Source organism: Phytophthora infestans, genomic scaffold, assembly GCF_000142945.1.
Source record: "Phytophthora infestans T30-4 supercont1.49 genomic scaffold, whole genome shotgun sequence".
Lineage (NCBI taxonomy): Eukaryota > Oomycota > Peronosporomycetes > Peronosporales > Peronosporaceae > Phytophthora > Phytophthora infestans.
In genome coordinates this window covers 670,281-724,168 of record NW_003303710.1, presented here as the reverse complement: position 1 = coordinate 724,168, position 53,888 = coordinate 670,281, and the positions used below count along the sequence as shown (strand labels likewise).

Genomic DNA, 53,888 nt, shown 5'->3' with positions numbered 1-53,888 from the left:
AAATTCGGGGAGATGGCGGTCTCAACTTCACAATTGGCCCCCAGACACCGATTAACAGAGGGGCTCCCCCGAGGAATTCTGTTTTTCGTCCAACCTTCTCTCCCCTTGGGGACCGCGTGGAGGGCGCGAATCTTTGCCTCTCGAGTACTCCAGACGATTATACGTGACAACCTCAATTTCTCGCGCGACGGGGGCAAGGGGGGGAACACACATAGTAAAAATCCTCCCTCTGCGTCCGTGGATGGTTCCAATTCTTAGGCGAATATTCGAGCTTAGGGATCCGGGGCCTAGATCGTGGATCTGGCCGTAGGGTTGCCTTACGGGTGTGTTCCCTTGCCTTTTCGTTTCCTTTGCGTCGTACTTGCCGCCTCCTGTGACGGGATCTTGAGAGTTGAGAACACATAGGGTGTTGCCAGTGTGGTGTAGCGGGATCAGCAAAATCTGCGAGATTGCTGGATCCAACTTACCAATTGCGCCCAGACACCGATTAACGGAGGGGGTCCCCCGAGGATCCGTGTTCTGCTGAACTTTCCTCACCTTGTGTACCCGTCGGTAGGGCCGGATCTTGCTCTCTCGATAACTTCCGAAGAGTTTAAGTGGTGAAGCTTGAGTGTCTTGGCGGGACGTGGGGATGGGGTGGAGCAGCAGTGGTAAAATCTTCACTCTGCGTCCGTGGTTGGTTCTGGATCTTAAGCGAATATTCGAGTTTAAGGGGTCCAGGGCCTAGATCGTGGATCTGGCCGTAGGGTTGCCTTACGGGTGTGTTCCCTTGCCTTTGCGTTTCCTTGCGTCGTACTTGCCGCCTCCTGTGACGAGATCTTGAGAGTTGAGAACACATAGAGTGTTGCCAGTGTGGTGTAGCGAGATCAGCAAAATCTGCGAGATTGCTGGATCCAACTTACCAATTGCGCCCAGACACCGATTAACGAGAGGGGGTCCCCCGAGGATCCGTGTTCTGCTGAACTTTCCTCACCTTGTGTACCCCATCGGTAGGGCCGAGATCTTGCTCTCTCGATAACTTCGGAAGAGTTTAAGCGGTGAAGCTTGAGTGTCTTGGCGGGACGTGGGGATGGGGTGTGAGCAGCAGTGGAAAATCTTCACTCTGCGTCCGTGGATGGTTCCGAATCCTAAGCGAATATTCGAGCTTATGGATCCGGGGCCTAGATCGTGGATCTGGCCGTAGGGTTGCCTTACGGGTGTGTTCCCTTGCCTTTTCGTTTCCTTTGCGTCGTACTTGCCGCCTCCTGTGACGGGATCTTGAGAGTTGAGAACACATAGGGTGTTGCCAGTGTGGTGTAGCGGGATCAGCAAAATCTGCGAGATTGCTGGATCCAACTTACCAATTGCGCCCAGACACCGATTAACGGAGGGGGTCCCCCGATGATCCGTGTTCTGCTGAACTTTCCTCACCTTGTGTACCCGTCGGTAGGGCGGGATCTTGCTCTCTCGGTAACTTCCGTAGAGTTCAAGTGGCGAAGCTTGAGTGTCTTGGCGAAACGTGGGGATGGGGTGGAGCAGCAGGGGTAAAATCTTCACTCTGCGTCCGTGGTTGGCTCTGGACCTTAAGCGAATATTCGAGTTTAAGGGGTCCAGGGCCTAGATCGTGGATCTGGCCGTAGGGTTGCCTTACGGGTGTGTTCCCTTGCCTTTGCGTTTCCTTTGCGTCGTACTTGCCGCCTCCTGTGACGGGATCTTGAGAGTTGAGATCTTCTTGAGTATACCCGGCCAAGTAGTAAATCCGGTTAACCTGTCGGATCTGCCCGTGTAAAGGAAAAGCTCACTAGGTTGTAGGATCTGGCCAATGTATTATCCAGTTATCACTACCAACACTAGATTTGCAATTTCTAACCTTCTCCGAGCTCGTACGGTCAATGTAATTCCGATTCTTGAGGGCAGGAAGGCACTTGCGTGTTACTGTGCAAATAGAAGTCTGTATTGATACTTAAGCCTATACCTGCCTGGATTTCTACCTTCTATGTCTTTTACCTGCTAGACCCCCTACCAGGTTCGGCTGCATGCCCTTTTTCTGCTGGACCCATCATCCCAGCTGTATTATCATCAGATCCACCGGGATCCATGGCGTAATCATTATGGTCGCCATATTATGGGTACACTCATCCGGATCCAGGTCGCCTTGATCCACCTCACTGCAAGTGTACACTCGTCACGGATCTGAATTCTCCAATCCTCCAACATCGTCTTGCGACCGTCTGTGAACTCCATCGTCCCACGAAAGTTTGCGATCCACTGCATCCATCATCCCTGCATCCTGGACCCAGGCCACTCTGTGCGGGATCCTCACCTCCTTGGATCCGAACTCGGAAGTATGGGATCTGGGGCATATCGCGGTGGATCTTGCCTTCTCGTTAGTCGTTAATACTAGATCCACCTTCAGATGACACCTACCATCATTCCTTCATAGGATCCACACTCGATCCACACGTACAAAGTATATCCCATATCCCCCCAAGTGAACTCCGGTGAGGGTGGATCCGAGTCTTTCCTTGGTGGATCCTGCCTTCCCATACGTCACCCATACCAGATCCATCGTCGGCTCATACGGGATGCCGCTCATCATGGCCAATCCACCTCAGGCAACGTGAATCCCTGCCTGGCGATCCAAGTCCTCTCATCACTTGAAACTGTCACTGATTCGGGATAGTGACCCCTTGCTAGGTCCAATCTGTTATTTTTGAGAAAGCACTTCACCACAATTTTATGCGAATTAGTTCTTTGTAGATTTCGAAAGATACGCTTCCCTGCAGCCCAGTGCTTGACTTGAGGGTTCTCCATGAAACGAGAAACGTATCCTACGGCAAAGGCAATGTCCGGTCGGGTCGCTGTCATCAAGTGCATGAGTGCACCTACTTCCTCGCGGAACGGAGCGTTCACCTTGGTCGATGCGCGGCTTGGGACTACTCGAGAGCTCAAATCAGCTGGACTCACCAGCGCCTTGCACTCATCCATACCAACACGCTGAAGGATGTCGTCGACATATCGCCGCTGGCACATCGACACACTGCCGTCAGCGTTGTAAACCAATTCGATTCCCAATACGAACGCACACTTGTCACTGTCGGTCATCTCGAAGCGCTTTTTGAGATCGCTCTTGGTGGTTGCAATTAGCTCGGCCGAGCTATGCTTGCTTGAGACCGTAGATCGCCTTCACCAGCTTCAGACAGACGAAGTCACCATCAAGCTCGACACCTTCTGGCACCATGCAAAACACCACATCCTTCTTTATGCCATACAGGAATACTGTCACCACATCCAATTGGCCCAGATGCCAAAGGCCAGCCGAGGTAATCGACCAAAGCAATGAACATGCGCAGCGTCACATACTTCACCACGGGCGAGAGTGTTTCCGTGTAGTCAATGTCGTATTTCTGCTTGAAGCCTTTCGCCACATGGCACGCCTTGTACTTCTCGATCGAACCATCAGCTTCGCGGCTGATCTTGAACACTCACTTCGTCCTGATGGTCCGATGACCGTTCAGTAACTTGGCAGCTCGAAACACATCGCGAAGTCGCATCGACTTAAGTTCGGCACGGATGGCCTTGCGCCAATGCACTTGATCAGGCCCGTTCACCGCTTCTTGGAACGTTGCCGCCTCAGCCAAATCACCAGCTTCCACCGCGTTAGCACTTGCTTACCAAAATACAGGCGGAGTTGCGCCGTCGTCGTCTTAATCCTCGACATCTTTTTCTTCTTCATTAGCCACATCACGGCCATTTCGCACACCTGATCAGCGCTTCGCTTGACACTCAAACGAGGTTTCCGAAGTCTTCCAAACCGACAGCCTTTTGTGCAGCGCGTGATCTCGTAATCATGCGTGAATGTTACTTGTGCGGGACTTGCGTTTCTTCGCCTGCTCGGAATTCCGTTGGGCCCGCAGTTTCAGTATCGTTGATGCTGAGAGAGTCGAGGTCGAGATCGGAATCTGCGTCGTCATCGCTTGGACTAGCCGTCGAAAACTCCAAACCTTGATTCGTCGAAATTGACATTGCGACTGATCACCACCTGCCCCGCCTCGATGTCATATACTCTATACGCCTTCGACACTTCTTCATAACCCATGAACAGCCCAGAGTGATCGTTGGGATCCCACTTGACTATCTTCTCCCTCGGGGTTAGAACGTACGTCCGACACCCGAACACACGATGGGCTTTACACTTGGCTTGTACTTGTACACGATCTCATTTGAATTCTTGTTTTCGATCTTTAGTGATGGCAGGCGGTGCTTAGCGTAGATAACAGCCATCGCCGCTTTGCCCCAGAAACACTTCTCCAACTTGGGATGGTGCTACATGCTGCAGCCAATCGTGGGGATAGTCCTGTTAGCTCGTTCTGCAGTGCCGTTTGTCTAGTGCGCGCTCGGAACCGTGGTCTGCTGTTTGATGCCTTGATCTCCATAAAACACCTTGAGTGAGTTTGTTGCAAACTGACGAGATGACCCGCTTGCCGAATTGCACCTTCGTGATGTGGCTCTTGAGGCATTCTTCAGCGTCCGACTTGGCTCGTAGACAAAAACCCTTCATGCATCCGCTGGCTTCGTCAGCGATGAGCAGCAGGTACTTGCACCCACCCAGCGATTCTTCTTCCATGGGCCCGCAGATGTCGAAATGAAGCAACTCGAAAGTGTCGTAGCTGCGCTTGTCGCGGCTACTGGGGAACGGTTTCTGGACCATTTTCCCTTGCTGACACCCCCGACAGACACTTTCCCCACTTGACTTCAAAGGTGCCTTGGCGTCCTTGATCATGCTGTTGTTGACCATCTTGCGTAGCACGTCGATAGGAGCATGGCCCATGCGCGCGTGCAAATCAACGTTCGACTTCGAAGTCACTGCGTTTACCGATCATAGTGGTGTGCGCAGCCAGTAGAGGCCGTCCACGAGGTCTGATGTAGTCACCACTTCCTTCGAAGCCTTGCGCGCAACGTGCATGGTTTCACCATCAAACACGACTTGAAATTTGCCGCTCTTGTTGATCTGCGGCTCCGATAGCAAGTTCTTCATCATCTTCGGCACGTAGAGCGCGTTGTTGATCTCGATTTCGCGCTCATCGCCGTTGGGCAGAGCCACGCGCTCGATGATGGTTCCGACACCCTTGATAACAATATTAGTTCCATCAGCAACCTTCAGCTCGCCTTCATCTCGTTCGTTCAGCATGACGAGCTTAATCTTGTCGCTGCAGATATGATGCGTCGCACCGCTGTCGACTGCCCACGGCCCGGAAATACTCTTGCCCGTCAAAACTCCCCATTCCAACAAAACCGCAAACGACACGGGATCATAACCGTAGTCGTAGTCGTCGATTAGCCACTAGACATGGTTGGCTCCGCGTCCACGACTGTTGCCGCCGCGTCGGCCTCCTCGATTCTCATCCTTCTGCGTGGTCCAGCTCTTCTCAATCACGTGTCCCAATTTCCCGCAGTAGGTACATTGGCGAGACTCTCTCGGTACTGAACGCCTTCGCCGCGTCTTCAGTCTTCACCCCATAGGTCTTCTCGCCTTGTCGCTTGATATGCTCGTTTGTGAGCACCTACACAACGTCTTGCATCTTCAGCTCAGCAGTACTCATCTCCAGGTGTAGCACAACGTTCTTGTAACTCTTGGAAAGACTGCGCAACAAGCCGATCACCACGTCCTCGTCCTCCATCTTGGCGCCTATGCTACTAAGCGTGGCGCTGATGTTGAGAGCTTCATTGCAGTGATACAACACATTCGCGCCTTCAGACATCTCCATACTGAAGAGCTGTCGCTTCAGGGAAATACGACCAGCCTTCTGCGATCCACCGTACAACGTCTCCAAGCGCGCCCACGCGACCCACGCTTCCTCGCAGCTGTCGACCACGTGATGGTAGTCCGCGTCCATATGATCCGAGCGCAATGTTGCTTGACTTGACATACTCGTCCTTCGCACGAGGGTCTGTGAAGCTTGGTGTCGTCTCTCGGTTCACGACATGCCATACCGACTTGGTCAGGAGCACACCACGCATGTAGCGACTCCACGTCGCGTAGTTGTCCCCGTTAAACTTGTCGATGGAGCCCTTAGTTGACACGTCTTGCGCAAAGGACATGGTACTTGGGCTTACAACCTGATAGAGGTCGCGGGTTTTGGACAACGTTAAGCTTGTACGGAGCGAGGGGAAGGGTCACCACTCTGGGAGAAGCCCGGTGCGAAGACACTTGAGGGGAAGAAGGAAGATTCCGAAGTGGTTGGTTTATCGGAGCTTACATTGTCCTCACTACCTAGGTCATCCAATCATTTGGTGCATCCAATCACCAACACTCTCCACCCGTCTAATCATCCTACTCGTCTAATCATCGGTAGCGTAATTAACGTATTATAAGCATCGCGGGGATCGTGTTGGAGGGTTCGGGCTACCGGTTTATGGGTACTTACCGTCTGAAACTGGTACACTCAATATAAAAGCCCCAACCTCCTTCCCAGGTCCCTTCGGGCCCCCTGCGGATTATGTGTCGCATCAGAACCCACCGGACGAAAGCCAGGAACCCCTCGTCCGAAAAGCCACCGAGTTCAAGATCGACGGCCAAGAGTAAGTCCGCGAGATCGAAGTCCTCTCGAAAGAAGATGAAGGCGCCGGGACTCGGACATCAAAGATCGCGCCGATTTCGCACCGGCTTGGACGGAAGCGAAGCGTGAGAGCGCGTATCACAGAAACAGCTCCATGGCTTTCTCGCCCAGGACGCTACGATGCTCGTCCTCCGCCCGAAATGGCTTGGTGACCTAAAGGTCCCTGTATCTGAGCCGACACTCGGATCGAATAAGCTGGCGCGGTAAAGTCACTTCTCCATCTGTTCGAAGAGTCCTGAACTGTGGCAGGAGCATTCGAAGCTGACGATGTGTTCGCTCTCAACCTCAGCACGATCAAGGCTGTGTGGTGTTGGAAATCCCACGTGAACTCTAGCTGCAAATATAGTTAGGAAGCTCCCACAACAATATTTCTTCGAGGATAGCAAACGATCGTTCGGGCCGACCTGTACCCCAGTTCTTCCGTTGCACCGGGACAGAGTGGACCTTGCAAACTACTAATATAGGCCAACCAGTAAAATTAAGAACGCGCTACTAGCACGAGCAAAGCTAAAAGGTGTTATGAATCCTCGTGGTTCCAGCAGCGGAAGGGTACCAGGCACGGTAAGCCTTTTACGAGGGCACCGAGTGTTCAACACTCGATTGGGAGAATAAAAGGGGTGCAATACAAGCACCCCCCAGTCGTGCAAATAGGCAACAATAAGCCGTCACGTAAGACCTCCCGATAGTAACCGGCCAATACACACAGTCTCTTGGCTTTGCCGGATGAACCCTTGCTACAGAGCTTCGAGTTCACCAACAGGCATAACACACTCAAACATGCTTGACCAGACACTTACCTTGAAGCCGGACGTCGCTCTGTGTGCTTGAGTGGAAATTCTGTTCTGTATTTATGCTTACCCTTTCGGGTCTATTCCTTATAAGAAGTCCTAATCAAGTATACAAATATCAAGTGAACAATGATCCGTTATGGATCTTCTTGCACGCCAGGTGTCGTCTGCAACGTCGCATGCGCATCTTTAACAGCTCGCGCCCTTTCCCAGACGGCGACTGCGCCTTCAAAGGGTCACCAAGTCTTCCTCGAGCTCATCCCAACCACCACCGAGGGTTCGTACCGTAGATGGTCAGCTCTTGGTCGCTGAATGCGAATCAGGCCAGTCCATTATAAATAATAAGGACAGCCTGGATTGAGTGAAATCTGGACTGTATCCAATTCCGCTGAGTGTTCGGTACTGACACCATCCAGTCTCTTGCACCTTCGAGTCACCGTACATCATGTGACCGAGTGTTCGTCACTTGAGCATCTTGACGGCGCCACATCTTTGTCGACGGACGATTATCCGCAACTCTGGAGAAATGACTATACCACAACTGTTCATGTCGCAATGGAAGCCGCGGTACTCGTGCCCGTTGTGACATCTCTTCATTATTCAAATCACCGCCAATCGTCAAGATGTTGAAGCATCTTACTCGTGCCGTAACTTAAGTATTTCAGTGCCTTCAACCTCGCAGACGACGGAAACGTGAGCGGCTGGAGGTAAGTCAGCACATCTTCCTCTCGATTCATCGGCACCTTGCGCATCACCACATATCCCCTGTCTTGTTTCGCAGGAGGGCGGCACCGAGGTTTCGAACGAGGCAAGCTGAGTCGTCCTCAGCTTGCCCCACCTGCTTCGACCGCAACTTCATCAGCTGGAACTCCGGTACTTCCTGTTCCGGATTATTCACCTCCTGCTGCAGCTCCCGCAGCACTTCCTGTCCCCTCTGAATCCACGGAGATGGCTCCTATGGCTCCGCCTGCGCCTGATTAGTAGCTCTCCATCACTCTCGTTGCGCACCATGCTGGCAGAGAGTACGGAAGCGTCCGTCGATCACACAATGACGTCAATTATTCCCTACTTGACCGCGATGGCTCGTCATCAAGTGCAGCTTAACGTTGCGCCTCCTCTTCATGACGATGCGCGTCGCGTTGGGGATTCGTCGATGCTCTCGCGGCTGTCCAGCCTCTTTCGGACGCGCTAACGGACCTTCCTGACCGAGTCGTCAGCCTGGAGCGTCAGCTGTGGGCTGTTTAAACTGAGGTCGCTGCCGCCGTGCGTTCAGTGGCTCCGTGAAAACGCGGAGGCATTCTTGAAGATTGCCAACGCCGAACTTGAAGCCCTCCGTACGGACATCAAGATTCTCCACGAATCCAACGCCAAAACCGACGCTATGCTCTTAGCTGTGAAGTCTTCTATGGAACAGCATTCGGAGGAGCTGAGGCGTCTGCACCTCGACGTTCAAGGGCATGACGTGTTCATCTCCACCTTGAACAAGAAGATTATCAGGGAGCGCGAATTGTACAAGTCTGCAACTGGTGCAAACACCGAACAGACTCACCAGCTCAATCTTCTCTTAGTCAAGCTCACCAAGAGCAAGTACATTGACAATGGCACGCTCAAGGCTCTCGAGAATCAGCAAACCCGCAACACGCACCTCCCTTCACGTCAATCGTACTCTCCGTGCACTCGTGAGTGTGGCTGGGATGGACCCAGAAGTCCTGCGACTGGCTGCTGATGGTACGTTCCAGATGTTGTTACTTCCATCCGTCTCTTCAGCTTCAGCTACTAAAGCTCGTTCGCACTTTCTTGTGACAGGTCTCACCGCGGGTGAGCTGGATTTAGATGCTCTGGACCTGGATCAGGAGACGTTGGCTGATCTGCAACGCATACAGTCTACTGCCGCGTCTTTGCCTGACCAGCAGGCTCTTCCTGCAGCATTTTCACAAGCTGCACACCAGGTGGCGCACGGCATTCTTCTAAAGCGACTTCGACCAGGTGGTTAAGAGTCGGACCACGAGTCCGACGACGACCCTGATTAAGACAAAGCCCCCATACCGACCGACAACGCCAGTACTTCCATGACAGCTGCTGGTCTTGGCGATGCGACTCCTGCTGCGTTTCAGACCCCAAGACCTTGCGCCGGTCACTCTTCAGTCCGAAGGCGTGGAAGCAGGCTGCTCAGAAATAACGCCAGAAGACTCGCTCCCGCTTTCCTGGAAAGTCGCCTCGACGTCGCTCAAAGGCTTGTTCGCAGTTAGTGCCCTCCTCTCCTCTTTCATGGTCACCGCCTCGCAAGCCGCCCCCGCATCCACTGTACCGCGTCCTACATCTTCGCCTCCACATATCCCGCTTGTTGCCAACCTCAGTGGTGACCAGAGCGACGTGGAAATGACTGACGTCAGCTCAAGTGGCCCCATGACAGCTTAAGGTACCCGAACCGTATTTTGCGGTTGACGCTGTTGGTTCTGGGGCTCACAGGGAGAATGCCGGGCTCTCTGACGCGCCTTCGCCCCCACCGCCGAATGTTCATACTGCGGTTCGGGCTTCTGCGTCGATTGTTCCGCCGTCTCCAGCCGATATACGCGCTACTGAAAAGGCTTTACTCGAAGCAGAGGCTTCCCGCCTCATGTTCGGCTCGGATAATAAAGATGAACAGTCGGGCAGCACAGTTCCTTCAGGCAAGCCTGTTACAACGTCTGCCGCTACTCCCAAAACCACTTAAGTCTCGGGAGTGGTCTCTACAGCAGTGACTGGTCCTGTTGAAGCTGTATCACTGGCCTCCGAGAGCTCAAAGTTGGCTCCGATTGTTCCGGTCGCTCCTGTACCATTGCTTCTTCAGCTGATTACTCCATGGAGATTGATGACAATGATTATAATGATGGCGATCGTGGAGATCACTATGATGATGACGAACCCGGGCATTCCAGCTGGTGATACCGGTGGTGGCGGTGGCGTTCCACCACCCACCGAGCATTTAAGTCTGGACGGTGACGATGGTTAAAAAAATCTCGATGGTAACTGGAGAGGTCTTGGTTCAGCTCCGCCTCCAATGCCTCCTCGGCCGAATCCTTCACCCATGTCGACTTCGCTGATCTTACTGCGTGGTCTATCTCCAATTCATTCGCCAGTTCCACAAGCGCTTGATGCTGGACCCGGCCGTCAGATTGCGGCTACTTACACCTCGGTGTCACGTCGTGGCGGTACGTTTACGGTTGGGCCATTGCCTCACCGTGTGTTGCCTGGTGCTCGTCCGACCGTGCCGGCTTCGTCGACCCTGCCACCGTGGGTTATTCTGTATCTCGATTTGGAGCTTTCCGATCCCGGTGCGAAGAAGTGTTTCGAGCGTATTTTGAGCATGACGCTACCGAACCATTACCATTCAGGTGAAGTTATCATTCGTACCATGTTGGAAGGTCTCCAGGCTTTCTTTAACTACATGGATCCGGCTAGCCCGTATCCGCAGCGTCGGCGGCTCTACCCACTCCAGCCATGTCTCCTCGACGCCATCGGTTTTGACCCAAGCGTCCCCATCTCCAAGCGTGCCCCAGTCTAATCCGTCAAAAGATGATCTAAGCGAATCTTCGGGGTGATGGCGGCAAGCAAGGCGACCTCGGGTCGCGTTATGGGAGCGTCTCCACTGGCTTAGTATGGCGGGTATCGAGCGTGGTCTCCTCGAGAAATAGAAGAAAGTCAATCACGACAAGGAGATGTTATAGCTACCGAGGGCGCTCTTGAAGAAGCTCTTCGGTGAGCGCGACCGACGCGCCGACCGTCTACGTAACAAGTACCGCGAACAGTACATGGCGTGGAGTCGCGGCTCTGCTTCTTCTAACCCTTTTCATCAGTCATTTATCCACCCCGGGCTGATTTTGGAGCCATCGAGGCCGTGGTACCCGATCAAGAACTTGTCGTTCGCTCCTCGAACGACCGACAAGTTGTCCGAAGCTCCGGCTCTGAATGCTCGTCAGCCTTGGCGTACTGAATGGATGAGCGCGCTGCACCAACACCCATACAACCCCACGTACTATCCGTGCCAGCGCAGTCCTGAGTTTTTCAATTCTCGTGGCACACGCTTCATGGATGTGTACCGCAGCTTGGTGGTCGATCCGGCTCTGTCTCCACCCGAGCTTAATCCGACTTGGCGCGACATCTTTGGCACACTACCGGGTATTCTTTATCCCGTTCTGACCGCTGCGCCTGCTGCGACTAATACCGCGGGTCCACAGGCTCCAGACGTGGCTCCAAGAGCCGAGGCTTAACTTTCCGATGAAGAGGAGAAGGAGGGTGATGACTCGACTTCATTGACGCTCTTGGTAGCCGCAGCCAGGTAGCTGGAGTCAATTTGAATCCTCGCTGCAGGTCCCACCACTTTCTCCGGTGTTCTAGAACACTGTTGAATGATCCAGCGAGTGTTCGTTTTCAGTGACCGCAGTTTTGTTGGCATTCATGTCTTCGTATTCTTAACCCTCGTCCACAGCGTAATCATGTTCACGATGTTCATCAAATGCATATACAATTTGTTGGTGCAGTAGGTTGCTTCCCCTATTACCACAGGCTGTATCGTCCTGTGGACAGTTCACACGTGATACGGCCACGCTAGACTTCGTCCGCAACTTGAACCATCTGCAGCCGGCTCTCGCTTTCTTGGCTAGCAGCTTGTCGTACAGCAGACCTCTACACGACGAGTTGGACGCTGTTTCCCAAGTTGGATCTTCGTGGCCGACCCACTTGACTTTCAACTCGCGTACAACACGCTCCGTGCTCGTTGACAGCGGTGTTCGATCGTCAAGAATGACCTCAACTTCATATTCGCCAGCAAGTTGATATGGTTCCCAGCTGGCTTCAGGTAACAGTCCTTCGTCAAAATCGAATGTTGACTCATTAGTCTGGTACTAAACGAATCTTCGGTCAGCTACTGAATTCATTTACAGCCTTGAGCCCCGACACATGCACCACTGGGTAGAAGCGATACCCACTCAGGCCGGACAGTTCCAGCTCATACGCGAATTCTTCCACCTTGCGCTTGATCCAAAAAAGTTTATGCCATCGATGAGCTAATTTCTTTGTAAGGCCTGGCTTGACGCATTCCATGCGCAGCCATACCCTGCTTCCAAACTGAAAAAGAGATCTTGGTGGGGCTCCTACAGGTAATTTGCCCTCTCTGAAGCTTCTAGCTCACCCACCGAGTGTTCGTCTCCACTTGGTTGATGTACAGCAGCTTTTTCTAGTCGACTCGAGGCATCATTATGCTTCTTAGCCCATCGCTCCTTCTCAATGGCTTGATTATCCTTGACCAAAGTAAGTGTGTTGTCGATTGACTTCACGTCGCCACGCCAGTGCGTCTGACTGCCTGACGAGTCCTCGTTTGAGCGATGACAACATCACCCGCAACGTCGACTGCGCATCCCAACCGTGAACTAGGTAGAACGATGTTTCTTTCCTTGTAGTATCGTGGGAGGTATTAATAGCAAATTCCAACTTCTCAGCAATGTCATCCCAATCCTGCTGCAGAAGATCTTCCACGTACACTCGTACGGAAGCCATCACCGACTTCACCGAGCGTTTCTGCTGTCCATTAGCCTGCGGATGATAGATCAAAGTTGCTCGTGACCTTGACTGCATCATCTCAGCGAATGCTTGGAACACCTTGCTCATAAAACGTGGGCCGCGGTCATGCCTGATCAATGATGGGGCTCTGAACCGTTAGTACATACCTTCTTCGAGCATTTAACCCACACTCAGCGCTGTCGTACCTGACATAGCCTTGACCATGACGAATCCCGTGAATAAGTACTGAAATAGAAGTAACACAGTGTTGCCCCTGCGGGACTCTGGTAGCGGGATGCCAAAGTCCATAGAGACGAATTAAACGCTCGGGCAGCACGTTGGCCACGTGAGAAGGCCACAGCACTGTAATCGGCTACGCGAGCTACAATATGAGCTTCACGTACTTTTCCACGTCAGCGTACAGGCCAATCCAATAATAATCGGACTTAACACGATGAAATGTTCTAGCCACACCTTGATGTCCACCTTTTAGCGAGTCGTAACAGCTCTACAAGACCTCCTGAATCGTCGTTGTCGGTACGCAGCTTGGTCTCTCTTTGCCAACCGTGGTCTTACCGACGATTCAATCTCAGATAATGAAGCACGCCGTCTACAGATAACACGAATCGGTCAGCATATTTCTAGGCATCTCGAGCTCTTTATAATTCAGCTCTCCCGTTTTGCCTAGAAACACCTTATTGATGCTCGACCACCTCTGCTCCTCATCCTGTGCCACAATTTTCCGTATGCGTCGCTCGCGCTGTATGACTACAGGGTTAACATCTTCTACATCGATAAATACCGCTAGCACAGTCTTGGGAGGATGTTGTATCAAATCCTCATCGATTGAATCTTCGAAGGCCGCCTCTCTTCGTTCTTCATTCTGTTCTTAAAGCTTTTGTGACCCCCTCTGAGTGTTCATCTGCAAACATGACGCGTTTCTTGGCTTTCATCTGTCGCCTGGTCATTACTGCCATATTACCATAATCGTACTCTGGTGAAATGTAATCAACCACGAAAGTTTCGAAAGTTTTCCACTATGGAGACTCGCTACCTGCAGTACATGTACTTGACGTTCTGCTTCACGTGATGGAACATCCACCGAGTCTTCGTCCGGCTCGTAGATCATTTCTTTGATACGGTTCAGCGACGGCAATTCCGACTTGCGAGTTTCGCCAAGACCACACGACTGACCTTCGTTTCCAGCGCTTCCGTGATTAATGAATCCGCGGCAGCGTTGTATTCTCGCAGAAACATGCAGGTATCTCACTGATTGAAGCTTGGCTGGGAGTTCCTCGTGGATATTCAGCAGCACGAGCAGTGTCTTCTTCCTGCATGCTATCACCCTGGTGATTGTTAAATTGCGAGCCTTGAGTCACCAACGATGACTAAATCCTCGGCGCCGCACGCGATGGCTGCTTTGACATCGTTAATCATCCCTGCGTACTCAGCTTCGTTCACGGTGGTGGTCGAGAAGTTAGCGTTTGCAGCGATCACTATCTTCCAGTCGAGTAGGCTCCACAACATCCAGGAGCAGCTATCGTAGCCGCCGTACTTCTCTGTCTTCGCCAACCATCGAGCGACATTACGAGTCCGCAGTAATCATGGGGCAGCTTCGCGTACAGCAACGACGGGTCCATCCGTATAGTCGGAGCGCCCTTACTCGGAGACGCCACCGGCGCGAGCGAATCTTCTAGGTCGACGAAATTCGCGATGCAGGACTGACTGCAGTAGCTGCGCGAAGACGACATGTTTTTCCTTCACGCGCTGTACCTTCAAGTGTCACTGCGAAAGCAGTACTACGAACTGGACCGCACGTCCAAAGAGAGACTACGATTTATGTACCCACTCTAGCGCTGAGAATCGTGTATAGACATGAAGCGTCTTTCCTGCCAGCTGCACATAGCAAATCTTCAACAGCAAGAATAACACTAAAACTTTCTTATCTGCTGGATAGTAGTTCAGCTCGGACTCCTTGAGCACTCGACCGACGAATCGCACGGGGTGTAACTTGCCTTCGTGCTCTTGCATAAGCATTGCGCTCAATGCCCATTCATTTGCAAACATCATGACATGAATCGCCTTCGCCCGATCAAAGTGCCTAATGATGGGCGCCTGCGCACCTCTTGCTTTCCATTTCTCGATGGAACGACATGCCCCAGAAAGGTCACCACCAGTATCGAAGTCTTTATCCTTCAGCTGGTACAGCGCTGCGCCGTAGATGGCAAAGGTTAAGATAAAGCGGCTATAATAGCTGAGCGCTCCAAGGAACGATTGCATCCGCCGCTTGCTCGTTGGAAACGAAAGCTCGGTGATGGCTGCTAGCTTCTTCGGATCAGTCCTGATACCTTCTGGCGAAATTTGATGCGACAGAAAGTCCACCTTGGGCTGGCAGAAGATGCTTTTGGTGAAACTAATAATGATCCGACACTGTGCAAATCTCTCCAGCAATCGGTCCAGTGTCGCCAGACAGCTGTCGAAATCCTCACTGCCAAAGCAAATATCATCCAAAAACGACCGTCGACCAAATACTGGTATCAGCGATGATTCGTCTGGTTCCCCGTTTGTAAACATGTCAGCGACGGGACTGTTGACGAGTTGTAATACAGGGTCGGCCTCCACCGGTGCTTCGCGGTCCGCCGCGAACTTCGTTTATAACGAACCCTCGGTGCTTGCTTCACGATGTTCCTTGGCCTGTTCGTCAGCTAAACGCATCGTCTCCGAGTATTTAAACCAACCTCCTTTTGGTTGAGCGAACCTCCAGAGTGCATTGTCAATCATACGCTGGTGAATCATCGGCGTATTGCTTAGTTCAAAGGGTATGCGCAACCACTCGAAGTGTCCGAGTGGACAGACAAACGCTGACACTTTACGCGCTCGCAAGGCCATCATAGCGACCCATAAGCCACTTGCAGCATCCAGCGAGCAGAACCATAGGTAACACTCGAGATCGGTCAACAGATCGTCGACTAGCGGCATTGCATACTCCATGACTGCGGTGATAGCATTCCCTATCTTGTAATCAATGCAGAGCCGGATATCCAGCCCGTTTTTTTCCATCACAATCACGATTGGCGATGGTCATGGGCTGTCAGAAAAGATAATCAATCCTTCTCTCAACAAAGCCCTTACCAGCTCGTGTCGTATACCTCCTCCTTCAAGGGTCGGGTAGTCCGCGGCTGTTCAGGGAGTACGGTCTCGTTCAGTGGCCAGAACGGTAGACAAGTACACTTAAAATAAATATAAGTTTCTTTATTGATTTGACTCCACTTGAGTAGAAGGTGGAAAATATAAGACTGAGAGCTAACTGGAAGAGAGGTCTAACACCTTCCCTTCCTCACATACACTACACCACTTCTCTTACACTTGAACGAAGAGCTCACTATACCTGCCATCCGCCCTCGTGGGACAACAGGGAGCTCTGGGAAGGGACCCAATTGCGCTAGGCGCCTTAGTCCCACGTTGGACGAGTATCAGCGTTCCCGGACCACTCTATAGGGTCACTGTAACGGGCTCAGCCTGGGGCACGCGAGCCGTCGAGCTCAACGGGTACCATCCCGACGGAACGGCAGGGCGAGGAGTAGCCACAGGACCTCGGGTCATCCCTTCCGGACGCACAGCCCCGGGAATGCCCCCTTCGTTCCTGGGTACGGGACATCCTTCCCGACTTGTCGTTTGCCGTCCTCGGCGAACGGAGTCTCCACGCACTCTCATTAAGTTCTCCATAGTAACTCCGGCGTAAGTCACTTCAACAGGGATGTAGGACTGGAACACCTCAGGGTAGTCCTCGGTACAGTCATCTATGAAGTCAGGGTCGGCGGCTTGAAAGTCATATAACACCTCGACTTCGTCGTCGACTCGGAGATGTTCGATGTTCAGAGCTTCGGCACGGTTGCGCTCAGAAGCGTTCCGGCGGGTACTAGCCAGAGCTAGTTCAACCAACGCTTTAGGGGAGACGGTCCGTAGAGGGCTTCCTTCGTCATACTGGCGGCAGGCGTGTGATGTCAATCCAGCGATCACCACAATGAGTGTGTCGGCGAAACTTCAGCCGGTCCACTTAAGGCAGTAGTTAGAGGCCAGCAGGAATAATAGTACGGCCCCAAATCTTACAGGTCCCAAGAGCACGAACTCCACCGGATCAAATACGTTGACCGGTACGTACAGTAGTAGGGAACGACATCGTAATACCAACCTGCAGACGGCCTCTCCCACAGCGTAAAGATGCATCCTGGTAGTCTTAGAAGCGTCCTAGAAAGCGTACCAGTAGCATACGCTCGAGCCTCTAGTACGGAGGAGGACTTCAGGGATGTAGTCGGAGAAAGTCACCTTGCCAGCGATCCACAAACCTTGCAGCATCCGTCTCCATAGCGACCATACTTCTCTTCTCCTTGAAGCAGAACGATGCGAGGCACAGCGAAAAGCGCACACCACACTCCATATGTGTAAGTAGCACCTCCTCGGAGTTGTCGAAGCTCGCCCACTTGAAGCACGTCTCGGTACAACGAAACACAGTCCCCACAAATATCGCAGTTCATCTTGACAACACGCCACACTTGGACTAGGAACTCCCAGGTAACGTTTCGTAGAGGAGTCGTTAAGACCCAGCCCGGCCCCTACGTACACGGTCCACAGCTCCCAGCGGGCGTTTTCGTAGAAGACACTCGCTTGGGGTTCCATTGTAGGAGAGTTAGCAAATAAGAAATTGAGTGCCTATGAGATGGCTCTTCTCGAAGGGGGTCGATCCCCATCCGTCTTAGTCGTTAACCATCAATCAAGTCTTGTTGTTAAGAAAGGAGGACACCGGCTCTTCGTCTCTTGCGAGAGTCCATCTTGCACCCAAAAAGTAGTTTTCACAGGAATTTCCAGAGAGACGGAACGGAAGGTCCAGGTACCGATGGCCAGTCTTTCGGCTCATTCGGCAATTTTGCCTCGACCCCAGACGCTTCCCCCAGCATCCTCCTCCTCTTCACCACACCGTCATAGGCACTTCGCGCGGCAAGGCGCCCCACAAACCCAAGGCCGTCAGGAACGTCATGTCGTCCGACTCAGACAGTTGCTCTCACGATGATACTCCGACCGACGAGCGCTTCTGGGTCGTCATGCGTGACATCCTCGCCGCGAACACAAGCTCCATCGACCTCGATTTGTTGGACGATATTGCCGAGGCCATCCTGGACAACACGGGGAAGGCCGCGGACGCCTTGCCGGGGCCGATAGTGATCATGCCCAAACCGTCTCGTCAGCCTACTCGCGGAAATCCACCTCGGCACCCACGCTTCACACAGGACGGACGGCTCCCGCTCAAGAGCGTCAGCTCCGGCTCAGCGAAGAAGAAGGCGATTCAGGAGAGTCCTCGTTCCGGCAAGATGCGTCAGAGTCGTCCCTGATCGTCGTACGCTTTACCGTTCAAGCTGTCGGACACAACTCCGTCCCCGATTGTCGATGATCTGAAGAGGATCTACTACGAAGCGTCCGAGCTGGATCAGGAACCGTACCAGCTTGCCTACCCGTGGCCGGGCTCCCACTTGTGGTACAATTCACAGGCGTTTCCTCACGTGCACGCTCCCCACTGGCGCTTCTGGAACGAGAGCCGTTCCAAGTTCTGGGACTGGCAGACAAATGTCCCGTTGAAGACTTCCAACGCCCAGATTCAGCGTCGCAAAGCCAGGATGGCGGCGGTGGTCGCGCGCGTCTGGTTCCTGAGCATCTGCATCGAGACTTGAGGCTACTTTGGCGTTCTCCGGTTGTTCGAGAGCTGCGCTCACCGACGTCGCCTCATGTGGATGGGGGGACAGCCGGTTCGGAACGCCCCAGACGCCAAATCCTATAACGGTCCGGTTATCGACAACCTGCCCAATCTCTACTCGCGCGACTCGGGAGCGTACTCGCGTAAAGTGAAGAGCGCTCTTAAACCGTTCCGGATCGATGAGGGAGGCTTACGAACGACCATCACAGAGCTGTTGGAGCACACCGGAGCCCTTGACCCGAACCGTTCGAAGCCGGACAGTCAGCTCATGGACCGGGCCCTAGCGCTCGTTCTACTGGATATGAAGTTAAAAGATGACCACGAGCCCCATTGGGTGGGAGTCCGGTCGAAAGGGGCTTGGCATGCGCTAAACCACAGTCCTCGCCTCCAGAAGATGTCGGCTAAGCTCTCACGCGAGCGAGGAGCTCTTCGGACACCCAAGGTAACTCCGCTCGACTCGTCCTAAGCGGACTCCACGGGCTATGCAGCTTACAAACGTACGGACGGTACTTATACTGCGGTCTGGGAGGAGGCGAGTGAGAAAGAGTCAGCCTTCGAAGAAGCCGAAGCTGAGAGTGACTCCGAAGAAATCCGCCCCGTTAAGAAAACGCTGCGCTTGTCTTCTAGCTCGGATGAGAGTCCTGAGGACGACAAGCGACCCAAAGCGTCTGCAAAACAAGGTTACCTATGGAGAACTTAGTTAGGTTTGGAGTAATCGTATGCACGCTTGCATCCATGCCAACAATCTCTTGACGTGTTTCGGCCGGTGGAGTTGGGCGCAGCTTTCTCTCCATGCAAGCTCGTAGTTGTGATGTTAGCTGCTCTGCTACACGGCGTTTGAACTCGCGAAGAGTGACTCGCATACATGCGCTACCAGATACTTTGTTAAACAGGCACAAAAGCATTGATGAGGGCCATGTTCATTGTCCAGGTAAGAATTCCCATCGATAGCCGGCTCTGTTTTCGTCGGACGGGGTTCGTGCAGCGAAGCTGATCGACTCTGTTCACGCCGTTCATGAACATGTTGTAGGCAACGATGAAGGCTGACACTTGAAACGTTGTTCTATGCAGGTTCTGCTCGCTAGTCTACCGCCGAATTGGAGTTAGCCCACGACACAAACGAGCAGCCTCCTCGGAATCTTGGGCAAGCATGCGCAATTTGTTCTTGTAGAACACTATTGTCTTTCTGGCCTTGAAGACATGTATCCTGTATTGGCAGCAAAGCCCATCGGGGAAACGCAGTCGGTTTTTATTGTGGACTGGTAGTCGCTTCTGTTTGTTCTGATGTGCATTTGCTCCTTCTCCGAGTCAGTAGGAACGTCAACAGCGGCGATAAGCTCCCACGTCCGGCACTATTATCCCGTGAGCCGCTTCTTAGCATCTTCTAGAACCGTGGAGTTCCACCTTTTCAGCAATCCAGTCCTCACTGTGCCCAGCATGTACATTTCACCGTCGATAAACGCCAATACCGCCTTCGCCAAAGTATGCCTCGTGTAAAAATTCTCATAAACCAGCAAGCGGCGGCCAGTGGGTATCTTGATGGGACTTCGTGATGTGGCAGCACATAGCTACCCATAGCGCGCCTGCAAAATCTTTCTTCACGTGGATGTCGCTGTCACTAAGAGCTCTAAACAGCGGCGTCCGGAGATCAGGAATACACCAATGTAGCGCTCGACTGGAGGAGCGGTTAGCCTGTTGCCCGAACCAGTGTACCAAATTTAGTAGATGTAGAGACTCTCGCAACCGACTACGCCGTAAAATCGCACGCCGAACTCGTCCGGCTTCGAGGGCAAGTCCGATTTGGCTGCTGTTCTTGCTTTCGTCCTTACAGTGTTTTCATCGAGGCCGATGGCGCCAACAGGTACAGCAGCCGCGGCAAAACTTCTTCTGCATCGCGGCCATGAGCAGCCTGCTGTGCCATAAAGAATCTGCAGCCCTTCTATCAATAGACACACTATCAGGAGAGTGAGTCAGCAGTCTCCCACGGATGCTTTGGTAGCGATTCCTAGACATAGTTGTGTGTTGTTGGAAATCCCACGTGAACTCTAGCTACAAATGTAGATAGGATGCTCCCACAACAATACGTCTACTAGGATAGTAAACGATCGTTCGGGCGGACCTGAAGACCCCAGTTCTGCCCTTGCACCGGGACAAACTGGACCTTGTAAACAACTTATATAGGCCAACCAATAAAAGTAAGAACACGCTACTAGCACGAGCAAAGCTAGCAGGTGTTATGAACCCTCGTGGTCCCAACAGCGGAAGGGTACCAGGCACGGGTAAGCCTTTTACGAGATCACCGAGTGTTCAACACTCGGTTGGAAGGATAAAAAGGGATGCAATACAAGCACTCCCAGTCGTGCAAATAGGCAACAATAAGCCGTCACGTAAAACCTCCCGATAGTAATCGGCTAGTACACAAAGTCTCTTGGCCTTGCCGGATGAACCCTCGCTACAGAGCTTCGAGCCCACCGACAGGCATAACACACTCAAACAAGCTTGACCTGACGCTTACCTTGAAGCCGGACGTCGCTCTGTGTGCTTGAGTGGAAATTCTGTTCTGTATTTAAGCTTACCCTTTCGGGTCTATTCCTAATAAGAAGTCCTAATCAAGTATACAATATCAAGTGAACAATGATCCGTTATGGATCTTCTTGCATGCCAAGCGTCGTCTGCACCGTCGCATGAGCATCTTTAACGGTCCGCGCCCTGTCCCAGACGGTGAAAGTGCCTTCCAAGGGTCGCTGAGTCTTCCGCGAACTCATCCCAACCGCCGCTGAGGGTTCGTACCGTAGATGGTCCGCTTAATGCGAATCCGGCCAGTCCATTATTAATAATAAGGACAGCCTGGATATAGTGACATATAGCCGTATCCGATACTTGTTGAAAGCTCGGGAGTGACGCCGTCGAGTCCCTTGCACCTTGGCGTCTCCGTACATCACATGACCGAGGGTTCGTTGCTTGAAAATCTTGCGCGGTGTCGCGTCTTTGTCGACGGGTGATAATCCGCAACTACGGAGAAATCACTACACCACCACTGCCCCTGTCGCAATGGAAGCTACGGAACTGGTGCCCGTTGTGACATTTCTTCATTCTTCAATTCACCATCCAGTCACCGTATGTCCAAGCGTCTGAATCAAGCCGTGTTCGACGTGTTTCAGCGTCTCCATCCTCGTCGACGCCGCGAACGTGAACAGCTGGAGGTACGTCAGCTCATCCCTCTCTTGAATCATCGGCGCGTTGCTCATCAACATGCATTACTCGACTTGTTTCTCAGGAGAGCAAGACCGAGGGTTCGAACGCCCCTCAGTCTGCTGCACTTCCTCCGACAGCAGCGTTATCAACCGGTCCTCCGGCGCCTCCTGCCCCGGACTCTTCACTCCCTGCGGTAGCTCCTGCAGCACTCCCCGTCGCCGCTGAATCCGCGGAGATGGCTCCTGCTGCTGCTCCTCCTGCGCCTGCTGGTGGTACACCACCACTCACCGAAGATTCGCTGCGCGCCATGCTGGCTAAAAGTACGGAGGCATCGGTCGATCACATGATGACCTCGATAATTCCGTGCTTGACTGCAATGGCTCGTAACCAAGTGCAGCTCAGCGTTGCGCCTCCTCTCCACTGCGATGTACACACTCAACGTCGCCTCGAGGCTGCTGTTGGTTTCGATGATGTCCTCGCTGCGGTACAACCTCTTCCTGACGCGCTGTCGGCATTGCCCGAACGAGTCGCCGACCTGGAGCGTCAGTTGCGGTTTGCTCAGTCCGAGGCTGATGCCGCCGTACGTTCGGTAACACCCGAAATCATGGCTCGTGAGAACGCGGAGGCGTTCCTCAAGGCTGCCAACGCTGCGATTGAAGCCCTTCACCACAATGTCAAGTTCCTCCGCGAGTCGAACGCCAAGAACAACGCCATGCTCGCCACTGTTCAAGCCACTATGGAGCGACACGCAGAAGACTTGAATCGTCTGCACTGCGAGGTCCAAGCTCGATACGTTTTCATCAGCACGTTGCAGAAGAAGCTGGCTCGCGAACGCGAGGTGTACAAGTCTTCTATTGGAGCGAATACCGAGCAGACTCGGAAGCTTCACCTCCTTCTGGTAAAGCTTGCCCAGGGCAAGTACGTTGATAACGACACGCTCAAGGTCCTCGAGAGCCAGCAAGACCGTAACACTAGCCTCCTCCAAGCGAATCGCACCCTCCGTGCACACGTGAGTCTGGCTGGGATGGATCCCGAGGTACTTCGTCTGGCTGTTGATGGTACGTTCCTAATGTCGCCCCTTCCACCGTGTGTTCAGCAACTAACGTTCGTTTACAATCCTTCGTGATAGGTCTGACTGCGGGTGAGCTAGACCTGGACGCGCTGGACTTGGATCAGGAGACGCTAGTCGCTTTGCGGCGCATCCAATCTGCCACCGCGTCTTCGAACGATCCTTAAGCTCTTCCTGCAGCTTTGGCCAAGGCCTCTCACCAAGTGGCCCATGGGAAGTCCCATAAGCGTCTTAGACCAGGTGGCGAGGATTCAGACGATGAGCCGGACGACTCTGACGAAGACAAGGCTCCAATCCCAACGGACAAGGCCAGTACTTCGATGGCAGCTGCTGGTCTCGGTGATGCGCCACCTGCCGATACTTCAACTCCCCAGTCGGCTCGTAGATCGCTGTTCGGCCCGAAGGCGTGGAAGAAGGCGGCCCAGAAGAAGCACAAGAAACCTCGTCCTCATTCTCCTGCCAAGTCGCCTCGACGTCATATGAAGACTCGGTCCAAGTCTGTACCATCTTCTCCAAGTTCATGGTCGCCACCTCCTACACCAGCGTCTTCCTCGACTCCCGCAGTGGTCGACCTCAGCGGCGACCAGAGTGACGTGGACATGGTGGATGCTGGTCCAAGAAGTGTCCCTTCGGTTCAGGAAACTGTCACAGAGCCTTCGGGTAAAGACGTGGGCCCTGGGGATCACGACGATGTTCCTGTCTCTCCTGACGCGCCTTCGCCCCCGCCTCAGGGTCCACCTGATGCGGCCAAGCCTCCAGCTTCAACGATTTCTCCTTCTCCAGCCGACATACGTGCTGCTGAAGAAGCTCTGCGCGAGGCCGAGCAAATGCGACTCATGTTCGGCTCAAGTGATGAAGGTGAAGAGTCGGACCATACTGTCCCACAAGGCAAGTCTGCTTCGGTGTCTGTTCCGACGTCCAAGACAATTGAAGTCTCGGGAGTGGTTTCTACAGCAGGGTCTGCCCCTGTTGAAGCTGCTCCACTAGCCTCCGTGTCTTCAAAGCCGGCTCCGACTGTTCCGACGGTTGTCGTACCAAGCGTGTCTTCGCCCGACTTTTCGATGGAGATTGATGACGATGGACATGCTGATGACGATCGTGGAGATGACGTGGATGATAATAAACCTTCGGTGGATGATTCTCCTGATGCTCCCAGTGGCGGCGGTGATGTTCCGCAACCTACCGATCATTCAAGCACACTCGATGACGAAGATATTGAAGATTCCGAGAGAAATTGGAGCAATCTTGGTCCAGCTCGTCCTCCGACTCCACCTTGGCCAAATCCTTCGCCGATAATGTCTTCTCCAATCATAGTTGCCGGTCCGCCTCCTTCGCCACCAGCAAGTCACCCAGTTCCAGCATCTTCTCCTCTTGTTCCAGTGTCCCCTCGGCCGCCTATTTGGACTCTCGATGCTGGACCAGGGCGCATGATCACGGCCACCTACACTTCGGTGCCGCGTCGTGGTGGTACACCGTCGGTTGAGCCGTTGCCTCACCGAGTGTTGTCTGGCGGTCGCCCTACGGTGCCGGCTTCGTCCACCTTGCCACCGTGGGCTCTTCCGTACGTGGACATGGAGTTTACTGACGCAGGCGCCAAGAAGCGTTTCGAGCGACTCTTGAGCTTAACCCTTCCCGAACCAGCTGGTGAGGTGATCGTGCGTACAACGTTGGAGGGTCTCCAAGCGTACTTTGATTATTCGCATCCTGATCACCCGTACCAGCAACTTCGGCAGCTCTATCCTCTTCAAGCTTGTCTCTTCGACACTGTCGACTTCGATCCACGCGTCCCCATCTCAAAGCGTGCTCCGATTGAGACCCGTCTCAAGATGATCTGGGCGAACCTTCGGGGTGGCGGCGGTAAGCAAGGTGACCTCGGGTTCGCGTTGTGGGAGCGTCTCCACTGGCTTCCGTTGGCTGGTATTGAGCGAGGTCTCGCTGAAGAAGCTAAACAAGTTGGCCACGACAAGGAGCGCTTGAAAAAACTGAGAGCTCCGTTGAAGAAGCTCTTCAGTGAGCACGATCGTCGTGTCGATCGTCTTCGTAACAAGTACCGTGAGCAGTACATGGCGTGGAGTCGTGACTCGGTTTCCTCTAGTGCTTCCGGCGTGCCGTTCATTCGTCCCGAACTGCTTTTGGAGCCGTTGAAGCCGTGGTACCCCATTGAAAACTTGTCGTTCGCACCTCGGACATCTGACTGGCTTTCCGAAGCTCCGGCTCTCGACGCTCGTCAGCCCTGGCGTACTGGATGGATGAATGCACCGCATCAGCACCCGTACAACACCACGTACTTCCCGTGCCAGCGTAATCCGGAGATCTTCAATCCTCGTGGTACGCGTTTCGTGAATGTGTATCGGAGCGTGATCGTAGACCCGTCTCTGGATTCCACTGAAGTTTTTCCGACCTGGCGTTCGTTGTTTGACTCGCCACCGGGTACTCCACGTCCTGCTCTGACTGCTGCTTCTGTTGAAGCTGGTACCGAGGATTCGCAGGGTCCGGCTTCAGCTCCAGCTGCCGAGGCTCAGGTTCTTGATGAAGAGGAGAAGGAGAGTGGTGACTCGGCTTCGTTGACACTCTTGGCCACCGCGGCCAGACACTTGGAATCGATTTGAATCCTCGCTGCACGTTCTACGACGTTCTCCAGCATATCAGCTAACTGTTGAGGTGTCCCGCGTGACTTCGTTTTAAGTGATCGCTCCGCGGTCGGCATTCATGTTTTCTTATTCTTAATACACTTCCACAGCGTAATCATGTTCATGTTGATCTTCAAATGCATATACAATTTGTTGTTGCAGTAACATTTTTCGTCTGTTACCACAGGCTGCATCGCCCTGTGGACAGTTCACACGTGATCCAGTCACGCTAGTCTTCGTCCGCCACTTGCGCCATCTGCAGCCGATTCTCGCTCTTCTTGGCTCGCAAATAGTCGTACAGCAGACCTCCACATGACAAGTTGGATGCTGGTTCCCAAGCTGGATCTTCATAACCCACCCACTTGACTTTGAACTCGCGTACAGCACGCTCCGTGCTCGTCGATAGGGGTGTTCTATCGTCGAGGATGGCCTCGACCACATATTCACCGGCAACTTGATCTGGTTCCCAGCTGTCCTCAGGCAATAGTTCCTTTATCGAAGTCGAGTCTTGCTTCATTAGTCGCGTCTAGTACCAACCGAGTGTTCGGTCGACTGCTGAATTCGTTGACAGCCTTGAGTTTCGACACATGCACTACTGGGTAAATGCGATACCCACTTCGGTCAGGCAGTTCCAGCTCGTACGCAAACTCTTCCACCTTGCGCTTGATCCGAAAAGGTCCATGCCACCGGTGAGCTAATTTCTTCGTCAAGCCCGGTTTGACGCGTTCCATGTACAACCACGCCCGGCTCCCAATATCAAAAAGAGATCTCGGTGGGGCTCTTGCAGGATCTTCCATATCTTCCGAAGCTTCTGGAGGGTCCGCCGAGTGTTCGTTTCCACTTGGTTGAGGTACAGCGGCTTTTTACAGTCGACTCAGGGCATCATTATGCTTTTTAGCTCTTCGCTCCTTTTCTACAGCCGGATAGTCTTTGGCCATAGTGAGGGCGACCTCATGTTGTCGATTGATCTCACGCCGCCACGCTAGTGCGTCAGACTGCTTGCCGAGTCCTCGTTTGAGTGATGATGACATTGCTCGCAACGTCGACTGCGCATCCCAACCATGAACGAGGTAGAACGGCGTTTCCTTCCTTGTAGTGTCTTGAGAAGTAATAATAGCAAATACCAGCTTCTCCGCGATTTCGTCCCAATCTTGCTGTAGAGGGTCTTCCGCGTACACCCGTACGGAACCCATCACCGACTTCACCGAGCGTTCCTGCTGTCCATTAGCCTGTGGACGATAGCTCAACGTCGCCCGTGATCTTGACTGCATCATCTCTGCAAATGCCTGGAACACCTCGCTCATGAAGCGTGGGTCACGGTCGTGCCTTATCAGTGATGGGGCTCCGAACCGTCGGTACACACATTCTTCGAACACTTGGGCAACACTCAGTGCAGTCGTATCCGACATAGCCTTGGCAATAACGAATCCCGTGAACGAGCACTGAAATAGGAGCAACGCCGTGTTGCCCCTGCGAGATTTCGGTAGTGGGATCACAAAATCCATCGAGACGATCTGGACAGGTCGTTCGGCTAGTACGTTGCCAGGCGAGTATCCACGAAGCTGTGGACGGCTTTTACTCGAGCTGCAATCTGGACATGACTTCACATGTTTTTCCATGTCAGCGTACAAGCCGATCCAATAATAATCGGACTTAACGCGATGGAACGTTCTCACCACACCTTGATATCCTCCTTCCAGCGAGTCGTGACAGTTCTGCAAGACCTCTTGAATCATCGTTGTCGGTACCACAAGCCGCAGCTTGGTCTCCTCTAGCCAACCGTGGTCGTACGGACGATTCAATCCAAGATAGTGAAGCACGCCGTCTTCTGATAACACGAACCGGTCAGCGTACTTCCAGGCATCTCGAGCTTCTTTGTAACTCAGCTCTTGTGCTTGGCCCTGAAGCACCTTCTTGATGCTAAACCACTTCTGCTCCTCGTCTTGTGCCACCAGTATCCGTCTGTGGCGTTCCCGCTGTATCGCTACCGGGTCAACATCTTCCGCATCGGGAAATGCCGCTGGTACAGTCTTGTGAGGATGGTCTGGCAAATCTTCGCCGAATGAATCTTCGGTGGACGTCTCTCGTCGTTCTTCATGCTGTTCTTGAGCTTTTGAGACATCCTCCGAGTGTTCATCTGCAAACCTGACGCGTTTCTTGGCTTATGTCTGTCGCCGAGTCATCACTGCCATATTACCATAATCGCACTTTGGTGAGCTGTAATCAACCACGAAATTTTCGAAAGTTTTCCACTTTGAAGACTCGCTGCCTGATAGTACATTTACTTGACGCTCTGCTCTAGGTGACGAAACATCTACCGAGTCTTCATCCGGTTCGTAGATCATTTCCTGGATGCGATTCAGCGATGCCAATTCCGACTTGCGAGTTTCAGCCAAGATGACCCGACTGACCTTCGATTCCAGCGCTTCAGTGGCTAACGAATCCACGGCAGCGTTGTATTCTCGTACAACGTGACGATATTTAACTGATCGAAGTTTGGCCGTGAGCTCCTTGTGAGTATTCAGCAGCGCTAGCAAAGTTTGCTTCCTGTATGTGATCACCCCTAGTGATTGTTGAATCGCGAGCCTCGAGTCACCGACGATGACTAAATCCTCGGCACCGTGTGCAATAGCAGCCTTGACACCGTTTATCATTCCTGTGTACTCTGCCTCATTCACCGTGGTGGCCGAGAGGTAAGCGTTTGCAGCAATCACTACCTTCCACTCAGGAAGGCTCCACAGCACCCATGAACAACTCCCGTAGCCACCGTACTTCTCTGTCTTCGCTGATCCGTCAAAAGACATGACGAATCCGCTGTAATTAGGGAAAGCCTGGCGTACAGCAACACGGGGTCCATTCGAATAGTCGGGGAACCCTTGTTTGGAGGTGCCACCGGCGCGAGCGAGTCTTCCAGGTCGACGAAACTCGTGATGCTTGACTGCAGTAGCTGCGCGAAGGCGACATCCTTCTCCTTCACGCGCTGCACCTTCAGGTGCCACTGCGATAGCAGCACTGCGAACTGGACCGCGCGTCCGAAGAGATACTTCGACTTATGCACCCACTCTAACGTCGAGACTCGTGTATAGACATGTAGCGTCTTTCCTGCCAGCTGGACGTAACAGATCTTCAACAGCAGGATGGTAGTTCATCTCGGCCTCCTTGAGCACCCGACCGAGGAACCGCACGGGGAGTAACTTGCCTTCATGTTCTTGCATTAGCGTAGTGCTCAACGCCCATTCATTCGCAAAGAGCATGACGTGAACTGCTTTCGACCGATCTAAGTGCCTGAGGATGGGTGAATGTGAAACACTCATCTTCAATCTTTCGAAGGAACGACGTGCCACAGAAAGGCCACCTTCAACGGCAAAGTCCTCATCCTTGAGCGGGTACAGCGCCGCACCGTAGACCGCGAAGTCTTGAATGAAGCGGCTGTCGTAATTAACCGCTCCAAGATACGACTGCATGCCCTTCTTACTCGTTGGAAACGAAAGCTCGGTGATGGCCGCAAGCTTCTTGGGGTCAGCCCTGATACCTTCTAGCGAAATTTTATGCGACAGAAAGTCCACCTTGGGTTGGCAGAAGATGCTTTTGGTGAAACTAATAATGATCCGACACTGTGCAAATCTCTCCAGCAATCGGTCCAGTGTCGCCAGACAGCTGTCGAAATCCTCACTGCCAAAGCAAATATCATCCAAAAACGACCGTCGACCAAATACTGGTATCAGCGATAATTCGTCTGGTTCCCCGTTTGTAAACATGTCAGCGACGGGACTGTTGACGAGTTGTAATACAGGGTCGGCCTCCACCGGTGCTTCGCGGTCCGCCGCGAACTTCGTTTGAAACGAACCCTCGGTGCTTGCTTCACGATGTTCCTTGGCCTGTTCGTCAGCTAAACGCATCGTCTCCGAGTATTTAAACCAACCTCCTTTTGGTTGAGCGAACCTCCAGAGTGCATTGTCAATCATACGCTGGTGAATCATCGGCGTATTGCTTAGTTCAAAGGGTATGCGCAACCACTCGAAGTGTCCGAGTGCGCAGACAAACGTCGATACTTTACGTGCTCGCAAGGTCATCATGACTGCCCAGAAGCCGCTTGCAGCATCCAGCGAGCAGATCCATGGGTAGCGCTCGAGATCGGTCAACAGATCGTCGACTAGCGGCATTGCATACTCCATGATCACTGTGATAGCATTCACCATCTTGTAATCAATGCAGAACCGAATGTCCAGCCCGTTCTTTTTCATCACAATCACGATCGTCGATGCCCATGGACTGTCTGAAAAGACGATCAGTCCTGCTCGCAACAGAGCACGCAGCAGCTCGTACAGTTTGCCGTGAAATCGTAGCGGCACGCGCCGGGCACGCTGTTTAATTGGGGCGTGCCCCTGTGTGTCGATATCGCATACCGCGCCGTAGGATGACGGTGGTAGTGTGTTACCACTAGCAATCAGGATGTGATCGTGGTTCTTTAGCATTGCGACCAGACGTTCTCGGCGATCGGTCGACAACTGAGGATCAGCAACATTAGACGAAGTGTAGTCTATTGTCGTGTTAATATCTTCGGTAAGGTCCGGCAGGAATGCCAGCTCCTTCGCGTCGTCTTCCAAGCCAATGTTGTTAACTGGGTGTTCGTAGAAGTCATTTCTCGCATCCTCCGTTGCTTCATTTCCTTCGGTCGTTAACACTCGAGCAACCGAGATGTACGTTCCGTCCAACGTCGCTACGGATTCTTCCCTTGACTCAACATCGGCATCCGCTTTGATTTCAATAGTCGGTGCTGGGTCCATCTCCTTCCCATCCTGGTTTCCCATCTCTGGACCATCGGCCGAGTCGTCGTTCGCAATATTGAATGCGCGGGCCGCCGACATATTGGGTTGTTGACTTTTGTTCAGCTCCTCGTTCTACCGCTGTCTTGACAGTTCGGCATTCGCACCAATCTTGCAATGAATACTTGGTGCCGTACTCAACACCTTCAGCGCGATGCCGGCGTTCTCTGGATCAACCACCGACGTCTCGTTCGCAGATTTGGTTGCACACAAGGCCGGTACAGCTTCGTCAAAACAGGTGACTCCATTTAATCCAGTGCTGTTACTTGTCGCTTCCGTGGTCACCCCTGACTGGACACTAACACTCGTTGGCGTGTGTACCACGTTTACCGGCCTCAGTAGTTCGTGTGTACGCACTACCGAGGCTTCGTTCGCGTTATTGCCTCCGCCATGGGTTGTCGTGTACGTGTCCAAAGGTTCTTCGGAAGGCTGACCGTCGGCCGAATCCCCGGCTGTCACCCCAGACGCCAGACAGGCTTGCACTCGTTCACGTTCTTCCAGGATCAGTGCCCAGCGTTCTGCACACGTCAGACGATCACTAGAATCCACTAGCGATTCTTCTAGAGGTCGTGCCAGCACCCCACCGGGTTCTGGGTAGTCTGGTCGATCAACTGCCGAAAGCTGAGTTGCGAGCCATTGTTCGTAGATTTCGCATTCACGCTGGAAGAGCTCGCGGTCTCTGCAACCTTCGTAGGCCAACACTTGCCAGTCTTGGTACTTTTTGGACTCCAGACGCACATAGCCGTCACCTCGTGGCAAATCCCCATCTGGAATCCACATCGCGATCGAGTCGCGTGCTGGTAGGTACACAGCTCGATCAGACACGTTGGTCAACCGAATGCGCTGAGGCCGTCCACGTCGAAACCTCGTCACTGACGGGATTAACTTGTTCGTTCGACGAACCCACAGTACGTGTGCCTCCAGACCGACGTGGCGCTTCGCTAGTCGATATTCTCGCCACTCGTGCGCTTGAATGTCCAAACGCTCGGGTGGCCCGGCGTTAACATGGGAGCCGTACTCTTCGCTGTCGATCATATTCTTGGTCTTGATCATCAGCGGGATTTGGACTTCGTGCGGTAATTGCGCCGCGCCGTGAAACAGGTCCAACCGGATCCCAGCTGGGATCATAAAGTCGGTCCCGAGTACCACGTCGACGCCTGCACTATGAGCCATTACCCACATATCGAACTCGTACACCATCTCCCATCCAAGCGTAATCTTGACGCACGCTCGTCGCGTCGTAGACACCTTGCCTTCGTTAATTCATTGAATGTCAATGCGGCGTCCGTGATCGGGTACATCTCGGAGTCGCAACTTCTTGGCAAAGGCGTCAGTGATCACACTAACGTTCGCTCCTCTGTCGAGGAGGATCCTCGTTCGCTGGTCGTTCACAGCGCCTTGCACCAGAGCTCTCATTCTGATCCGTCGGTCAAATTTCTTGGCCGACCACCATCCCTGTCTCTCGCCAGGGTTCAACTTCATCATCTTGGAGTGACCCTTGGGCTCGTCTCGCGCTGCACTCGAAACCAAGCCGAACGAACCCTCGCTGGTGCCCTCATCAGCATCAGCACACTCCACTCTCTCTCCAACACCTCCACCGAGGTTTCTACTCCTCTCCTTTTCATATTCTGTCGCGTTCACACTTGTTACGTAATTATCAGGCCATTCACTCTGTCCCATGAAAGCAAAGATACACTCTGCTTCCATTGAAGGCTCGGTTAACTGTGGCAGCCCGATAGGGACCAACCCAGTTGTAGTTGGCGGGCTGCCTAGTTTAAATGACGTTCTTGAACAACGGCCTTGATCTCTGGAGGGAGTTCCTCCTTCGTGCATTTAGTGCGCACGAATTTGACAAGGTCTTGGAAGTTGCGGAAAAGTTCGCATTGTCCAGCATCGTGGAGTTGTTTGCAGAACTTGCATCGCTTGTTACAGTAGTGGGCGGAGTGACTCATGCCACCGCACACCGCGCATGGTCCATAGTGTGGGCGTCGGTTGTCGCGGTTGAAGTCACGTCGACCGCGCTGGTCCTGATTGAACCCACGGTCACCACTTCGGCGATCTTGATTGAAGCCATTCTCGCGATCAGGCGTGTTTCCCCGCGGTTGACGGTTGTCTGAACGTGCGTAGGTGCCTTCAGCAGCTGCACGGCGCTCATTTTCGTTAGCCGCGGCGAGGTATCGGTCATTTTCATCCAATGAGAAATCAACGTCCGTATTATCAGGCTGAAAGTCGTTGTACTCATCTTGGACATCGTCGTAAGCGTTCGGATCTTCGTTTGAATACTCGTTGCTTCCCTGAGCAGCTTCACGACCTTCTAATTCAGCTAGTAGATCATCCACCGTGGCTTCAATGAGCGTCACTCTCGGTTTGTTTCGGTTGTCATACGCCGGTTGTTGCGGGCGTACCCATCGTCGCGTCGCGTATCACGACTCTTGGAGTATCGGTACTCACTGTCACGCTTGGCCATTCTCTCCTTGACCTTGAGAACATCTTCGATGATCTCTTCGAGCTCGTGAATGTCGGCGACTCGAGCGTGGTTGAGACTCTCCGCTAGTTTGTCATCATCGCATGTTGCAAGAAACTGCTGTACGTGTTCTTTCGCGTCGCGACCACTCTTCCCGAAGTGTAGACGGGCGGTCCGAGCGTAGCCATTCAGCCTGTTTATGTAGTCGCACAGGTGTTCATTACGTTCCCGCTTGGCGGAGTAGTAACGCGACAGTGCCGTCTGAGTGAACTGCGAGCAGTAGTAGCGGATGAACGCGTCGCTCAACAGCTTCCACTTGCGCTTCGTCTTCTTCGGAAGTTGACGGAACCAATGAATGGCTCCGTCCCGGAGACTTAGCTCAAATGGAATGCACCATTTGTCGGCATCTGTGTGGGTTCCAGTCATCTCATAGACGAACCCACGGAGCCACTGCATACAGTTCTCGCTCTTGTTGCGAGAGCCTGAGAACGGCGTGATGCGATCCAGCGGTCGGTGCGAAGCCATTTCAATCCTCGGTGTCGGGTCCACGTCGCTCAGCGTCGCTAGCTCATTCATCTGACGCATCAACTCGACTTGAGGATCTTCCTCGTCGAATGTACGCACCAAAATGTCATCGTCACTGGACGAACCATCGCTGTCAACTTGACGACGTCCGGCCCCACCTTTGGGAGCTCGCGGGCCACATCGGCAACCGAACGAACCCTCGTTGCCAGCGTAAATACGCTGCATACGGCTCTCCGAACGTGGCGTAACCATGTGCGAGTCTTGAAAGTACGGTGAAGCTTCGGTAGTGCCAAAGGCACCACGCTCAGCTCCACGCTTGGTCGGAGGAGTACGAACGCGTCGTTGGGGTGTCGACGGCAGTGGTATTGTGGACGGATCTTCATCTTGAATCATAGGTCGACTCACAGGCTGCTTTCCGGCGTTGATGCCAACAGCGCCAAACGCCTTCCGAAGCTTCTTCTTCCATTTCTGGAGAGCAGCCCCGGCTTCATGTGGACTCCAATCTTGGAGCGACATCGTCGATGGGTACGTCTCGTTCTCGAAGCCCAGCGACAACAGTAGCGAAACTGAATCCTCGGCGACTTGGCTAGTCGAAACAGAGTTGACTGGGTATTGAAGTTCCTGCGCAAGCGCAGGCCAGTCGGCTTTTTTGCTTGGGGATGGGCTTGAACAGCTGCATCCACTCATCATTCTGCATCAGCGCTTGTACGCGGTCATAAACGCGCTTTAGGCTGGTGTATCACCGTTGATGGGTGGGCTAGGTGTCTTCAGCAGTGCTGAATGCTTTGCACTCGCCACCGAAGGCTTAGAACCCTCGGTCCCATCGTCACAATCTTCGTAGGCGGGTTCCGGTCCCGCAACATCATCGAGCTCGTCGGCGAGGTTCCTCGAAAGGGACCTGGTCGCCCCGCTCAGCCCCGATGATAGCGTGGCCGTCTCCGGCGTCGCTGCGCCTGGCTCTGGAGCCGGCGTCTTGTCTTCGTAATCTTCATAATCGTGGGCGTCAGGACCGATGTCCGCTTCGTCGTCGAAGCTCACTGAAAGCTCGGTGGCGGCTGCAAAGCGCGCAGCCGGGCTTGAACTCTCGTTGCGAGCCCCGCCAGACTTGGCAGATGTCGCTGGTACCGTCGGTTGTCCTTTCGCCATGTTTCTTGTTTTCTTTTTCTTGTTCTTCTCTAGGTAGCTCGTAAACTTGAAGGCCATACAAACAGTTCACAATGGTCACAATCTGTTCCCGGGTCGCGGCACCAGTTGTGGTGTTGGAAATCCCACGTGAACTCTAGCTACAAATGTAGTTAGGATGTTTTTCACAACAATACGTCTACTAGGATAGTAATCGTTCGGGCGGACCTGAAGACCCCAGTTCTGCCCTTGCACCGAAACAAACTGGACCTTGTAAACAACTTATATAGGCCAACCAATAAAAGTAAGAACACGCTACTAGCACGAGCAAAGCTAGCAGGTGTTATGAACCCTCGTGGTCCCAACAGCGGAAGGGTACCAGGCACGGGTAAGCCCTTTACGAGATCACCGAGTGTTCAACACTCGGTTGGAAGGATAAAAAGGGATGCAATACAAGCACTCCCAGTCGTGCAAATAGGCAACAATAAGCCGTCACGTAAAACCTCCCGATAGTAATCGGCTAGTACACAAAGTCTCTTGGCCTTGCCGGATGAACCCTCGCTACAGAGCTTCGAGCCCACCGACAGGCATAACACACTTGACCTGACGCTTACCTTGAAGCCGGACGTCGCTCTGTGTGCTTGAGTGGAAATTCTGTTCTGTATTTAAGCTTACCCTTTCGGGTCTATTCCTAATAAGAAGTCCTAATCAAATATACAAATATCAAGTGAACAATGATCCGTTATGGATCTTCTTGCACACCAAGCGTCGTCTGCACCGTCGCATGGGCATCTTTAACGGTCCGCGCCCTGTCCCAGACGGTGAACGTGCCTTCCAAGGGTCGCTGAGTCTTCCGCGAACTCATCCCAACCGCCGCTGAGGGTTCGTACCGTAGATGGTCCGCTGAATGCGAATCCGGCCAGTCCACTATTAATAATAAGGACAGCCTGGATTCAGTGACATATAGCCGTATCCGATACTTGTTGAAAGCTCGGGAGTGACGCCGTCGAGTCCCTTGCACCTTGGCGTCTCCGTACATCACATGGCCGAGGGTTCGTTGCTTGAACATCTTGGGGGGTGTCGCGTCTTTGTCGACGGGTGATAATCCGCAACTACGGAGAAATCACTACACCACAGTTGACGCAAAATCGTTCTAACCAAGAAAAAAATTGTCGACACAAATTTAGCTAGCTCTGTGAATGCAGCGATACTGGTGGCAATTTCCAGGCCAAAACAACCCATATATTTCGACGTAAGACGAAAGTTCTTTTTCCTTTTTCACTTAGATTTTGGTTAGTCCAGCATCACAAAGCGTTCTGAAAATCAAGTTAAAAAAGAGAAACGAGACGGAGCTCTTGCCGCTCTTTATAGACTAGCATGATTACTCGCTCACTGATAATTTGAAGACCGCTGTCACGAAGCAGATTGCCTACGTACTCGTTGTCAGTACGACGCGCCGGGACTGGTACAGGCTGGGACCCCTCGCCACACTCTACCTCCGCCTCTTCTGCAAGGTTAGCTTCATCGTCGTCAAATTCCCAGTCACTCGTAGCGTTGTCCACAGCGTTTAGAAGCTCCGTGATGCCCATGTCAGACTTGGCGCGATGTTTGTAGAATGGCGGTTAGCTGGCGGTTACTGGCAAACTCCGGTTTCGCGCCACAGCAAACGATTGGTTCACCCTGATGTTGTGGAAATTACGGTACTGATTTGAAAACGGTCTCTTGCAGGTACTCGGTGGACCTGTAAGCGTCCGTCATATGGGGTAGGTATGTCCGCCAGTTTGTTTTGGCCAATAACAAGGAACCAATATCAGATTTAGAGGCCCACCGTGGACCTCTAAAGAACCCAACTTTGCCGGCAGTGAAAGGTTTAACTTACTGAAGCAAGTGCAAGCTGCTAAGTGCATAAAAAGGCCTTATCGTGGCGCGACTTCCTCTGCGAGAAGAAACGGCACATGGTGAGCCGCGAACTGATGTCCTGCTTTGATAACAGGCATAAAGCCTGGCGCAATGGCAGGCTGGCGCCAGCGCCAAGAGGCGGGCAGAAGCGCGAGATCCGTGCACAAGCAAGCCACCAAGCGCATGAGTGAGGGATCAGGTGGTGAGTCCACGGAGGACGGCTCAATCCAATTAAAGCGGGATCACCTGACTGCAGAGGCTGATTGAAGAGCTGGTAGCGGTCGTCCACTTTGACATGGTTTGAGTACAGCTAAAAATCACGTCATTTGTTTCAATTACATCTGTCCATAGTGTTGGTATTATGTACTTTGCACGAGCTGATGTATGCGCTGAAGCTTTTTCTTCATCACGCACCCGTACCTATGTTGGTGCGAGGCATTTACGATATCCTCGTAGACATGTACGATTATACAGGCTAGGGTCACGTAAAAGCCGACGGTTAGGTTAATCAACGGCTATGCACTACACAATATAAGAAAACATATAGAATAGTTAAACCTTACCCGCGCACACACGTTATAGTCGCTAGGGTTTAAGTAGATGGGGGGGGGCAGGAACCCCTCGGTCGCGTTCTAAGAGTTAAAGGGTGCCTTATGTCACACTTTTTTAACAGGCAATCCAGGTAAAAAGGTCGAAAAAGCGTCCTAAAGGGGAAAGCTGGGACCGCAAATATCTGCGGAAACGGTACTTGCGTTCGATAAAAGTTTCATCAGCTAGATTTCTACCATAAACTTGATAATAAGGCGTAGTCACTACGCTGGTGAAATTCATCTACTTGATGCGAGCACCGAAGCAGGACGCCTCGACTGATCGATCGTTAGGCGTTGTGAACACATTTTCCAGTATTCTTACACAACAGCAGCCGACCACCCTGCCACTTCTGCAAAAGAAGATTCTTCTCATTTGGATTTCGTATTGGGAGGTCAGAGGCTGTGTGCAGATCGTCTCTTTGTAGCATGCCTAAATCGCCGATAATCTCTATGAGCAGGGCTACTATCAAAGTTCTAACAGCACGAAGCACACCACCGCATTTTACGGGCTCTACCAAATAACATACGGTACACTATTCCATTAGTTTTTTTTCTAAAATTGCGCTCGGATATAGGGTGCGGAGTGGTATTTTAAATTTGAGGCGGCATTTGTGGCGAAGCAGCCAATCAAGACCAATACCCAGATTAAGTTATCGAATGCCCCGTGAAAACCTAGCAGGTTATCGTTAACTCAAATATAAAAGAGTGTTCTAGTTTGATGTACTTCAAGTACTGTTATAGGGACTTGCAATACGCGTTCTGTTTTCCCTTTTAACCAACGTATTTATGCTTGCTTCTCGGCGTTAGTGTTCGCAAGGCGTTTGGAAGCCACACGTAGTGCACTTGAGAGAAATGATCGTAGCAATGTATTGACTTAGAGGAAAGCTAAGATGCTTTTCATGTAAATTCGATAGAGTGGGTATACTATTTAGAATGGTATTTTACGAAGGAAAAAAACACACCGAATAAAAAGTGCGGAAATAATACCGTGAATTCGATATTTAGGTACGAAAAAAGGAAGATAATGAGCGTTTGATTATTTGCATAAGCATAGATAACGGTTTCTACCAAATACCGAACAAAGTACCCTTGCTCATTTTCAGGGTATACAATTCGATTGTTCGTCCTTCATTCCTGGACCTCCTGTTAATACTACTATAATAGAACTACAGTAATTACGGGTCTCCAGTACGCGATGAAAGTTAGCTCTGGGAGATGGGTGAAACAGCATTCGCTTTCTTTATCCCGTAGATAAATCGCAGCACTGTGTTCTTGATCTCAGCCATGTCGTCGTTAGAAGGCTCGATCTTGCCATTAAAGTCAAACGTGGGTTTCAGCGAATGAAAAGCAGTCCATTCCTGCAGCTTTGTCACGTAGAGCGCTCTTTGCTCCACTTGAAGCGGGAGCATGAATCTGTGGCCCAGGTAAATCAATCAGCATTTTCCACAAATGAAGTTAAAAATTGTGCACTTACACACTAGACTCGATGTCAACGGCCGCACCGTCCTTCAAGATGTTTGTGATAGCTGCTGTTGTCTGATGCTTCTCACCTTCTGAGGGTTGAAGTGTGCGACATTGTTGCGATGAAATAAACGCGTAGTCAAAGAGCCCCGTATAGCGCTTTTTGGAGAACAAGTCCTCAATGTTCCCTGTCAGCGGAACAACCTGCAAAGTTGGAAACGGAAAATCTGAGCAAAATAATGCATACAAATTTTGCGGCTACACAAACCTTAACACCCTGCAAAGTTTCCTTGATAGTTTTCGTGCATTCTTGAGCTGCCACTTGTTGTTTACGGAGTTTTCTGAAAGTGACAATGGCCACCGTTAGTACAAATTATCGCGCGAGGCAAAAACAAATCCGTGTACTCCTTGGTTGCTGTTGACTGGTTCGTGCCATCGTCCAGCTCTTGGGCTGGTTTGTCGCCTGATGGTCGACTACAAACATTTGTGTCGCCAATTCCGCTGAAGATATCATGCTCCTAGGATGAAAAATCCAAAATATTTGTCAAACGAGCGAGGAAGGACAGTGCATTGCACGTTTTAGACTGCGGTGTACCTCTCCCATCTGATATCGTTTCCCTGTCTCGATCTCGTACAAATACGACAGCACATTGTACACCGCAACTTCGACTGTGTTCTGTTACAGCATTGGTGAGCAATAAGTACTACAACGAGATTGGTGTGGCAACAAACACGTACATGGCGATTCTGTTCGACCCCTGTCCCTTTGTTGTGAATCTCGAAGAGCTGCTCCACGAATCTGTTTGGTTTTTCACAGTGAACTCCAAACGAGATATACGGGCTCACAATGATATCTGTCCACAAGCCTCTGCACAGCACGGATTTGTGGTGCTTATTCTTCGCCTATCATTTTGAAACCCATCGATGATCAGTGGCATCAGATCTTTTCATTTCGCCGTGACTTGAATGACCTTTACCTCTGTGTATGCTGCCATTGTGCGGTTCGGCACTGTATACATTTGGTCTCCAAATTCAAAGGCCACACCAGAGTTTCGCCAGTCACGATACTGGCGAATGTGAATTACATCGGCATTCTCAATTTTCTTAAGCTTCATCTGTCGAATAGAGCGGCAAGCAGAGTCAGAAATCATTGTGCAGCGAAGAACCTGCTTGGCACGACTTACGGTGTAATCCCAGTCAATGAGGTTGTCACGGTAATCGTAGCGAACTTCGTAATAGTGGCGAAGACGATGGTCTCGAAGAGTGTCAACTACGAACAAGTACGTTACAGCTTAGAATCACCTATTTGTCAGATTGAACCAAAATTTTACCGTCAAACGTGACACGCTGAAACCAGCTTTGGAACGAATCGATGAGATCATCGTGAGTGCGCAGCTTTAAGTGGGAGAGGTCAATTAGACCTGCCAATGGGCCGCGATCATTGTACACGAAGTCAACGAGTAGCTTTGCCTGATCTTCGATGTAGGCACTCGTCCTCTCCTTCACATCAAACATTCAAAGGGAAAGAAGCATTAGCCCACCAAACTGCTGTAGATGTTTGACCTCGATAACTTTGATTACGCACTTGGACGCGAGAGTTGCCAAAAATCTCCAGAAACAAGTTGCAGCGCTGACGTAGTGGAAGATCTGCATCAAGCGCAACTTGAATGAGCAGCAAAGCTCGTGACAGCGTCTCGATGGCTTTCTCGAAAATGTAGATGTGTACCGGTCGGTGCTTCGAGGCTGGTTCCCATCGACGTCGGCGTGCGATCATCGCCAGCACGTGCCGCACATCCCCAGGGCCAGCTAGCAACACGTTTATCGGCTGAGCACGGATTATATGCTCGCCATCGTTGGCACCCGAAATGACCGAGGTTTTTCCTTCCTTTTTCCACTCCGTCAGACCGCTGCACACATCGTACGCGGGCGAGAAGCCCCACATATTGACGGTGCCCATGCACATCATTAGTGCGCTATTGGTACTGGCCATCCTTGCGCTGCGAGTTGCAGTGTAGTCGCATTTGTGCGCCTACGAAGGGACGCGATCTTTTTGGCAATCAGATCGAGTGGTACAATGTACCCCTTACTTTCGAGCTAGAACATGCAGTGCCAACATGTAGTAGCTCTACACGTAGTGCTGCTGGCTGTGACGACTCAATGCGCCTCACGCTCCGTCCCGGTGTACGACACGAAGGGATTTCTCGCAGACCGCCTGACTCAGGAGGATCGCGCTCGCCTCCACGACTGCCCGTGCAGTGACAAGCTCATTAAATCCACCTCATTGTGTCTACCCGTCGATTTTACTGGCAAGAAAACACGAAAGGAAGTTTTCGCCTTCTCTGTGGCGACGGACGACCGATGGAAACACTACGATTGGGACCAGGTACGAGCTGCCAATGACGATGTGTTTTGGTTGTGGTGGTACTGAATGAGACTGCTGCCAGCTCACGACAGTGGCCTGGAACGAGGACAAGGAGCTACTTTGTCATGCCCATAGCAAAGGTGTGAGGGTCGTGGTAAAGCACAACTTTGACGACGTAAATCAACTCTGCAATGTCAGCGCGCGTCAGGAATGGATCAAGGTAAAGTTGTCGATCTTGTTATCCCACTGGTATTTGAACTGGAGAGTGCTTACTGAGTACGGTACTGTGCTTGCGTTCGATAGACTACGTACAACAGAATTGTGAAGAACTACGCGGACGGCGTCAATATCGACACGGAGAAACCCATGCATGGGACCAAATCCCAGTGCCTCGCTTCGCTCGTGCGCGAGCTGCGCCATGGGCTAGATCAGCACGCGCTGACTCAGAACGCACAGGTTTGTTACCTCAGCACATTATGCACTCCTTGGTCCACTACACGGGCTCTCATAATGTCACACTCGACCTGCACAGATAACGTTTGACATTCCGTGGGCTCCTCGTGGAGTGGATGGTCGTTACTATCCATGGCGGGAACTTGCCGCTGCCGCGGACTTTCTGATTGTCATGTCATATGATATGCGCAGTCAAGTGTATGATGCGTGCGTTGCAGGTGCCAATTCTCCATTGGCACTGGTGAAACAAGGGCTACAGGAATTCCTGTTCGCGTACGACATAATGCCAAGTAAGCTGGTGCTCGGTGTGCCATGGTACGGCTATCACTACCCTTGCCTACAAGGGCAGCAAGTAGGCCCAGCAATTGTCGACACATCACGGTGCCAGATCCGACCGGTGCCGTTCTTTGGTGCCCCCTGCAGTGACGCGGCTGGTGGACAAATCGACTACGGTGACATCCGACGACTGGTAAAAGGCCACAGTCTCGTCGAGCAATGGGACCCGACAACACTGACCCCGTTCGTGTGGTTCTCGCCACCGGAGGGCGGAAGATCCCAGATTTGGTTCGACAACCCACGTAGTCTTAGAGCTAAGTACGCACTTGTTCGCAAACTTCAACTGCGTGGTGTAGGCATGTGGAATGCAGACACATTGGACTACGCTGCGGTTAACGACTCGCACATCATGTGGAGGTCGCTGGCTAAAGCGTTCGACCCTTGATTTGCTCTAGGTTGCAAGACAAAAATCCATTGCACGCATGAATTCTCGATAATTTTCATGTTTTTTTCTATTGAAGTGTGAGTGCAGCTGGAGCTTCCGTTTTCGACCGAAGACAGCGGCAAGAAGCACACACAACGCATGCCGTTTGTAAGTACATCACGATACGTTTTTGGGTACAAGTAATACCGCAGAAAGCTATGAAAGTCGCACATATACTGATCCAAACGTAAATGAACATTTTTGAAAAGAAAGCATCGATGTGACGGTCGGAAGTATCCTACCACCTGTTACTATGTAAAGCTTAACTAGGCGCTACAGGCTGTAGTACAGCATTCCTAACTTACATGTAGAATGCGTCACTTTGCCTCGTATTTTTTGCGTTGAATCAGTTTTCAAAGCGCTACTTCAAGTACTGTTATTAAACAGTTATAGGAGCTAGCTGATATCATTGCAGTTCCGACGTCATGTCCTTGATGATGCACCAATTATAGCACGTTGATCCTTGCTCGATGTCTTCACTGTGACTCACCTGTAGACTTGGGCATGCCCAATAATCAAAACAGAATGGGGCTCATCCAAAAATCACAAAAATATAAAACCTGATACAGACTTTTCCAGCTCACAGAAACAGAGAGAAAATCCGTCACAAACTGGGGAGACATGAATTATGTGACGGGGTCATACAGCACCTTGCACAGATGAAGTGAGCGTTATTCCCGGCCTCAGTGATGTAAGTCTGATGTATTTATAAGTAAGCTAAGCTTGGGTTCCATACAAACTAGAGGTTATCTATAGTGGAGCTAAGTTGTCATGCCCTGACTGACTCCTTGACCATCTGGTACCGTGTACCAGGTACCCACAAGAGTGACGGGTCACTCTTTATGTAGCCTGTGGTACACTGGATTGTACCCCGTTTCATCCTCCCCCACTTAACTGAGTATCACCTGATTCTCCAATCAGAAGTGAGAATTAAAGCACCCAAAGGTGAGTTCTCACTTTGGGTGTTTTAGTACAATGATCAGCCACGAGACTGGCACGGCTCTCAGTCACACCCACAGTGCCTTGTACTGCCAAAGCCCACTGGGATTTGCATTCCTATGCTCACAACTGTGTTAGTCATAAGATCTACAATCAGAGTTACCTTAGCTCCTGCGCTACCGCGCGTACAGTGCTTTGGCACAGGGTGCAATAGCATCCGAACGTGTGACATTCGCCCACCGTTCGCACCAGAGGATACGACAGTCCTCGCGGAGCATGGTGTCTCCCGTGAGGGACGACACCGAGAAGGGCAACACCTGCCCCAGCACTAGAGGGAGCTCTCTGCTCACCTCGGGCCATGCATTTGGCTCCAGCAAGGACCCATCCTTGCCGGCGTAGCATTTAACACGCTCTCTTGTCGTCTTGGCCGTCATGCCAACGGCGCGTAGGTGTCCTTCATCGACACCGTGTACCGTGATACTCAGCCGTGGTGCAGGTTTCTCTCATTGACAACATGTACCTTCCGGTACTATCCTTTGGTGCGGCACGCCCGCCACAAGGTTGCCATGTTTGGCGACAACAGCCTCTGCTGCGCTGTCACATGAACAGATTCATGGCCAGTGCTTCCATCATGCACGACGCATGTGCAAGCACAGTGTACAGGTCCGCGGACCCGTACACGAGTTACGTTGTGTACGGCACGTAACACAGCTACGATAAGTGCTCCGTGCACTTCATGTGTGTCATGCACGACCTGTTCATTACGCGGAAATCCCGGCATGCTGCTCGACAGCAGCCAGTGCCGATGCACGGTACATGCACTGACTCACAGAACATACGCCGAGAGCATCATCGGGTCGTGGTATGGCGCATATCCTTTGCACCCATACCCGTGTCTGTCATAGACACCATGTACCTTGATGGTACTCGACCGTGGCGGGGCATATCTCACCACCATGCCACTACGGCGTTGGTGTCTTGTATTGACACCGAGTACCCATCCGGTACCGAACCATGGTATAGCAAGGAGCCATTACCACGGTGTCATGCTCGGTGCGACACCAGTTATGACTGCGTGCGTTGCCTCGAACACCACCTGGTCAGTTGTGTGTGCACTCGTGCACCAAATTTGGGTTATGGCTCCACGGCCCATTATACCCGGCGCGTTGCGTACCTCACGTACCACAACCGCTTTATCAGCGGGTGAGACGCTCCGTTCACCCTGCTCGACAGGTCGTTCACGACCAAGGGACCTTTGCGGTGATTGTACCAGGTCCACGCTTTGCCGCGTGTGTGGCTGCATGCGGCCACAACACTGCTGCTTCTCTCAGCGATTCCGAGGCACCTTGCGTCAGTGGCTTCCGTCGCCACTCAAGCCTGTTTGGCTAGAGCTACCACAGCTCTAGCCCGGCTCTTTGCCTCCAGCCTGCGGCCGATCTACATCGACGCCTGGTTCCGTAAGGAAATCGGGCTTACCTCAAGATCAGGGAGGAAAGGTATTTCCAAGCCTCCCCCCTACTTACACTAGAGACCATTGAATCTCTCGTGGCTTGTGTTAGCCGCTGGCAGCACGACGGCTACTTGCCTCATGCAAAGTCAGGGAGAAAAGGTATTCCCGAGCCTCTCCTCCACTTAACCTCGAGCCTACTGAGTTTCCGGTGGCTTGTGATAGCCACTGGCAGGCACGACGGCTATCCACCTCGTGCACTGCGCCGGCATGGACGGTCGCGGCGGACGTGCCGACCGAAGGCATCCAGCCCGGTGTGGAACTATGTTACTTGCCTTGGTTGTGGAACTCTTTTACCCACACCGGAAGCGCATACAGCCACTTCCTAATCAGTTATGGTCTGAGTGATATTGCGTGGAACTCTGTTACCCACGCTCGGAGCACCGAATATCGGTCTCCTTAAGCTGCTTCGCTGCTTGCGGAACTTCTATCGAAGCCCATACGGCGCGACGAACTTCCGTGTTGGGATCGGCCGGTGTGGCAGACCCGCACACACACCGGACTGAGTTGGTGTCCACCGACCAATTCAGAGAAGTCCAGGCCCTGGCCTCCGAGTCGCTTGAAGCGACATCGACCTGAACAAGGTGCGGTGGCTAACGTGACGAGGCACTTCGTTACCCACATCGTGATGTCTCGTTGACGACATCAGAGGCACTCGAGATATCGTGTGGCACTGTGATACCCACACCTGAAGCATGGTCAATGCCTTCCTCTTCCGTTATAGTCTGGGTGACAGCGTGTGGTACTGTGTTACCCACACAGGAAGCATGACCAATGCCTTCTTCTTCCATTATATTATGGGCGACTGCATGGGGTACCGTATTACCCACACAGAAAGCGCATCTAGCGTTTTTCTCTTCAGTTATAGTCTGGGCGACCGTGGTGTCCTAAGTTACCCATCTGGTTAGCGTTAATAGGCATAACCACTGTCGAAGCCCGTACGGCGCGGCCACCTTCGTCCTTGACCGCCGCTGATGTAGCAAGTCCACCCGCCGGCAAAACACCCACGCCCGTGGCATTGCCGCAGCGGAGGATGGGCTTGCTGTACTTAGATCTGTCGGCTTGTTGACAGCTCCGTGACGCTTCTGCGTCCTGGCGGTCTGTATCAGACGCCCAAGGCATGACGGAGGTGGGAACATGTCTCACTAATGCTCCGCCATAGACCTGGACTGGTAGGCCCTTCCCAGCCTTGCCACACCAAAGTCCGGGATGTGGCTTATGTTCGGCACAGCCATTTTGTCCATAGAACTGCGAGCGACACCGCATTGCGCGAGTTCATCGAACCCAAACGCTCAGGTCCATTGAGGACCATTGATGCTTCCTTCACCGTACCAAAGGCTAGTCTGTGGTGTAGCGGGATTAGCAAAATCTGCGAGATTGCTGGATCCAACTTACCAACAGCACCAAGACACCGACTAACGGAGGGGTCCCCGATAATCCGTGATCTGCTAAACTTTCCTCACCTTGTGTACCCGTGGGTAGGGCGGGATCTTGCTCTCTCTATAACGTTCGAAGAGTTCAAGTGGTGAAGCTTAAGTGTCTAGGCGAGACGTGGGGATGGTGCGGAGCAGTTGTGGTAAGCTCTTCACTCTGCGTCCGTAGTTGCTTCTGGATCCCAAGCGAATATTCGAGCTTGGTGGATCCGGGGCCTAGATCTGGTTTATGGCCGTAAGGTTGCCTTGCGGGTGTGTTTCCTTGCCTTTGCGTCGTGCTTGCCGCTTCCTATAGCGGGATCTTGAGAGTTGAGAGCTTCTTAGTTATACCCGGCTAAGTAGTAAATCCGGTTAACCCTTCGGATCTGCATGTGTAACCGAAAGCTCACTAGGTGGTAGGATCTGGCCAATGTATTATCCAGTTATCGCTACCAGCACTAGATTCGCAATTCCCAATCTTCACCGAGCTCGTACGGCCAATGTAGTTCCGATTCTTGAGGACAGGAAGGCACTTGCGTGATGCTGTGCAAATTGAAGTTTGATTCATAATTAAGCCTATACCTGCCTGGATTTCTACCCTCTATGTCTTTTACCTGCTAAATCCCCAACCAGGCTCGGCTGCATGCCCTTTTTCGCCTTGGTGCATCACCCCAGCTGTGTCAGCATCAGACCACCGGATCCATGGCGTAATCATAACAAGGTCGCCATATTATGGGTACACTATCCTGGATCCAGGTCACTTTGATCCACCTTACTGCAAGTGTACACTCATCATGGATCTGAGTCCTCCAATCTTCCAACATCATCTTACGAATGTCTGCGGTCTCCATCACTCCACGAAAGTTTGAAATCCGTTGCATCCACCATCTCCATATCCTGGATCCATGTGGGATCCTCAATCCCTTGGATCCGGACTTGGCAAAGTGGGATCTGAGGCATATGACGGTGGATCTTGCTTCTCTTTTGTTGTTGATACCATATCGACCTGCACATGACATCCACAGCCTTTCTTCCATAGGACCCCCACTCGATCCACCCGCACACGGTATATCCTGAATCCCTCGGTATAATTGGGTGAGAGGGATCCGAGTTTCCCTTGGGTCGGTCTCTGCTGTACCGCCACCAACCATGTTCCTCTTTCGTCCTTCATATTCTGAGCCACCATTATCATCAGATCCATCGTCGAACCATATCGGATACCACGTTACCTCGGCCCAATTCACATCGAGCAGCATGGATCCATGCTGGGCAATTCAGATCCACCCTAACCACCGGGTGTTGTCAGTAATCTGTGATAATGACTCCTTGTCAGATCCTTCCATGTTGGGCAATTCAGATCCACCCTAACCACCGGGTGTTGTCAGTAATCTGTGATAATGACTCCTTGTCAGATCCTGTCTCTCATTTCTGAGAAAGCACTTCAACACAATCGCCTCCTGTACGTGGTTAGCGTCGCCCGACAGCGTTCACGACGTACACTCCCAACGTTCTTACTACACCAACAGCTTCTTCTCTCGCGTCAACATGCCTCCCACGAAACGTGCTGGTAAAACGCCCGGCAAGGCCCCATCCACCGCTTCTCCAGTCACTCCTCCTGCGTCGACAACGGATTTGCGGACTTGAGCTTAAGTTCTCTCCGATCAGGTACGGACCTTGACGTCAGACCTCCAGACAGCTCGAGATGCTCGGGATCGAGCTCAACGTGCAGAGGCGGTGGCTCAGCAGGCCTTTACATCCCTATCCGCATCTCCCTTCGCCACCCAACGCCGGACATTGCGGGCTCAAGTTCATGATCAAGCTATGGAGGTCCAAGGACGGGAACACGGCGCAGATTCTCGCTCACAGACTTGCGACTTCTGTTGGCCGACCATGCTGTGGAGATCCGCGACTTAACTGGACGAGTGGATTGCATCTCTCGTAAGCGGGACGGCTTGCAAGATGACAACGACCATCTCCTTGGGAAAATGGCGCTCGCAGGATCCGAGATCCACCAGCTCCAATCGCAAATCCACGATCTGGAGCGGGATCTTGAGGGTGTTCAGGTCGCTAGCGTGGCTGCTGACGAGAGTTTGGATCGGCTCCGCGACGAGTTGCGCCTGACTCAGGAAAGGGTGGTTACTAACGACTATGTGGGATCCGCCCATGGTGGATCTGCATAAGGGTCAGATCGCGGAGTGTGTCCCGCGCCGGATCCGTCCTCTTCGTCACCAAATGCCGCCCTGGTCCGTCTATCCGATGAACCGAAGGACGCAAAAGAGTCGATCGAGAAGCTGTCGGCTGGGCGAGACTACGCGCTTGAGGAAATCGTGTGTATGACACAAGCCCGCGACGAATGTCAAGACAAGTTAACGGATACCGAGCTCCAGCGCGACAAGGCGGCTACCGAGTGGGCGGATGCCACGCGGACGCAGACCTAGCTGGAATCAAAACTCCGTCGTATGAGTACGTGGATCCTCTCTTGCTTCCTTATTGTGATCCCATAATCACATGTTTTGTTGATCCAGGCGATGAGTTGAAAGACGCTGAGAAGACTTCAGCTCAACTACGGGATCAAGTCGCTATCGTCCGCAATCAGCACAAGCAACTGGTTCTGGAGCGCGACCGGAGTCTATCCGAGCGCGACATTGCGCTTCAACGGCTGACTTTGGTGGCCGTTGCCATCACAGATCCACTCCCAGCTCAAGCTGGATCGCCCCCGACTGTTAACAGTTCCGCCTCCAAGAAGTCCTTAGGTGGGGTGGATCCTTCGACCGTCAAACGACCTCGCAGCGCATTCCCTGCTTCTGGCAATGGATCCTCCCGGCCTCACAAGAGACCTCGGACTTCGTCCCCTGCTAGATCCTCTGCCAAGGCCAAGTCCACAGTCGGCTCTGTTGCCAAAGCGGCCTCCAAGACCGGATCCAGCGTCACGACATCCTCCGAACGGGTACCTATTGCGGTCGTACCGACGAAATCTGGACCCAAGACCAAGTCCTCGTCCAAGACGGTGTCACTGACTGGATCCGCCGCGGTTGCGTCGTCGAAGTCTGGATCTGGATCCAAGACTGGATCCGCTATCAAGTCCTCGGTTACGTCGTCAAAGTCTGGATCTGAATCCAAGATTGGACCTGCTACCAAGACATCGTCCAAGGCGGTTTTGTCGACCGGATCTACGGTAACTGCCTCCGCTACGACTGGGCTAGTAGCGTCCACGGCTGTGTCTGACTCGGCTCAGTCGGGATCTACCGCTGGACCCTCCGTGGCGATGGCTACAGTCTCCCGAGCAGCCTCGATTGGATTTCAACTTGTGGGATCGGGTCCGGTAAGGCAAAAGCCAAGCGTCCTATCCCTACCGGCTGTGGACTCGGCAGCTCGGAAGACGACGAGGAGGATGGATCCGACTGGTCCGACGGCTCGGGACCATCTATCCGCTCTTCATCAAAACGTACCCCCAGCGGGTCATTTCTCGTTCAGCTCAGACGATATGATGCCGATGATGAGGATCCTGAGGACTGAGAGGAGGCCCGTGTCGCAGACGATGCATTGGAGGAAGACATGCGGCGGCCTTTGCCACTGTCCAGATCTGAAGCTCGGCGGAGATCTCACTCGACGCCGACCAAACAAGTCGCTGGAGCGCTTTGATCTAGAGACGGTACCGCGGGATCTGCAATTCAGATCGGCAGCGATGATGGACTGGGTAGCGACGATAGAGATGGGACACGCCACGGTGGCGGATCCACTGGATCGGGCTTGGTCGCCGCTCCTCCCAACCCTTCCTTACCAGGCATGCTTCCCGTGGCTCCGTTTGGTCCGGATACCACCTTCACCCCCGGTCGTCTCGCGTCTGAGACCTTCACCGCGGACACTATCGATCCTTGGGCCATCAATAAATTGAATCGTGTCGCTATAGCCACCATGAAGATTACCATCCTGTTGCCTGAGTTGCCGCTTTGTACTGAGTGGATATTCCCTCGCAAAGAGGATGACATGCCGGCATCCGGGTATGTGGATTCGTAGATCCAACGTGAGGAAATTACATGACACAGCACCATGGGATATTTTGACGACTGCTCTTGTGGACCCCGTTAGTTCCGAGAGAACGTCGGTGGACGCCTCGGGTTATTCGTTGGCGCCTTTCGACACTTCTCTTCTAAACACCGGATCGCAATATGGGAAGGTTCCCATCGATTCCTCATCTCTCGTGTTCAGCTACGAAATTCAACATGGCTGTCGAACTTCAACAAGCACCGCGGCAACAGACGCAGTCACGCCGGTTGAGGCTGGAAGAAGGTTCTCGTGATCCTTGTCTTGGCAATGCAGGTTGATTGGTGTGACGTGGATATCTTGTTGGATCCGTTTCTCCTACACCTTCCCAGGCGTGGAGACAAGGTGACATGGCTCCCGGGATCCGTGTCTCGTCAAACCAACTTGGAAAATCCCAACCATCACCGCCCCGTACCAACGCATTTATTGGAGGCCTTGCTCGAGATTGACGAAGAAGAATCTTGGCGCAACCAATTTCGGGGGAATCTCAGCCACCATCCAGCCCACCAGATCCCATGTCTGGTGGGAAAGTTCTTCAACGTTCAGCCCAAGACTACCTGATCCACGCCACTCCTCCATGTCACGCCTCCAGTTCCAGTCCTCGTGGATCCGTCTCGTAGTAGCCATTAGTGGCTGGAAACTGGATCGATCTAGTCTGTTTGTATAAGCTCCCCTAATTCACTTCTCGCTACTTGATTGCGTCTTTCCTAACATTCGTTTGTCTGATTGAGGTCATGTCAGATCCTCGGCGTACACCTGGATCTAGGCTAGATCCACCTTGGGATCCAAGCCAAATCGATATCTGGATCTGGGCCAACTTCTGGATCTGAGCCGGATCCACCCTGGGATCTAAACCGGATCCGCACTTGGGTCCGAGCCGGATCCACCTCATAAGGTCGAGTCATAATCAGACCGATATGGTCCGAGCACTTGAAACCGAATTTGGTCCGGGGTTCCTTGCACCTGAAAACGTCACTCTTTATGCATAAAGCATCCACCCCTTCCTCCTGTCCACACCCTTCCTGTGGACCCTTTTTCTCTTCTCTTATAATATGACCAGCTCACATCAGTGATCCTCCTCCTCCTGGCCCACACCCCACCTGTGAGTCTTTCTATACTTTCCCACCGACATGACCAGCTCACAGCCATGGGTCCTCCCCCTACCCCTCTTCGTGAGACTGCATCACGCTAAATCTGTTCCAATTCGTACGATCCCGCAAGAAATCGTAGAGTAATGCCCCATAGTTCAGACCTGCCTCGTCTACCCAGCTGGGTCGTCATATCCTCGCCAATATACCAGAAATTCGCGGTAAATTCATCCGTATCTGGTCCGTTTCCCTGGTATCATGTCGGAGAACTTCTCGACTTCGAGCTCGTCTGCTTCCAGATCCACGTTCCAGCTATCTTCCGGTAGAAGGACCTCGGTGAAATCCACTCGGTTGAACTCATCCACTGAAAGATGGATCTCAGGCCGGTCCGGATACTCTCTGACCAGTTTTAGCTTGGATACGTGTACTACAGGGAACAAGCGATATTCGGTGCCTGCCGTTTCCAACTTCACGGCGTATTCCCCTATCTTTTCACTTACTCGGAACGGTCCGTGCCACAGATGGGTCAGTTTACGGGCATATCCTTCTTTTACCTGACCCAAGTATAGCCACACTTGCGATTCAACCTGAAGATGATGTGGACCATCTTCTGCGTTGTGTCGATCCGCTCGATCCTGTATCGCACCCCGCAACCGTTCGTTTACTTGGGATCTGGCTTGCCGGTAGTATTTCTGGACCTGGTATCGGGTCTCGGTTTCTCCTCTTGGTACTGCCCACTGGGATGGCCGCTTCCAAAGTGGATCTAGGATCCCATCCATGTACCAAGTAGAACGGGGTGTCGCCCCGGATCCTGTCCTGTGTGGTATTCATTGCGACGGTAATTCGCTCTGCGTACTCATCCCAGTCTCGCTGATCCAAATCATGGACATACATCTTGAGCGCCCTTGTGATCGTCTGTACCATGCGTTCGGCAGATCCACTTGGCTTGAGGACAATATGACATAGTTGCCCGCTGTCTTTGTTACAGGATCCGGTTGAAGACTCGAAAAAAATTAGACATAAAACCTGGCTTCCGATCATGCTGAATCATCTCACTAGCCCCAAATCTACGAAAGACACACTCCTCGTACGATTCGGCGATGGTCTGTGCGGTTCTGGACGCGCTAGTCTTGACTATCACGTATCCGGTGAGCAGATCCACGCAGATCAGCAACTCGGTGTTCCCCTTGAATGACTTGGGTAGCGAGGGGATGTGATCCATTGCTATGATTAGGAACGGGTAAGTCGCCTGGACGTTACCTGGAGACTCCTCCTCGATTGTGGGCCTGCCTTTGCCTGTCTCACAATCCACGCATTCACCGACATACTGTTGCACACTTTTGAATAGTCCCCTCCAGTGGAAACATTCTCGGATCCTTTGGTAAGTCCGACCGATTCCTTAATGTCCTCCTTCCAAGCTAGCGTGATAGTGATGCAGGACGTCCTGCTGCAAGGTTTCTGGTACCACCAATCTCATCTATCCGTCTCGATCCTCACTGACTCGTTTCGTGGGTGGGTGGTGGTGATGGGGGCAATATAAGAGTAAGTCGCTCAGATCCACAGTATAATCCGTAGCGATAATACCGTAGGAGTTGGCGTCTTCCCGACTCAGGTCCCGTACATCCCCCATCAGATACTTCTTTAGTCCCAAGATCCACACTTCTTCGCTATGTGCTTTAAAAATCCGCTCAATATGGACTCCATTCACAAATGCTTCATCGAGAATCTGGGGGCTAGATCCAATCATTTCTCTGAACCTAGTGACAGCCATCACCTGGACTGTCCTTTTCCCGGATCCAACTACCACCACTTCATCTAGTCGGTTCAATGTGACGAGATCTTGGAGCTCGGCCTCTCTCTCCACCTCGACCCACATTGACTCCGTAGAGCGGCACTTGCCAAGCTGTCCGCACTTGCAATTAAATCTCGCTTGACATGTACCAGCTCGTGATGCATCCAATCGCGCAGGTGGATTATCACCTTCTGCCGTAACAGCGTTAGTGCCGGGGCCTTGCAGTCAATCTCACCTCGGACCTGTCTGATCACCAAATTGAATCACCGCATATCACCAGCCTTTTCGGGTCCTCATCCTTTAGTAGATCCAACCCCAACTGGAGTCCGTTATACTCCGCTTCATTAACGGTGAGACCTTCCGTGTACGCGGATCTGGCCCTTTCCAATCAACATTAGGGTAGCCTCCATACGATTGTGCTGTAAGCATCTCCTCCGCGTCGCACGCGGGCGGATCCATCGAAACTCAGAACGTATATATCTTCATCCACTTGCACCGTCGGGATCGGGATCTGAGTCTTACTGTTAGGCTCTTTCTTAGGAGCGATCCTAGTCAGTGCTTCGTCCATCTTGGCTCTGGGCGTGATGCTCGCGGCCAAGACTCCTAGGATCGTGGCTTCTCCTTTTGAGCATTTACCGATCTCAAGTGCTCATGGTGAAAGCAAGGCTGCCCATTGTCCCAACCTTCCTTGCGGACCGGCGGACTTAAACAGACAGGAGAGCGTGGAATGTCGAGTCAAGATCCGGATGGATTTCCCCACCAGCAGGTTATAATTGAGACCTAGCACCCGTAGAAGTGCTAGTATCTCCTTCTCCACTGCTCCGTAATTCAACTCGTTAGGCTTTAGCGTTCGGCTGACGAAGGTGGCTGGATGACAGATCCCCTCATGCTCTTGTACCAAATCTGCCAAGTTCGCCCAATCGCTGGCGTAGACTGTCACAGTAGGTTGACGTTCCGGATCAAAATGACGGAGGATGGGCGTCGTCGCGATCCTGTTCCTTAGCTTCCACGAACGCGTGCTGAGCTCATATCCACCGGCGGCTCCACCTTTTTCGAGCACCCCTCCGTCAACTCTGTCC

The 53,888-nt window shown here is 52.5% G+C and overlaps 2 protein-coding genes across 2 annotated transcripts; one reads left to right on the top strand and one right to left on the bottom strand.

Annotated features, from left to right (window-relative positions):
* Positions 1-38,193: 38,193 nt before the first annotated feature.
* PITG_16795 (uncharacterized protein) lies at positions 38,194-40,226 on the bottom strand (the record flags this gene model as incomplete). Its single annotated transcript, XM_002897068.1, has 8 exons — positions 38,194-38,404; positions 38,466-38,656; positions 39,048-39,128; positions 39,191-39,355; positions 39,430-39,567; positions 39,637-39,722; positions 39,784-39,952; positions 40,038-40,226. 8 exons carry the CDS (start codon positions 40,224-40,226, stop codon positions 38,194-38,196), a joined length of 1,230 nt encoding a protein of 409 aa, XP_002897114.1.
* Positions 40,227-40,553: 327 nt separating this feature from the next.
* PITG_16794 (Di-N-acetylchitobiase, putative) lies at positions 40,554-41,988 on the top strand (the record flags this gene model as incomplete). Its single annotated transcript, XM_002897067.1, has 4 exons — positions 40,554-40,835; positions 40,897-41,034; positions 41,118-41,270; positions 41,347-41,988. 4 exons carry the CDS (start codon positions 40,554-40,556, stop codon positions 41,986-41,988), a joined length of 1,215 nt encoding a protein of 404 aa, XP_002897113.1.
* Between the last annotated feature and the right edge of the window lie 11,900 nt (positions 41,989-53,888).